Source organism: Rutidosis leptorrhynchoides, chromosome 1 (assembly GCF_046630445.1).
Source record: "Rutidosis leptorrhynchoides isolate AG116_Rl617_1_P2 chromosome 1, CSIRO_AGI_Rlap_v1, whole genome shotgun sequence".
Classification (NCBI taxonomy): Eukaryota; Viridiplantae; Streptophyta; class Magnoliopsida; order Asterales; family Asteraceae; genus Rutidosis; species Rutidosis leptorrhynchoides.
Genome location: NC_092333.1, coordinates 727,504,910 through 727,576,998, shown reverse-complemented (window position 1 = coordinate 727,576,998; position 72,089 = coordinate 727,504,910).

Here is a 72,089-nt window from a genome sequence, read left to right as displayed (position 1 = left end):
TACATGCGCTGCTTTTATAAATGTTTTACGAAATAGACACAAGTAATCGAAACTATATTCTATGGTTGGATTATCAAAACCGGATATCGCCCCTTTTAGCTTGGTAGCCTAAGAATTAGGGAAATGGCCCCTAACTGACGCGAATCCTAAGAATAGATCTGTGGTCATTGACAAGTCCCATTCGGGTTACGAATGTTTTAGTACTTCGATCGATATATACTGATTGCGATGGCCGGTATATAGCATGCAGTTTGCGAAATGCCTGTATGCGGGGGATATTCTATATGCATCCTGTCAGTTCGGTTACCAAGTGTTCACCATATGAATGATTTTTATCTCTATGCAGTTTGCAAAATGCCTGATATGAGATGGATATTTATGAGAAATGGAAATGAAAATCTTGTGGTCTATTAAAATAATGGAAATGATTGTTTATGATAATCTAATGAACTCACCAACCTTTTGGTTGACACTTGTAAGCATGTTTATTCTCAGGTATTAAAGAAATCTTCCGCTGTGCATTTGCTCATTTTAAAGATATTACTTGGAGTCATTCATGGCATATTTCAAAAGACGTTGCATTCAAGTCATTGAGTTCAATAAAGATTATTATTAAGTAAATGACAGATTAAGTCATTTATAGTTTGGATATATTATGAAATGGTATGCATGCCTGTCAACTTTCGATGTAAGGAAAGTTTGTCTTTTAAAAACGAATGCAATGTTTGTAAAATGTATCATATAGAGGTCAAATACCTTATAATGAAATTAATTATTATGTAACGTTTATAATCGATATAAACGGGACATTTCAGTTTTTATCAGAGCGATGGTCTTAGCCAACCAGGTCTTGCATTAGTGTGCCTAACTGATAGATATTAAGATGCATTAGTGAGTCTAGACTTCGACCTTAGCTGCATGTCAAAAAGTTTTGCTTATCATTTCTTGTCGAAAATTACCTGCTTATCATTCTTAGTCTAGACACATCTTACTGCATTGATTGCATGAATAGTGTATAGACAAAATTCATATCTTAGCGTATCTGCTAACTCATATCTTAGCGTATCTGTTACTATAAACTTTTCGCGACATATTCCGTAAATTCCTCCGTAATCTATGAAATCTTTTGTTCTATATATATAGATATTCTATGTAATTAAAATACCATCCGATAGCTGAAAATCATTTCATATCGAAAAATCCTTTATTCAATCGTACGAAATGGAACTCGCCACTAGTTCAAGTCCCTCGGATGCCGATATGGAGTTCCACTCGAACTCCGAAAGCAGTGTGACCAGAATGGATCACCAATTAGCCATCATCTATTCTGGATGAATTGGTGGTGGGTTCGTAGCCTACTTAATCATTGGAGACAAGAAGAAGGTGATCCCTTCCATCCACCACATTTCCCTCTTGGCGAAGAACCTGAAGCACTTACCGGCGAACCTGTCCGAAACAACATTTTCTCTCTCATTTCCAGAGTATCTTATCACGATTATATACTATCTCAAATTCTAAATCTTATTCACCTGCTCGTCCAAACCACCGATCATCCCGGTGTAATAGAAGAAGTCAATGAGCTTCGCGCTCGAGTATTGGCTTTGGAGAATATGGTGCAAAGATTACAAGCACCATCAACAACACCAGTACCACTAACAACATCCACATCGCAAGCCTCAATACCACAAGCACCAGCAGCATCACTGGCATCAACAGTTCCACCATCATCAACATCAACAGTACCATTACCACCATCAACGATAACATCTGCATCCCATACCTCAACATCACAATCGATACCTCGAGCATCAACATTATACGTACCATAGATACCAAGGAATACCAACAACAATAACCGATGAAGTATTGATTCATCATTTCATTAAAGAAATATTCTGCAGAGAATATGTAGATTCTAAAAGTTTTAGAGATTACTTATTCTAGATCTATTTGTAAACCAGATGAGTGGGCAAATAGAAATGATGAAATGAAACCCTGACAGGAATGGTGCGCGATTTGCAAGCTAGACTTGTTATACAAGCAGCATCAATAGCATTGTCATCATCAGCAGCACCTATAACATCACAAGCTCCGTCAGATCCATAATCACCGCGAACATCATCACGAATCAACAAGTATGTCATATCAATGAGTTATGAAGTATTAACTCATTCCCACTGAAGAATTTATATGAATATCTTATATATATATAAATTTTGAAACCATAATAAATCTTTTCGTACTAAAGCTATTACGTGTTAATCTTAACTGGTAGGTACTACTCGGTTAGTTCATATGCTATGATGTACATCCTTTGTTAACAACTTAACCATTGTTAACTACAATCCCTGCTTCAACTTAATAGATTCCATTTCATAATAACTCAAGAGTATTACTCAAATACGAGTTTGATTTTTACACTTTCATTTTCGATATACTCAAAAATCTCTAGAAATCATCATTCGTGTCTTGCGAAGTTCACAAGAATTCCACGAACACCAACATCATTCATCAAAGAAATATCAATAGATGAATAACGAAGTAGTAATTCATAATTTCATTCAAGTGGAAGAAATACTCAGCGAAGGTTACGTAATTTCTAAAAGTTTTAGGGATTTCTCAATAATAATTTCAATTGTAAATTAAATGAGTTTAATTTAATATTAACTCATTGAATCTGTATTACATCTGAAGAAAATATACATATATTTTCATAAAGACTGTAATAAAATTCCCTTGTACAAAATATTACTTGTGAAACTTTTAACGGGTATGTAATACCCGAGAGATATATAAATTCACAATTAATATATTACATTCTTCGATTCTAATTCAACAAATCATCAACTATACTCACTACTTTCACAACGATATACATTATTTTATGGAAATCAGAATAACCATTTCTCATTCAAATTTGATTACATATTCTGATTTTGACAAATCAAAATCCAAGTCAAAGATTTAACCGGTGACCTCAATCTTAAATCCCTACATCTTTCAAAACTATACTTTGACTTCAAAACTGTGATAGAACATCACTTATATTCATGAATTCTAGAAAAATATTTGTATTATTCAAAATTATAGAACATCATATGTATAGTGAAGATTACAATCTGTGTTCAAACCCTTCATGATTCTTAAAAACACCTCAATTAAGAAACAATCGAGAGGATAAACCAACCACTCTTTACCTACGAAAAGAAAAACTTATGCATATACTCATATTCCTGGAAAACTCCCGGAACCTAAATAGAAGTTTAACACGAATCTATGATCCACTGGCGTTGTTATTACCGAAAATAACTTTGCAATCCCTCTCCAAAGTAGCCAATTTTGTCACACCTCCAGCAAATCAACTTCGACTTTCATTCGGATTAGCCTTATTATAATCTTGATATATATGTTTCCCTGTATGTCATTGTTACCGGGGACCCTTTTATATTCTACCACATTAGTAGTAAACTTACTAACAACTTCATTACTCATTGGTTTAAGTCTCTCCGAAAAACCATTATATTTGTTCATTAAAACCCTATCATATTCTCATTCGTATCTTGTAACGAGAATTTCCATACCAATTACCAGGAATCAGCAATCAGTATTTTGAATCACGCAGCGTTTCTACATCAACAGTTATATGTATACATATAATATTTATCTCCTAGAATTGTGATCTTCAATCCTGAAATTCTGAAAAGCACCCAGTCTACGAATCAATGCTCTAAATTTTTGAAAAAGCTGAATGAAGCAGCAAAAACTGTAAACGACCTTAACAGTCGAAAGTTTGATGATAAAGAAAAGTGTGTTGGCAAAGCTCGGAAAAAGAGAAGGTTTTGAACTGGAAAACGGATTGAGCAAACTACGAAGGAGGCTGTGGACAAATCACAAAGAGTAAACCTGCCTTCAAAGAATCCAAATGATTCAGTACCTGCTAAAGTTATTAGCGAATACCTTGCTCCTGACTCTAAAACTTTACAGACAAATTTTCTTCATCATCCTTCGATATAAGAAATTCTAAGATATCATCGTATCTTTCATTATAAATATCCTCGAGATATTTCTGAAGATACTTTCATAATTATTCTTATCTAAAAATCATTTATCTCTTCGCGCTATCAGTGTTACATCATAAAGGAAACTGTTTTAGTTTCTAAATTCTAAAAAATTTGAATTTAAAATATGAATATTTTTGAAGTAGTGTTGGGAATTGAAGCATGAGTTAGTATAATATAATGACACTTGATCAACGTGATTATATTACAGTAAGTCATGTTGAGTTTCTAATGAAACATGATGATTCATAGACCATAACGTCATCATGTGCCATGTTACACGACTCTTACATTCTACTTAATCTCTAGACATATTAAGAACATATTTTCTTGATAGTTCTATCTTTACCAGTGACTTATGGTAATTTAACCAATCGAGATCGTGCTATTACAATTTCTTTCTCAGAACATTAGTCATGTTCATTCGAAACTTCATACCTACGAATTCTGGACCATTACTCGCTTGACTTAAAGTCAAGAAGAAGAAATAGAAGCATGGAACTCCGAAATATAAGTGAAAATATAAGCACGACAATAACACAAAGATTAAAAACCGTGTATATCAATGCGTATAGCAAGATAAAGACACATGAGATCTAAAAACACTATGAATCCAAGAGCATAGTAGAAGTAAACAGATTCTTCTGGTGGTAGATGAAAAAGAAGAATGATAGATATGAAAGTTAGGAGTATATCAAGAATTAGAACCGGATGGAGCATGTTGACGAATGTTTTAGAAGTATAAATTGGGAGAGAAAGAATAGAAGGTATGAGCTGTGGAAATAACGAAACGAATAGGGTGGATTTATAGTGAAATATCCGACAGAGCAACCAAAACAGATTATCGCATTTAACCAAAGAGGATCCTAATTTCCTTAATCACTAAAGAATCAAAATTTATATAGATTTTCAAAGATCTTCTTTGAATTCCTTGAATTCCGGAAATCAACCGTGGCTACGTCTGTAGTGACCCGAACTTTTCCATGTTTATATATATTAATTGAGATTGATATTTACATGATTAAATGTTTCCAACATGTTAAGCAATCAAACTTGTTAAGACTTGATTAATTGAAATATGTTTCATATAGACAATTGACCACCCAAGTTGACCGGTGATTCACGAACGTTATAACTTGTAAAAACTATACGATGACATATATATGGTTATATATATAGTTAACATGTTTTTATTATAAGTATGTATCTCATTACGTATTTTAACAATGAGTTATATACATAAAAATGAGACTATTAATTTAAGAAACTCAAAAACGATATATATAACGATTATCGTTATAACAACGTCTTACTAGGTACATATGAATCATATTAAGATATTGATACACTTGGTTAATTATGTTAAATGATAAGTAAATATATTATTAAGTGTATTAACAATGAAATACATATGTAAAAATAAGACTACTAACTTAATGCTTTCGAAACGAGACATATATGTAACGATTATCGTTGTAACGACATTTAACTGTATATACATCATACTAAGATATATTATATATCATAATATCATGATAATATAACAATTTACAAACTCATTTGTTATAATAAACAATGGGTTAACGACATTCAACAAGATCGTTAACCTAAAGGTTTCAAAACAACATTTACATGTAACGACTAACGATGACTTAACGACTCAGTTAAAATGTATATACATGTAGTGTTTTAATATGTATTCATACACTTTTGAAAGACTTCAAGACACTTATCAAAATACTTCTACTTAACAAAAATGCTTACAATTACATCCTCGTTCAGTTTCATCAACAATTCTACTCGTATGCACCCGTATTCGTACTCGTAAAATACACAGCTTTTAGATGTATGTACTATTGGTATATACACTCTAATGATCAGCTCTTAGCAGCCCATGTGAGTCACCTAACACATGTGGGAACCATCATTTGGCAACTAGCATGAAATATCTCATAAAATTACAAAAATATGAGTAATCATTCATGACTTATTTACATGAAAACAAAATTACATATCCTTTATATCTAATCCATACACCAACGACCAAAAACACCTACAAACACTTTCATTCTTCAATTTTCTTCATCTAATTGATCTCTCTCAAGTTCTATCTTCAAGTTCTAAGTGTTCTTCATATATTCTACAAGTTCTAGTTACATAAAATCAAGAATACTTTCAAGTTTGCTAGCTCACTTCCAATCTTGTAAGGTGATCATCCAACCTCAAGAAATCTTTGTTTCTTACAGTAGGTTATCATTCTAATACAAGGTAATAATCATATTCAAACTTTGGTTCAATTTCTAAAACTATAACAATCTTATTTCAAGTGATGATCTTACTTGAACTTGTTTTCGTGTCATGATTCTGCTTCAAGAACTTCGAGCCATCCAAGGATCCGTTGAAGCTAGATCCATTTTTCCCTTTTCCAGTAGGTTTATCCAAGGAACTTAAGGTAGTAATGATGTTCATAACATCATTCGATTGATACATATAAAGCTATCTTATTCGAAGGTTTAAACTTGTAATCACTAGAACATAGTTTAGTTAATTCTAAACTTGTTCGCAAACAAAAGTTAATCCTTCTAACTTGACTTTTAAAATCAACTAAACACATGTTCTATATCTATATGATATGCTAACTTAATGATTTAAAACCTGGAAACACGAAAAACACCGTAAAACCGGATTTACCCCGTCGTAGTAACACCGCGGGCTGTTTTGGGTTAGTTAATTAAAAACTATGATAAACTTTGATTTAAAAGTTGTTATTCTGAGAAAATGATTTTTATTATGAACATGAAACTATATCCAAAAATTATGGTTAAACTCAAAGTGGAAGTATGTTTTCTAAAATGGTCATCTAGACGTCGTTCTTTCGACTGAAATGACTACCTTTACAAAAACGAATTGTAACTTATTTTTCCGACTATAAACCTATACTTTTTCTGTTTAGATTCATAAAATAGAGTTCAATATGAAACCATAGCAATTTGATTCACTCAAAACGGATTTAAAATGAAGAAGTTATGGGTAAAACAAGATTGGATAATTTTTCTCATTTTAGCTACGTGAAAATTGGTAACAAATCTATTCCAACCATAACTTAATCAACTTGTATTGTATATTATGTAATCTTGAGATACCATAGACACGTATACAATGTTTCGACCTATCATGTCGACACATCTATATATATTTCGGAACAACCATAGACACTCTATATGTGAATGTTGGAGTTAGCTATACAGGGTTGAGGTTGATTCCAAAATATATATAGTTTGAGTTGTGATCAATACTGAGATACGTATACACTGGGTCGTGGATTGATTCAAGATAATATTTATCGATTTATTTCTGTACATCTAACTGTGGACAACTAGTTGTAGGTTACTAACGAGGACAGCTGACTTAATAAACTTAAAACATCAAAATATATTAAAAGTGTTGTAAATATATTTTGAACATACTTTGATATATATGTATATATTGTTATAGGTTCGTGAATCAACCAGTGGCCAAGTCTTACTTTCCGACGAAGTAAAAATCTGTGAAAGTGAGTTATAGTCCCACTTTTAAAATCTAATATTTTTGGGATGAGAATACATGCAGGTTTTATAAATGATTTACAAAATAGACACAAGTACGTGAAACTACATTCTATGGTTGAATTATCGAAATCGAATATGCCCCTTTTTATTAAGTCTGGTAATCTAAGAATTAGGGAACAGACACCCTAATTGACGCGAATCCTAAAGATAGATCTATTGGGCCTAACAAACCCCATCCAAAGTACCGGATGCTTTAGTACTTCGAAATTTATATCATATCCGAAGGGTGTCCCGGAATGATGGGGATATTCTTATATATATGCATCTTGTTAATGTCGGTTACCAGGTGTTCACCATATGAATGATTTTTATCTCTATGTATGGGATGTGTATTGAAATATGAAATCTTGTGGTCTATTATTATGATTTGATATATATAGGTTAAACCTATAACTCACCAACATTTTTGTTGACGTTTTAAGCATGTTTATTCTCAGGTGATTATTAAGAGCTTCCGCTATCGCATACTTAAATAAGGACGAGATTTGGAGTCCATGCTTGTATGATATTATGTAAAAAATGCATTCAAGAAACTTATTTTGTTGTAACATATTTGTATTGTAAACCATTATGTAATGGTCTTGTGTAAACAGGATATTTTAGATTATCATTATTTGATAATCTACGTAAAGCTTTTTAAACCTTTATTGATGAAATAAAGGTTATGGTTTGTTTTAAAATGAATGCAGTCTTTGAAAAACGTCTCATATAGAGGTCAAAACCTCGCAACGAAATCAATTAATATGGAACGTTTTTAATCAATAAGAACGGGACATTTCAACGTCACCGGTTAAGACGAACCTGCGCTTACTCATTTCACTCTTTTGTGATAACTTCACTCGTACTCTTCACATAAACAAATTGTTTTATCCATATTACTCGCTGATGATAAAACTCTAATTTTCAGCTCGTATGCGTCATGAAAACATACTTATTGTCAGCCATGACCATCCCAATCAAATTTCAGGATGAAATTTCTTTAACGGGTAGGTACTGTGACGACCCGGAAATTTCCGACCAAATTTAAACTTAATCTTTATATGATTTTGACATGATAAGCAAAGTTTGTAATGTTGAGTCTTAAAAATTTTGAAATTATATTCAGGTAATCAATTACCCTTTAACTGTGCCCGACGATTCACGAACATTTATGTGCATATAGATATGTATATATAATATATAGTTATATTAATTGAAAATGTTAACAAAGTATTAGATGTATAATACTTTACATGAACGTATTTGTTTTGATATATGTTTAATATAATTATCGACGGAATAAAATATCAAATTATTGAATTATCAGATACATAGTGATATGATTAGGGGTCTCGTTTGTGAGGTCCACGTTGATTTGAGAAATCTTTCCCTTTTAACGGTGTTCGGAAAAATTGGTAAAGTTATCTGCAATTAGGAACAATGTGTCAAATAACGAAAGCTAGATAAAAGTTAGTGGAGAACTAAATTTCATAATATTCGATTGATCTATTTGCAAACGTGCGAAAACATTTTTCAATTCAATAGAATTTGATTATTAAATTTTTTTGTTTAAATAACATAATTTGAATATATACATTATGATATTAATTATTAGAATTAAATATATAAATAACTCACAACGTGTATTTAAAACGTGTTTATGAATATTGAATATATATGATTTCAAATTAGTTAAGTAAACGATAGTAACACTTGTTTATTTGATTCGATTGATTTTTAGATATGTTATCTGGAACGTTTAAGAAGTTAAACGATGACGAATAAATGAATTATATCAAATTAAGTTCTAGAGCGTAAACGTTAGGTGATAATAATATCTATTATTTAAACGATTGTAAATTATATATATTAAACTTTGAAATATAATTAGGTTTTGAAAAACTAAATATTATATTAGTAAATAAATATTTCTAAAATATATAAGTTTATATTTATAATTGAAAATATATTTATATTTTACAAAGTGATAAAATATAATATTAACTTAGTCATAAAACGTTTTGGATTTAAAATAATACTATTATATATATTGATGTGTGAAACGACCCGTCCATATTACTATAAACGCAGTACGTTATTCATTGGTCCCATATCGAGGTATTTGACCTCTATATGATACGTTTTAGAAAAATATTGCATTCATTTCATAAAAATCATACCATTATTATACATAATGCATGTTTTAAACAAGTGGGCGATTATTTAAGAAATAATTCCCATGATACATCGGTTTCTAAATACTACACACGTGACATAACAATCGAATATAATACATGACAAAGGTTTTATTGAATGCAACACTTCATTTAAACAAAAGCATGAGACTCCATGCACAGCTTGCTCAGATAATGCAACAGGGGAAGACTTTCTTAAGGACCTGAGAATAAACATGCTTAAACATTCAACACAAAGGTTGGTGAGATATATAGGTTTAGCATCGATATAAATATAGACCACAAGATTTTCATAGTTATAAATATATGTACACTCGTGTAAGACCCAAATCTTCATTGTACAGCAGAGTATATAGAGTACATAAAGTGTGGGAATGATTGTGCAGTTAAACAGAAGTCAGAGAGCAATCTGAGCTTAGTGCGCGCCGCGCACTCCCTACTGTAGCCGGGTTTTTGCTGTTTTAATGAGATATTTTGATGGGCAATTTGGTAATTTCACTTGTGGACGAGTTAAAGGCCAGTTGGTCAGTTGTGGAGTATCATTAACTCCATTATCAACAACCTTATCCCCTTTACTTAAATTTTAGAGTGAGAGTGTGATTCTTGAGTGTGAAAGCTTAAATCTAAGGGGAAGAAGTTGTTCTCGGACCAAAGTGCGGGTATTAAAGTTGTTCATCCCCTCTCTAGCTCCGTTGTGGTTGTAGTGGTATGTTCTAACTTTAATTTCCTTACTTTGATTTTGTGTAAGGGTTAGGGTTTAGGTAAATGAAGAACATAAAACCCATATTTGGTGATTTTGGGTGTTCTTGGGTAAGATGGAGTCATGAAGACTCATTGGTAACTAACCTAGGGTTTCAAAGTGGTAATTGATGTTTATGAGTCCTAATTGGTTAGTTAATTACTAGCACACCTAGTTAGTTAGTAAATGGGTGTTAGATGGGTTAGTAGATAACCCGAAATGGGTATGTTGACTTTAAATTAGTCAAAGGGCTAATGATTGACCTAATTGGGAAATATGGGTATGAAATACCCTAATTGTGTAATGGTTAGTGTTATTGGACCTTAATCACTAGCTTTTAAGTGATTAATGATGGTCTTGACCCTTAAAGGGCGGTTTTGGTGAAAATGGGGCATTTAATGCATTTAAGTCATTAAATGCACATGAGTGAAGTGTTGGTATTTAGTCCAACAAGTTTGTTTGTTGATCGAGTACTTATATATTTAGGTACCTTGCTTTGAAGCTTGTGGAGGTATAAATTGTCACCAAATCGTTAAGGTGAGTGGAATGATTATATGCATATGTAGGTAATGTATTTATTTGTATGCTATGGTATGAACCGAAGAGCCGGTAGTGCCATAGTATGTGCGAGCGTGCTATGATGTGAACCAAAGAGCCGGTAGCGTCATAGTACGTTTGTTATAGTATGAACCAAAGAGCCGGTAGCGCTATAGCACGATTTATTAGGGTGTGAACCAAAGAGCCGGTAGCACCTTAGCGTTGTTAGAGTGTGAACCAAAGAGCTAGTAGCACTCTAGCGTGAGTATGACTCGAGTTGTGATGTGAACCAAAGAGCCGGTAGCATCATGACGAATGCGTATGGTGTGAACCAAAGAGCCGATAGCACCATGACGCGAGAATGGTTAACCATGGTTGTGTATTTTGTTTTGTAGTATATTATATTATGTCGATTATATGTTATTGATTATGCTAGTAGCGATTTGTTGGAGATTATTAGCTTTGTACTTGAGATGGTATGCTAATTGTATTGCAAGCGTGTATGCGGTATATGTGTAAGTGATTGCAAGTAGGTATGTTATATATATATATGGGTATAATTATTGCATTCACTAAGCTTTGCTTACCCTCTCGTTGTTTATCTTTTTATAGGCTCCGGCGTCGACAAAGGTAAGGGCCTTCGATTGGATTAGAGATCCCGCTTGTTGTTTAGGGGACGCTTTTGGGATGTGATAGCTTTTGGAGTATGACCAAGATATGGGTAATTTAACCCCAAACACCATGCTCATAGTGTCGTTTGGAATTTAAACAAGTGTGGTTCAAACTCGGACTTTCGTATGAAACTCGTAAAGCGGCCGATGTGGGCCCCATTTTGTAAAACTCATTTTATGTTTGAATCGTATGAGTTTTTCATATTAGAACATGTTGTGAAAAGCGTTTCGTCTAAATATGTCGGGAAGTGGGAGATCTTTATTCGAAAAATTGAAAATTCGGACAGAACTGAAAATAGGCCTGTGCGCACCGCGCACCCTGAGGTGGTGCGCGTGGCGCACTCCCATGTAAAACAAAAAAAAATTTATTTTATGCGTGTTCGATTGTATATTGGGTTGGGTTGTTACAAGTGGTATCAGAGCATGGTCTAAGGGATTTAGGCGACTTGAGATAGGTGCCTAGACTTAGATTTATTTGTGTATGCGCTTTACGCGGGACTTGTAGGAGACGGGTCGGACCGGGAGTTGATTAGTGCTTAGGTTTATGTGAACTAACCTTGCGCTAATTGTTTTGTGTTGTGTTAGCAATCATCAAGCAAGATAGACGTTGTACTAGCAAGTTAATGCGACGTGCTCGCGTAACAATGATTAGCTACCATTGTTACGAGTTCAAATCGTGTCAAACAAGCGATGTACGACAATTGTTGAGTAAGATGGGGTAGTGTGGTGTATATGTATATACATATGTGTTAAGTTTTCTCGTTCGTTGCTTAACTTTTTCCGTTTTATAGTATGAAGACGAGAAACGGACCCGAGACCAATGAAGGGGGTTCGAGTGAGGATGCTGAGTTTACGGCCAAGGTTGAGGCCATTATGCAAAGGCGTCATGAGGCCTTCTTAGAGGATGTTAAGAAGGTGTTCTTGGATTCGATTGACGAGCAAGTAGTCAATCTAGTCAAGGAACAAGTTAAGATTGTTGTTAAAGAGGATAACGCGGGAAGACGAGACTTCCACTATAAAAACTTCAAAGATGCTCAACCTCCCACCTTTGAAGGTGAACGAGACCCTCTAAAGAGTGCTCGATAGATCTCCGATATGGAGGGGGCTTTCCGTACTAGTGAGTGCCCTCTCGATAAAAAGACGAGGTTTGGTAGTAACATAATGAGGGGTGATGCCAAGTTGTGGTGGGATGCGAAAATCCGACTTTATGGCGAAGAACAAAGTATGAGTTTGACGTGGGATGAGTTTAAAGAGGAATTTTTCAGGGAATACCGAACTTCGGCCGATCTTTCAAAGCTTAAGGACGAGTTACGTACTTTAAGGCAAGGGTCAATGGATTTGAACACTCTCAAGTCCACTTTCTTATCAAAGACCCAATTTTGCCCGGAGTATGACGGGAACGATCACATGTTAAAAGAAGATTTCTACCGAACCTTGAATGATAACTATCAAGAAAGGATTAGTAGGAATTCGGCGAAGACTTTTGATGAGCTATTTGATATCGCTAAGGGTTTTGAGTCGCTTGCTCCAAGAAAGAGTGACTTCACCTTTGGCAAACGAAAATTTGAAGCTACTAGCCACTCGAACAAGAAGAACAAGAGTGTGACTGAGAGCGTCGGTAGTGCAAAAAAGGGAGCTTCTAAGAGTTTTGGGCCCACGTGCTACAATTGTGGTCGACAAGGGCACTTGGCCCATGATTGTACGAACTCATCTTCCAACAAAATCGTTTGTTTTAATTGTAACAAAGAGGGGCACAAGAGGCCGGAGTGTCCCGAATTGCGCAACGATAATGTTAAGTGATTAGAGAAGGCGGCGGGTACGGCTAGGGGTCGAAATTATTTGATGACCAATGAGGAGGCCAAGCAATCTAGCGATGTTGTCTCATGTACTTTCATGGTTAATTCAAATCCGGCAAGGATACTCTTTGATAGTGGTGCAAACTTGTCGTTTGTGTCACCAAAATTTGTGCCTAAACTTAATAAACCGTTAGCTAAGTTAAGTCGTCCGGTAGAAGTTGAAATAGCAGATGGCAAGACGGTGCTAGTGGTTGATGTGTGTAAAAATTGTAATGTTGTGTTTGGTGTCGAAAACTTTAAAATCGACCTCATCCCGATGACTTTGGGTGATTTTGATATCGTTGTTGGTATGGATTGGCTCGATCATAATAGAGCCGATATTGCATGCCATGAAAAATCTATTCGAGTGAAGACCCCTTGTGGGGGAGAGTTAATTATTCATGGCGATAAACGAAGAAGACTTGTGCCGATATGCACTTTTGCACGGGCATGTCATTTTCTGGTTGGTGGTGGCATAGCTTTTCTTGCCCATGTTGTTGATACTCGTGATGAGCCACCACCCATTCGTGAAATTCCGGTGGTGAATGAATTTAAAGACGTTTTTCCGGATGAGTTACCGGGTGTTCCGGCGGAAAGACAAGTTGACTTTCGCATTGAGTTGGTTCCGGGGGCTACCCCCATTGCTAAAACTCCTTATCGTTTAGCACCAATGGAAATGCAAGAGTTGGTAAATCAAACCCAAGAGTTGCTTGAGAAGGGTTTCATTCAACCGAGTGCTTCGCCATGGGGCGCTCCGGTTTTATTTGTGACGAAGAAGGATGGTAGTATGAGGATGTGCATCGATTACCGGGAGTTGAATAAAGTGACGATCAAGAATCGTTATCCATTGCCTAGGATTGACGATTTATTCGACCAACTCCAAGGTGCAACGTATTTCTCTAAAATCGACCTACGGTCCGGCTATCACCAAATGCGGGTCCATGAGGAAGACATCGAGAAAATGGCTTTTCGAACGCGTTATGGGCATTTTGAACTCGTAGTTATGCCTTTTGGTCTTACGAATGCACCGGCGGCATTCATGGATCTTATGAACCGAGTGTGCCAACCTATGTTGGACAAGTCGGTAATTGTGTTCATTTACGACATACTTGTCTATTCGAAGAGTATGAAGGAACATGAACATCATTTGTGGAGTGTGTTAAAGACATTGCGGAAGGAGAAGTTGTATGCTAAATTCTCCAAATGTGAATTTTGGCTAAGGAAAGTTCAGTTCCTTGGCCACATTGTGAACGAAAATGGTATTCAAGTAGATCCGGGAAAGATAGAGACGGTAAAGAGTTGGGGACGACCGACTATGCCTACGGAAATCCGAAGTTTTCTCGGATTGGCCGGTTATTATCGTTATCCAAGACTTTTCTAAGATCGCTTCTCCATTGACGAAGTTAACGAGAAAGAATGCGAGTTTTAATTGGGAGAACGAGCAAGAAATTGCTTTTCGATTGTTAAAAGAGAAGTTATGTCAAGCTCCGGTGTTAGTGTTGCCGAAAGGTGTGGAAGACATGACGGTTTATTGTGATGCTTATTTAAATGGGCTCGGGTGTGTTCTAATGCAAAGAGGTAAAGTCATCGCTTGTGCCTCTCGACAATTAAAGGAACACGAGACGAGATATCCGACTCATGATCTTGAGTTGGCGGCGGTTGTTCATGCGTTGAAAATTTGCCGCCATTACTTGAATGGTGTCAAGTGTACAATTTATTCGGATCACAAGAGTTTGAAACATCTTTTTGATCAAAGAGATTTGAATTATCGTCAACGTAGATGGATGGATGTGGTGAAAGACTACGATTGTGAGATACTTTATCATCCGGGCAAGGCGAATGTGGTCGCGGATGCGTTAAGTCGAAAGAGTCATCACCCGGCGTTACGATTGGGATTGTTACGTATGATTATTACTAACGATTTTCTTGAAAAACTTGGTGTGATTCAAATTGAAGCTTACGTTCACAACAAGCATGCGGAACGAATTGTGGGGCAATCGGAATTTATTACTATGGGTTCGCGTGGTTTGTTGTCTTTTCAAGGAAGAGTGTGGGTGCCTAAGATGGGGGATTATTGACGAGTGCTACTTGATGAAGCACATAAGTCAAAGTATTCCATTCATCCGGGCGCGACGAAAATGTATCTTGATTTGAGAAAAGATTATTGGTGGCCGGGCATGAAACGTGATGTTGTAAAGTATGTTGAGCAATGCGTCACGTGTTTGCAAGTTAAGGCCGAGCACCAAAAGCCGTATGGTAAGTTACAACCGTTAGAAATCTCGAAATGGAAATAGGAGCACATTACCATGGATTTCATCACAAAGTTACCTAAAACGGCGAGAACCCAATTTGATTCGATTTGGGTGATAGTTGATCGATTGACGAAAAGTGCCTTGTTTCTTCCCATTCGGGAAGCAATATCATCAGAGACATTGGCTAAATTGTTTATCAAAGAGGTAGTCGCTCGACATGGGGTTCCTATAACTATTATTTCGGATCGAGATACTCGTTTTACATCTCGATTTTGGGAAAAGTTTCATGAGGATATGGGTACGCAATTGAAATTGAGCACGGCGTATCATCCTCAAACGGAAGGTCAAACTGAACGTACGAATCAAACATTGGAGGACATGTTGCGGGCGTGTATTATTGATTTCGGTGGTAGTTGGGATGAGCACTTACCTTTGGTGGAATTCTCGTACAATAATAGTTATCATTCTAGTATCGGGATGCCACCTTACGAGATGCTTTATGGGCGGAGGTGTCGAACTCCGATTTGTTGGGGTGAAATTGGCCAAAAGGAAATCGGGAGTACCGATTTGGTCTTAGAAATGAATAGCAAGATTGATATGATTCGGGATCATTTGAAAAAGGCTCACGATAGACAAAAGTTGTATGCCGACAAACGTAGGCGAATGATCGAATTTCAAGAAGGTGACATGGTGATGCTTAAGGTTTCGCCATGGAAAGGTGTTATTCGGTTTTGAAAATGGGGAAAGTTAGCTCCTCGGTTTATTGGGCCATTTAAGGTTTTAGCTCGTGTTGGTGAAGTCGCGTATCGTTTGGAATTACCCGAAGAGCTTGCGGGGATTCATAATACATTTCATGTTTCCCATCTCCGTAAGTGTCTTGCAGATGATTCAGCATGGGTGCCGTTAGACGAAATTGAGCTAAACAATAAGTTAGAGTATATTGAGGAGCCGATTGCCATACTCGATGAGAAGGTCAAAAGGTTGAGGCATAAAGAGGTTAGGACTTTTAAAGTTCAATGGCTTCGTAGTAAGGGTTCCGAGTTTACTTGGGAGCCCGAAGAATTCGTGTTGGTTTATCTTCCCTCTTGTCATGCGGCTTGGATCGCGAGGACGCGCTTCGATTCAAGTGGGGGAGAGTTGTAAGACCCTAATCTTCATTGTACAGCAGAGTATATAGAGTACATAAAGTGTGGGAATGATTGTGCAGTTAAACAGAAGTCAGAGAGCAATCTGAGCTTAGTGCGCGCCGCGCACACCAAAGGGAGCGCGCCGCGCACTCCCTACTGTAGCCGGGTTTTTGCTGTTTTAATGAGATATTTTGATGGGCAATTTGGTAATTTCACTTGTGGACGAGTTAAAGGCCAGTTGGTCAGTTGTGGAGTATCATGAACTTCATTATCAACAACCTTATCCCCTTTACTTAAATTTTAGAGTGAGAGTGTGATTCTTGAGTGTGAAAGCTTAAATCTAAGGGGAAGAAGTTGTTCTCGGACCAAAGTACGGGTATTAAAGTTGTTCATCCCCTCTCTAGCTCCGTTGTGGTTGTAGTGGTATGTTCTAACTTTAATTTCCTTACTTTGATTTTGTGTAAGGGTTAGGGTTTGGGTAAATGAAGAACATAAAACCCATATTGGGTGATTTTGGGTGTTCTTTGGTAAGATAGAGTCATGAAGACTCATTGGTAACTAACCTAGGGTTTCAAAGTGGTAATTGATGTTTATGAGTCCTAATTGGTTAGTTAATTACTAGCACACCTAGTTAATTAGTAAATGGGTGTTAGATGGGTTAGTAGATAACCCGAAATGGGTATGTTGACTTTAAATTAATCAAAGGGCTAATGATTGACCTAATTGGGAAATATGGGTATGAAATTCCCTAATTGTGTAATGGTTAGTGTTGTTGGACCTTAATCACTAGCTTTTAAGTGATTAATGATGGTCTTGACCCTTAAAGGGCGGTTTTGGTGAAAATGGGGCATTTAATACATTTAAGTCATTAAATGCACATGAGTGAAGTGTTGGTATTTAGTCCAACAAGTTTGTTTGTTGATCGAGTACTTATATATTTAGGTACCTTGCTTTGAAGCTTGTGGAGGTATAAATCGTCACCAAATCGTTAAGGTGAGTGGAATGATTATATGCATATGTATGTAATGTATTTATTTGTATGCTATGGTATGAACCAAAGAGCCGGTAGTGCCATAGTATGTGCGAGCGTGCTATGATGTGAACCAAAGAGCCGGTAGCGTCATAGTACGTGTATTATAGTGTGAACCAAAGAGCCGGTAGCGCTATAGCACGATTTGTTAGGGTGTGAACCAAAGAGCCGGTAGCACCTTAGCGTTGTTAGAGTGTGAACCAAAGAGCCAGTAGCACTCTAGCGTGAGTATTACTCGAGTTGTGATGTGAACCAAAGATCCGGTAGCATCATGACGAACGCGTATGGTGTGAACCAAAGAGCCGGTAGCACCATGACGCGAGAATGGTTAACCATGGTTGTGTATTTTGTTTTGTAGCATATTATATTATGTCGATTATATGTTATTGATTACGCTAGTAGCGATTTGTTGGAGATTATTAGCTTTGTACTTAAGATGGTATGCTGATTGTATTGCTAGCGTGTATGCGGTATATGTGTAAGTGATTGCAAGTAGGTATGTTATATATATATATATGGGTATAATTATTGCATTCACTAAGCTTTGCTTACCCTCTCGTTGTTTATCTTTTTATAGGCTCCGGCGTCGACAAAGGTAAGGGCCTTCGATTGGATTAGAGATCCCGCTTGTTGTTTAGGGGACGCTTTTGGGATGTGATAGCTTTTAGAGTATGACCAAGATATGGGTAGTTTAACCCTAAACACCATGCTCATAGTGTCGTTTGGAATTTAAACTAGTGTGGTCGAAACTCGAACTTTCGTATGAAACTTGTAAAACGGCCGATGTGGGCCCCATTTTGTAAAACTCATTTTATGTTTGAATCGTATGAGTTTTTCATATTAGAACATGTTGTGAAAAGCGTTTCGTCTAAATATGTCGGGAAGTGGGAGATCTTTATTCGAAAAATTGAAAATTCGGACAGAACTGAAAATAGGCCTGTGCGCGCCGCGCACCCTGAGGTGGTGCGCGTGGTGCACTCCCATGTAAAAAAAAAAAATTTTATTTTATGCGTGTTCGATTGTATATTGGGTTGGGTTGTTACAACTCGCAAGTGTATAAAAGTATTCTATAAATTGTTGAGCGCTTCGGTAACCATACTTAACGATTAATGTGGCATATTCCCTTTATTATGAAATCTCCCTACACTGTACCAAGTGTAGTAAAAACGAAGTACTATGCAACCGTTTACGATACTAGAGCGACTAACCCGGTTGGGGTTGTCAAACCAGATAGATCTATCAATAGGATTCACGCTTACATGTTCTTATAACATGTAAATATTAGTTACCGAGCTATTAGGGAAGATATGTAAGGTGGTACAACTCAACGTAGAATATATTTTAAGTACTTGTGTCGATGGCGTAAAACATAAAATGCATGTATTCTCATCCCAAAATATTTGTAGAGTTTAAAAATTGGACTATATACTCACGGTAGTAAAAGTATATTAATAATAAGTTTTTAACTTATTAAAAATATGGTCGTCGTCCTTGGATTCACGCACCTATAATAATAATAACGATTCAGATAATAATACATGTGAACAAAATTAATATAGCAAGTTCATATCATATATTCAATCACATGTGATTGTTTAAGTTTATATTTTCAATCACATGTGATTATTTATATTTTCAATTACATGTGATTGTTTAAGTTGTCAAGTTTAGTAGTAAAAAATAGCCCGAAAAGTCCAACAGTCCAACAGTCCAATAATCGGTATATATATATATATATATATATATATATATATATATATATGTGTATAATCGGTATATATATATATATATATATATATATATATATATATATATATATATATATATATATATATATATATATATATATATATATAATCTTAGAATTACCCCACGGCGTATTGTTTACGTATTGTCTTGCATCAATCCAGAGACGTATTGTATACGTATTTTCTTAGAATTAACTAAGATGTATTGTGTACGTATTGTCTTAGGATTTATCAAAACGATTGTGCACGTATTGTCATGGAACGTACCAAGATTATTATATATATACAATCTCAAAATTAATAAAGATTATAATATTTTATTATACTAATGATAACATGTCCAAATATATATAGGATATAGGAAAAGTTAACAAGGATATGGTTAATATAGTTTTTATAATATAAATTTCGTCCATACCACATTAATTTTAGCAGGTTTTGTTTTGCTCGCCAAATATTCATTACAACTCCGTTTAAAGTGAATCAAATTGCTATGGATTCCTTAAGAAGTCAATTTTAAAAACCAATTCGAAAAGTTCATCCTAAATAGTAATTTTTAGAGCTTTACCCTCTTTTTGTGTCGGTGGACAGATTTGGAAAAATCCCGGCATCCACCCAATATATGATTTTTGATAAAATACTTCCACTTTGTCTAAAATCATGAAAAAAATACTTGAAGTCTTATTTACATATATTAACATATTTTCAAAGTCTTAGCCTCGAACTCAAAGTCAAAATAGGTTTTTAATTCCCAACCCAAAACAGTCCGCTTTTTACTGAATGAAGATTAAAGGATATATGTTAAGTTTCAAGGTGTTCTTCATATGTACAAGTTATATGTTCTTATATTAACTTAATATAACATCATAATACATATAAATAAGTGTTATTAGAGTTAAGTTAGAAAGATTGGATTAGTTTTTCAAACAAGTTTAGAATCAACTAAACTATGTTCTAGTTTATAAACTCTTATATAGATAGCTATAAATATATGAATTGAACAAGAGTTGAAGTAGAGTTTTTACCTCAAGTTTAGAATGTAAAGTTGCTGGAAAGACGTAGTAGAACAAAACTTGAGAGAGTTCTTACAAGTGTGTGTGAAAATTGGAAGTAAAATTTGGAAAATGAATGTGTAAAAATGAGTTAGAAATGGTGCTTATTTATAGGCTTGAAAATTTGGCTTTTAGTGAAAATATCTAAGATAAGTTAAAATGTATTAAGTTATGGATGACATATTAAATTGATTAGGTCATGGATGACATATTACACAAATAATTTCAGATTTCTATTGGTATATTCCAATAGTAAATACTTCTAGAAGTTATGTATAATACGGGTAAAAATACCGTATGAATGCGAGTAGAATTCTTGAGAAAATTGAACAGAAATACGAGTATAGCTATCCTTTATATGTATTGATATATTATAAAGTGTATTCAATACTTGTAAGGATGTATTTACACTCGTAATACATTATATGTAAATACATTTTAACATAAGTTAATTACGTCGTTTAAATAGTAACATATATATTGTTCAAAAACACTTTAAATTAGCAGTATGAAAATATATATACAATACTTTGTTAATATACTTAATGAGATATTTAATTATCATATTTTCAAGTTAAATATATATAAATCCATATATATACACAATAATTAAACAATTAAACAATTAAATCAAGTTATGACGTTCGTGAATCGTCGGAATAAAAGGGTGAACAAAAGCTTGTGTAAAACTCTTTCCGGAGGTTCAAGATTTATTAAAAATTCATTGCTTATCAAGTCGGAATTATATAAAGATTAATTTTAAATTTGGTCGGAAATTTTCGGGTCGTCACAATGTGCGACACGTGGTATATGAATTGTTGTATGAAAAATACCGGTTTTAAAGATTACACACACTAACGGGCAGTGTACCAGATCGTGTAGTAGTATAGATAATAGTAAAATCCGTGTATCGTTCCAAGGACAGTTATAGGTGCAAGTTAAGATTGTATAAACTAAATTGGGATTTAACTAAATAAAATGAAATCAAACGAATACAATATATTTGGTTGCCCTTTAACGATGGACAAATCAATAAAGGAATAAGTTTTAAAGACAATATTTTTGGTATTTTAGATTTATAAAAATAAAAAGATAGTTTTTATATCAAATTAAAGGAATATGCTCATCTAGATTTTTTACCCTCGATATTGAATGTTATTATGGATTAAGACCGGATTGATTAACTATACACGAGAACTAATTGATCGGTATACCAAGAGTAGTCCCGCAAACACTCAAACGGGATTACACGATGCAAGTGATGTTCTTATAATCTAAGACCTCCTATTTGTAATCAACTAATTCAACTAGTCTAAAGACTTGAATGATGATCATGTCAGTGATGTGTTGTACATGATCCACTCCTATGTCAATTAATGGTTTAGCCTAGTTCATTCTCTTGGTCCGGTTAAATGCTCAATTCACCCAACCCAAGTAATCAATTTAGTGTAGTAATAGGATCCCTATAAACATCACTAGATAAGGCAAATTATTAACACTTATTAGTTATATGGAATTGAGTAGTGAAAATATGTATAATAGATTCTAAAGAATTGATCGTTCACCTAGACAACTATACATATCAATTAAGCTATCCCGAAAGTATCTACAAGAATCGTTCTTACATTCCTATATAGATTAGTCGCTTGAACGCAACTTAACCCTTTTGGTAAAAGACGGGCAAACACTTGTCCCTAGGTGTAAATCGATATACTAAATCAACAAGATGGTGTTTCTTAGTTGAACAAGTATACTAACTAATTGAATCGAAAATATTAAACTTAACAAGAATGGTTCTTTTATTCAAACATCAAACTATCATGCATAAGAACAATCAATCAAAAGTAAACATTCAACATCTCGGTTATTTATCTAGATAAGCATAATGGAAATTATGCTACGGGATATAGTAATAATAAAGTAGAAACAACTTACAAATAATTGTATTTCCATTAACTCTGAACGGTAGAAATCTTGAATTACAACACCCGTACAATACCAAATAATAACACACTTAATAATAATTACTACAAAATATTACTATGGAGTATTACAGTACAGAGTATCAGTCCGAAGACTGAACTCCTCTCTTCCCTTTTTTGTGTAGTCTCTAACTCCTCTTTTAATACTCCGTAAGTTCAAAACACCTCGGTCCAAGATCCCTTGAATTCTGTATTGGAGAAAACCTTTTGAGTACTTTAATTCCATACTTTTTTAAATACTCTGTATGTGATAATTGCCTTGACCACATGTTCCCACCAATTCCCTAAAATTCCTCCATTTTCTCTGCTTTTGATTAAACAATACTAGCCATCACCACTTTTCCAACTTTATAATATTTATTTAATAACATGGAACAATGTGCTTGAAAACACTAGGCCTGATCCCGATTTTAATATGCTTGTAAACGCGAGTTCATGGATTTCTTTAATTCCTGCTTCATTTGCTTGTACCTTAAGCTTTGTTAACTTGCACCAATTGATGATTACAAATTTTAGGCTTCCATTGTATTTTCATTTCTTATCTTGCATGAATCAATAACTTGTACTCTTTGTTCATGGACTTGTATCTTTGATGGGTCTTGTTTAAAGGCTTAAAATCCTTGTACTTTTAGGCTTGTTAACATGTACCTTTTTTCACTCGAGCATTAAGATCTTGTATCTCTTGGAGTATCACTTGTACGATGAGCGTTTTTTATTGTCTTTTTGACTAATTTCCCATTTTCGGACTCCGTCTTCATTTCTATTTATTTATACAATTACAATAGAAATATAATACAAATATATATAAAAACCTATTATTTAGGATTGATATCGCGACTAAATATATGTTCATTATGAGCAATATCATATATATATATATATATATATATATATATATATATATATATATATATACACATATAACGAGGCGACGATTTAAAGAAGAAAATGACCAAAACACTCAAATGAATAAGTTACACTTCGAGTGGGATAGTTTTTCATTGATTTGAGTCTTGTTATTGATAAATGTACAATACACGAAACGTAAAGTACCAGTTTTCTAAGCGTACGAAAATGCGTTCAAGAAACCGGAACCGAGACATAAGTCGAGCGTCAACGTACAAGTCATTGGAACTAATTTTACAAGTCAACTATGCACGTGAATATAATATAATATATAATTAATTATATAAATTAAATATATAAATATATATATTATATAATAGAAGTTTCGGCAGCCCCAAAATTGTGCATGTGAGCTGGAACATAAGGCCATGCGATATCATGGCAAGATGCCCACAAGCCCATGCGATCGCATGGGGAGTAGGTGGGGAAAACTTGTTTAAATACGATCGATTTCTGGTTCAGTTTTTCATTCAATCATCAAATCCGTCTCTCAAATTCTCTCTCTGTATATAAATTATTATTATTACTATTATTATTATTATTATTATTATTATTATTATTATTATTATTATTATTATTATTATTATTATTATTATTATTATTATTATTATTATTAAGATTAATATTATTATTAATCCTATGGTTAGGAGTATTATTATTAGTAGTAGTATCAATAAAATATTACTACGGAGTGCTGTCCGAGTGATTTCAGAATTGTTGTTCGAGTGAGTTGAAGCTAAGGAAAATATGGGTTATAGCTATGGAGGTTATGGGTATTGCTCGGGGGTTTTGATCATGAATTTAGTGTTTATCATTTCCGTTGCGTCTACGTACTTTCCTGCAATATTGAATCACAATATTGATACGTGAGCATTCATATCTTATCTTTTATATATTAATAGTGTATCCCTGACTAGTGCTCGAGTATATATGATTATGCATGCTTGTATGCTTAATTTAGTCTTTAAATAGCTTATGATAAATCATGAATTTAATACATATGCTACTTAGATAAGGTATATGATATGCATGTCGTTGGAAAGCTGGCGAAAAATTAATAACTTTTCATTTAGAAAGCGTATGGTTTCGATGAACGGATTAAAAGATATGGTCAACTGAATTATCATTAATTCTAATATTATTATTATTATTATTACTATCGTCGTTATTGTTATCGTCATTATTATTATTATTTAATAATTATTATTATTATTATCATTATCATTATCAATATAAGTATTATCATTAAAATTGTTATTGTTATTATTAATACTATCGTTATTACCACTAAGGTTATTATTATTATTATTATTATTATTATTATTATTATTATTATTATTATTATTATTATTATTATTATTATTATCATTATAATAATTATTAGTATTATCATTAGTATTATTATAGTTATTATTATTAGTATCATTATCATTAAAACTAATATTAGTATCATCTAATTATTATGATTACTATTATTATCATTATTATGAATGCGATATAAATGAGGACTAAAAGCTATTAAACAAATCGACTAGGAAATAATGAGTATAAGTATCATGATGAAAGTAAAATATTGTAAGATATTGATTTAGATAAAAATATCGTTTTCATTATTTTTATCATTATTATTATTATTAAAAGTATCATTAATATTAAAACTATCATTTTTATTAAAATTATCATTTTTAATAGAAATATCATTGTTATTATAAAATATCATTATTATTATCATTTTTGTATTATTATTATTAAAAATTATCATTTTGAATAGAATTATTATTTTTATATAAAATAGTGTTATTATTTACAGTTAATATTAAAAAGTATCGTTATTATTAAAATTATCATGATTAGAATTATCATTTTATTATAATTAATATCATCATTAGTAAATAAATACCATTATTATTATTATTAGTAGAATAATAATAATATTATTATTATTACAAAATAATACAACTTTTACTCATTATTATTATTATCAATATTATTTTATTAAATAAATATGTGATACAAAGATATTTTTATCACACGTAATATAATTACATTAATAATACATATCACTATATTTTTTTATGACATTGAGTGAACTGTATAAATTTTATTACTTGAGATATATAAAAGTATATTTTTATCATATATAAATTTTAATATAAATTTTTATTTATTAATAAATGACTTGTATTATTTACTCTAATAAAATCTGATAAATATATTTAAATATATAAAACGACTATATTTAAGTTATATAATAAACATTTATAGATTTTGGAAATCATTTTGGGTAAAGTTGACTTTTGTTGACTTTTGCATATCGGTCTCGAGCATTAAGATTGTGATACACTACTGATAATGCTAAAAACGAACATATATTTCATAGCATTATCCCTCAAGAAAGATAAGCTTTTAGTTGCAATTGTTCTATTTACAAGTGATATTCGTTTAAATAATAAAAGGTGAAGACAAAAGACAGATTCGATGAATTGAAGACTCAAATGACCAAAAAGCTCAAAAGTACAAAGTACAATCAAAGTAGTTCAAATTATTGATGAGAAACGTCTCAAAATTACAAGAGTACAAGACGCAAAATGCAAAATACAAGATATTAAATTGTACGCAAGGACGTTCAAAAATCCAGAACCGGGACTAGAGTCAACTTTCAACGCTCGACGCAACGGACTAAAAATTACAAGTCAACTATGCACATGAATATAATATAATATATAATTAATTCTTAAAATTATTTATATATTATATTATTATTTAAAACCGTCAGCAAGAAGCAAACAACAACATGTGAGCTCTCCCAGCTGGCCATGCGATCGCATGGCCAGGAAGAAGAAAATCCATGCGATCACATGGCCCCAATTTGAGGGTCAGGTCCTATAAATTTCGCAGTTTTGGTTGAACAAAAACACATCTTTTTCTCTTCTTACTCTCACGTATTATATATATATATATATATATATATATATATATATATATATATATATATATATATATATATATATTTTAATATTATAATTTTAATTTTAATTTTAATAATAAGGGTATGTTAGCGAATGTTGTAAGGGTGTAAGTCGAAATTCTGTCCGTGTAACGCTACGCTATTATTAATCATTGTAAGTTATGTTCAACCTTTTTAAATTAATGTCTCGTAGCTAAGTTATTATTATACTTATTTAAGCCGAAGTAATCGTGATGTATGGCTAAAATATTAAAGATTGGGTAATTGGGCTTTGTACCATAATTGGGGTTTGGACAAAAGAACGACACTTACGGAAATTAGACTATGGGCTATTAATGGGCTTTATGTTTGTTTAATTAAATGATAGTTTGTTAATTTAATATAAAGATTTACAATTGGACGTACCTATAAATAACCATATACACTCGATCGGACACGATGGGTGGGATATTTATAAGTACTAATAATCGTTCATCTAACCGGACACGGGAATGGATTAATAGTCAATGGACTTATTAAAACAGGGGTGAATTATATACAAGGACACTTGGTGTAATTATAGTTTAAGTCCCCAATTAGTTGGAATATTTGACTTCGGATATAAGGATAATTTGACGAGGACACTCGCACTTTATATTTATGACTGATGGACTGTTATAGACAAAAACCAGACGGACGTATTGAATAATCCAGGACAAAGGACAATTAACCCATGGTAATAAAACTAAAATCAACACGTCAAACATCATGATTACGGAAGTTTAAATAAGCATAATTCCTTTATTTCATATTTAATTGCACTTTTAATTATCGCACTTTTATTTACTGTCATTTTATTTAAATGCACTATTAATTATCGTACTTTTTAATTATCGCAATTTTATTTATCGTCATTTTATTTATCGCATTTTTATTTATCGCAATTTCATTATCGTTATTTACTTTACGCTTAAAATTAAGTTATATTTATTTTTAATATTTTACATTAGGTTTTAACTGCGACTTAAGTTTTAAAATCGACAAACCGGTCATTAAACGGTAAAAACCCCCTTTTTATAATAATAATACTACTTTTATATATATATATATATATATATATATATATATATATATATATATATATATATTTACAAATATAGTTTTTAAAAATATAGCGTTAAACTTGGCTAAGATCCCTGTGGAACGAACCGGACTTACTAAAAACTACACTACTGTACGATTAGGTACACTGCCTATAAGTGTTGTAGCAAGGTTTAGGTATATCCACTCTATAAATAAATAAATAACTTGTGTAGTAATAGTATTTTGTAGTAAAAATATAACTATTTTGTAGTAAAAATAGTATCGTATTTAATAGTATTTTGTAGTAAAAATATAACTATTTTGTATACACCTCGCATAACATCAAGTATTTTTGGCGCCGCTGCCGGGGACTGCCTAAACGCCTGAAGCGAAACGCTATATATAAAAGTAAACTAAAAATTAATAAAAATCTTTTTTTATATATAGCGTTTCTCTTCCAGCGTTTAAGCAGTCCCCGGCAGCGGCGCCAAAATACTATTAAATAGTTATATTTTTACTAAAAAATACTATTAAATACAATACAATTTTACACAAGTTATTTATTTATTTATAGAGTGGATATCCCTAAACCTTGCTACAACACTTATAGGCAGTGTACCTAATTATACAGTAGTGTAGTTTTTAGTAAGTCCGGTTCATTTCACAGGGAGCTAGCCAAGTTTAACGCTATATTTTAAAACTATATTTGTAAATATATATAAATAAGTAGTATTATTATTATAAAAGGGGGTTTTTACCGTTTAATGACCGGTTTGTCGATTTTTAAAACTTAAGTCGCAGTTAAAACCTAATGTAAAATATTAAAAATAAATATAACTTAATTTTAAGCGTAAAGTAGATAACGATAATGAAATTGCGATAAATAAAAATGTGATAAATAAAATGACGATAAATAAAATTGCGATAATTAAAAAGTACGATAATTAAAAGTGCATTTAAATAAAATGACAGTAAATAAAAGTGCGATAATTAAAAGTGCAATCAAATATGAAATAAAGGAATTATGCTTATTTAAACTTTCGTAATCATGATGTTTGACGTGTTGATTTTAGTTTATTCCCATGGGTTAATTGTCCTTTGTCATGGATTATTCAATATGTCCGTCTGGTTTTTGTCCATGACAGTCCATCAGTCATAAATATAAAGTGCGAGTGTCCTCGTCAAATTATCCTTATATCCGAAGTCAAATATTCCAACTAATTAGGGACTTAAACTATAATTATACCAATTTTCCTTGTACATAATTCACCCCTGTTTTAATAAGTCCATTAACTATTAATCCATTCCCATGTCCGGATAAATGAACGATTATTAGTACTTATAAATATCCTGCCCATCGTTTCCGATTGAGTGTATGTAGTTATTTATAGGTACGTCCAATTGTAAATCTTTATATTAAATTAACAAACTATCATTTAATTAAACAAATATAAAGCCCATTAATTGCCCATAGTCTAATTTCTACAATTGTCGTTCTTTTGTCCAAACCCTAATTATGGTACAAAGCCCAATTACCCAATTTTAATATTTAGCCCAACATCACGATTACTTCGGCTTAAATAAGCATAATAATAACTTAGCTACGAGACATTAATTTAAAAAGGTTGAACATAACTTACAATGATTAAAAATAGCGTAGCGTTACATGGACAGAATTTCGACTTATACCCTTACAACATTCGCTAACATACCCTTATTATTATTATTAAAATTAAAATTAAAATTAAAATTAAAATTAAAATTAAAATTATAATATATATATATATATGTATATATATATATTTATATATGTATATATATATATATATGTATATATATATATATATATATAATACGTGAGAGTGAGAAGAGAAAAAGATGTTGTATATTACTCGTTCAATTCGTCGCTTTTTATAGCACTTGGCCAGATTCTGATGCCCATGCGATCGCATGGATTTTGTGCCTTCTGGCCATGCGATCGCATGGCCGCCTGGGACAGCTCACATATTTTTGTTTTCTTATTTGTCGACGTTTTATTATATAATATATATATATATATATATATATATATATATATATATATATATAATTTTAAGAATTATTTATATATTATATTATATTCATGTGCATAGTTGACTTGTAATTTTAGCTCCGTTGCGTCGCGCGTTGAGAGTTGACTCTGGTCCCGGTTTTGGTTTTTCGAACGTCCTTTCGTATAATTTAATATCTTGTACTTTGCGTTTTGCGACTTGTACTTTTGTAATTTTGAGACGTTTCTCATCAATAAATTGAACCACTTGGATTGTATCTTGTACATTTGAGCTTTTTGGTCATTTGCGTCTTCAAATCGTCGTTTTCTTCTTTTGTCTTCGCACTTATTTATTTAAACGAATATTACATAAAAATAGAACAATTGCAACTAAAAGCTTTACATATTGGAAGGATATTGATACTAAATTTATGTTCATTTAGAGCACTATCAAATATCCCCACACTTGAACGTTGCTTGTCCTCAAGCAATACATAACTTTAAATAAAATCACACTTCACTCGAATCACTTTTTTTATTCTCACACTTTATACATCAGTGATTTTGATACGGCGGTATAAACAATGATAGTAACGATGTGGTTTACAGTCCCACATGACTTATAAAAATTTAGATCCTTTAAGGAAATTGGATCTTTATGAAAACATTTGATCTTTTGAAAATTCAATCTAGCTTTTACCCTAGATAAGTTTTTCGGAATAACCCTTCACCGGTGTTTGCAAAATGTTTTTGTGGGTTGTGTGGGTTTCATATTTGAAAATTTTAGCTCAAAACTTATGGTTTTGTGTCACCCACTTGCTAACCTTGTATTGGGAAAGCAGCACGTCCAGTATACTTGCTCCGTATATTACCTTTCGGTAAACTACCGTCCAGTTGTAAAGGAAAGCGTTGAACAAGCAACTGTTAAGGCAATGTCTAATGACATGCATTTGTTCATAGTCCACAACGTGTGGGATGCAATTACTATCCTTTGTAGGAGAAATAGTAAAGATCACCCTATAATTTTTCAGTCTGGCACAAGGTCCTGTCTTCGACCATGCTATGCAACCACTGTTCTTACGGTTGACACCTGATTTGGTTCAGGTGACCTAATGAATTCTAGGTGAATTCTTAGGATTTTACGTTCAATGGTAATGAACGCATTGAAAATAGGTTTTCAGAAAATAAATCGTTTTAATTTGATCAAAATACTTTCTCGTTCACGCTCGAGTTTAGATATCATCGAATTCCATGAGTTTGTAATTCTCAATCTTTAAAGTCAATCTCAAGGATTGAGTAATATCAGGCTTAAAAGCTGATTTTTAATCTTTTAAGGAGACTATCCTTTCTGGGGGTCTGATTCATTAGTCTTATCAAGCTAATTTGCACGGCGCCCTCCCTATTTTACGAGACAGATCCTCTCATGGTTAGGATAAGTCTGACCACTGTCCGTGGATTTCCTGCTGATTTTAGAGATGACTTTTCTTGATTTTTCGTCAACCTACAGCTGGTCTGGACGACAACTTCTTGACCTAAATCAAGAAGCGCGTGTCTTTTTCGGAAGACTTTACTTCCTTTTAATGTTGGAATTGATTCATCGTGTAGATTCATCTTTCTTTTAAATATATTACAGTAAATCAGGTAAAACTGATTAAAATCGTCCAAAACAAAAGTACCTGTAATAATCTTGTACAAGCATATGTGATATGTGTTTTAAATAACTTGGTAAATTCTTCCCACACTTAGCTTTTATTTATTTTTTTCTTTGCCTTTTTTATTCTCCTCTGTTCCATTTTAAATGAATTCTAACGTTTTGGGTTGTTTCTCCATTTATTTTCTCTCCGAGGTAATAACAATTTTGGTAATAAAACCTAGTTTTATCGTTCATAAATATGTATAAACATGATTTTGAATTCATTTAGTTGAAAATTTTTCAAATTTTCACAAAATTTGGCAATTAAACTAAGTGTAAACCTGAGAGAATTTATAACCCTTTCCCACACTTGAGATCTTGCAATGCCCTCATTTGTAAGAAATCAGTAAAAATTTAAATTCATGAGGGTGATTAGTGTAGAAAAATGATTAAAATTACCGAGTTTGCAAACATATTATTTGTTCGAATGATAAATGGTGCATATCATTTGCTCATTCCTGCAGTTGTTATATCACATTTGATATTTAGCGTCTTGTCGTCAAAATCAGTAGCTTTTGCTCAACTTAATGTTAGTCTTTGAAAGTGCGCTGTTTTACCCTGTTGTGTACATGATAAAATACAAACATATATACATATTTTTGAAGTTGGGTATATTACCCCACGTTCATATAATATTTTTTTTTTGACATACTTTAGATCAATAATATTAAAAATAATGATAACAAAATTTGTCGTCCCGCCCTCGGGTAAAGCAATTTCGGTTCAACGACCTAGTGTTTAACTCATGAATAATTTTAGAAATCATTTTTTCAAACTTAATAAAATAAAGTAAATTTTGTTTTTAAATTCACACAAAACTTAAATTTAAAAAGCATATTAATTTCATATAAAACCTAAAAAATAAAAATTCAGAATGGGGGGAGAAAACTAGTTCTTTAGTGTCTGCTAGTGGAAAAGACCAATCGGATTCCATTCTCGGAACTACACGAGAACAGAACAACTAACCTTAGACAGCATTATTTCTTAGAACATTTGAATCTCCCCACACTTAGGTAACTGTGGTGTCGAAATTGTGGTTAACTTCATTGTCAATTTTTCTTGGACCATAATCAACTTGCATATCTGTGACTTTTGCTTTAAGCCATTGGTCGGATTCTTGTGTAATATCCACAAATTCAACTAGTTTCGCCTTTTCTTAGGCGATAGATTGGATACTAACCGGTTACATAACTTAAAGTTCCCCTTAGTTCTATCATCGCGTATCCGTTTAATAAGTTTCTTCATTGAACTATTAATAACGGGATCATTTAATTTCGTATCAACTATGGGGTTCTTTGTTATCAGGTCATCATTAGGTGTTACTTCATTTTCCCCACATTTAGGCGTTTTATTATTGTTAAGCACTACCGTTGGAGTTGGTAAAACAATATGTTTCTTACCAATCATTTTTATTGGTTCAAAGGTTTTGGTTGGTGGAGATTTAGACTTTCGACTCACAAAGGTGACCGATTTTTCATCATTACTAAGTGTCATTCTACCCTCTCTTACATCAAATAACGCCCCGGTGGATGCTAAGAATGGTCGACCTAAAATTAGAGGAATGTTTGAGTCCTCTTCTATGTCAATGACAATAAATTCGACTAGAAAGGTTAAATTACCTACTTGAACGGATAGGTTGTCAGCAATTCCAACTGGGTGCCTAATGGTTTAATCAAAGAGTCAAACACTCATTTCCGTTGGACTTAACTCACCTACTCCTAATCTCTTATATAATGAAAGAGGCATAACACTCACACTTGCACCTAAATCTGCTAGTGCATCATACATGACACAATTACTAAGTAGACAAGGAACAATAAATTCACCCGGATCACCCAACCTGGGTGGAGGTTTTGGTGGAACTGTCTTCACCGGGTTTATCTTTACGGTTTTTGTTTCTTGTACTTTCTTATTATTCTTCTTCTTTCCAAAGGTATCACAAACTTTATTACCTATTACTTTCACATACTCAACTCCTTTTCTTGAAAACGTGATGGGTGGTCTGTATGGTGCCACCATTGGCTTTACATACTCGGGTGGTGGTGGTGGTGGTGTAACTACTTCATTGTTACTCACATCTAAAACCTTCCCATCTTCTGGTGTTGGTTTTTCAGAATTTGTTGATACCATGTTAACATTTTAATTCTGAGGATTTACTTCATTATTACTCGGTAGCTTTCCTTGTTCCCTCTCACTCATCATGCAAGCAAGAGTACCTACGTGTTTTTCTAGATTCAAAATGGAAGCTTGTTGAGTTCTAAATGACTGATCAAACCTTTCATTCGTTTGGATTTGAGATGTAATAAATTGTGTCTGAGATTCCATTAGCTTTGCCATCATTTCTTCTAGATTTGACTTTTTCTCTTCGGTTTATTGTGGTGGTTTATATAAGCTAGGTCTTTGTTGATTGAAAGTGTTGTTTTGAGTTGGTTGGTTATTCGGACCTTGTTGGTTGTACGAGTTATTGTTGGGTCCATTTGGATTGTAAAGAATGTTTTGATTTCGATTAAAGTTCGGCCTTGGCGGTTGATAATTATTTTGATAATAATTTCCCGTCCTTTGGTTCATGTAGGAAACATTCTCATGTTGTTTCATGGTGTGCTCAATGTGATGATCTTTCATTAAGTGTGGTCCACCGCATTGCTCACAACTGATTTGTATTGCATGAATATCTTTATTCATCTTTTCCATTCGTCTCTCGAAAGCATCTATTTTTGCGGAAACGGAATCAAAGTCATGGCTAGAATCAGCTCTAGCCGCTTTAGATGAACGAAAGATATCTTTTTCTTGGTGCCACTCATGAGAGTGGAAGGCTGTGTTATCAATAATTTTGTAAGGTTTAGTTGTGGTTTTCTTCAAAATGGAACCACCAGCTGTTATGTCGATGTCTTTTCGTGTAGTGATGTCACATCCTTGATAGAATATTTGTACTATTTGATAAGTGTCTAAAACATGTTGAGGACATCCTCTCAACAATTTTCCGAATCTTGTCCACGCCTCATATAGAGTTTCATTTGGCTTTTGCGTGAACGTAACAATTTCTCCTTGAAGTCTCATGGCTTTAAATGCCGGAAAGAATTGTTTAAGAAATTTTTCAATTAAGATATCCCATGTATCAATCGCCCCTTCAGGTAACGATTCTAACCAATCTTTGGCTTCTCCCTTTAAAGTCCAGGGAAATAACATGAGATAGATCTGTTCATCCTCTACTTCTCGGATTTTAAATAGAGTACAGATCCTATTAAAGGTTAGAAGATGTTCGTTTGGATCTTCCTTCGGCGTACCACTATATTGGCATTGATTAGTTACCATGTGTAGGATTTATCCTTTGATTTCATAATCTGGCGCATTAATGTCTGGCTTAATAATGGTGTGACCTTGGCCAGTGCGTGTGGCTCTCATTCGGTCTTTCATACTTAGAGGTTCTGTTACTTCCATAATTGAATTTGTTGAATCTGAATCACTAGAGGATTCTGATTTAATGGTTTCTTCCTCGACAATCTCTGGATGAGTAATTTGTGGTTCTGGAGGAATGATTAGTGGTTCAGGATCTCTGAATTGTCCTTGAATATTCTCCGGATTCTCAATTGTGAGGTCGGGTTCAAAAAATGGATTATCAGGATTTTGAGTTGGAGTACTTGGATTACTAGATGATAATTCCAAAGAAAAATCAACAGTGGCAATATTAGCTAGATGTCTTGATCGAGTTACAGGTGATGAACGTATGAAAGGTGGTGAACGTTTTGCTCGGTGCATTCACTGAATATCCTATTAGTTATAAAAATAAAAATTATATAAGTTATCAAATTAATAGACTTTTCTGATTTTTGCCCACATTTCGAATAGCCAATAGATGTAGCAGGTAGCCAGGACCCTTTAAATCGGAAACCCACAACTCGCCACTAACAATTCTAACTATTACTACGAACCAGAAAATTTTGGATGTCTATCAATTTAACCGCTTAAAATAATTTTTTGTTTTGAAATTTTAGAGAAGAAATAGAAAATTGTATATCCTAAAAACTAGAGCGTCGAGAAATAAGAAAGAAAAAGAGCGCGTCGAAAAACGTCGAAAAATAAAAGGTCAAAAAATGAGCGTCGAAAAATAAAAGTCGAAAATAAAAATAAGATAGTAAAACGTCGAAACTTAAAAGTCTAAAAACTAAATCTAAAAAGTTGCGTCTAAAGGTATTAAAGCTTAAAAGTAATTCTATATTCAAAACGGCAATAACTTAATTAGCACTAAAATCTATTAAAACTAAAGCGATAAGCGATGTCAGAAAATTCTAAAGTACCTAAATCTTAATCTAAAGAAAAAGCACTTAAGGGATTTTACGGCAAATCTTAGAATTCTAGAAATAAAAATAAACTACGGCAAAAACTAAGTTTAAAACTAGTTACGAACGATAAATATACAATTACGTACTAAATAATAAAAAGATACAAAAATGCTAAAATTACTTATTTTTATAAAAATATTATTTTTATATTATTATTTTATAAAAGTATTAAGTTTATATATTTAATAAAACTAATTATAACTTAAAAATACAAATTAAATAAAAATAAAACTAATTAATAAAATAATTAACCTTAATTAGATTAAACAATAATAATATTAATTAATTTAAAAACTTAAATTCGTAATTATGGCGTACCAGGTTCAGATGTCAGACCTTCTCATGCAGTAGCATGAGATATAAAGGTCTGGGCCATGCGATCGCATGGGTGTGGATCCAGGCCAGTATTGGTGCGATCGCATAAGTTTATATATAAACTTATATATATATATATATATATATATATATATATATATATATATATATATATATATATATATATATATATATATATATATATATATATATATATATATATATTAAATTTTTGTTTTTAATTTATATAAAAAAAATATGTAATAAAAACTTATAAAAAAATTACTTATTAATCTTAATTTTTAACAAAAGAAAAATAAAAATATAAACTTTTTAATTTAAATACTTAAAAATATAGAAATATATTTTTTTTTCTTTTTATATTTTAAAAACTTATATATTTTTACAAGACTAGCTTAAAACTAATTTTTTTTATAGCGTTTCGCTTCGTTCCCCGGCAGCGGCGCCAAAAACTTGATGTGCGTAGAGGTGTATACGAAATAGTTATATTTTTACTACAAAATACTATTAAATACGATACAATTTTACACAAGTTATTTATTTATTTATAGAGTGGATATACTTAAACCTTGCTACAACACTTATAGGCAGTGTACCTAATCGTACAGTAGTGTAGTTTTAGTAAGTCCGGTTCGTTCCACAGGGAGCTAGCCAAGTTTAACGCTATATTTTTAAAAATATATTTGTTAATATATATAAATAAGTAGTATTATTATTATAAAAGGGGGTTTTTACCGTTTAATGACCGGTTTGTCGATTTTTAAAACTTAAATCGCAGTTAAAACCTAATGTAAAATATTAAAAATAAATATAACTTAATTTTAAGCGTAAAGTAAATAACGATAATTAAAATTGCGATAAATAAAAATGCGATAAATAAAATGACGATAAATAAAATTGCGATAATTAAAAAGTACGATAATTAAAAGTGCATTTAAATAAAATGACAGTAAATAAAAGTGCGATAATTAAAAGTGCAATTAAATATAAAATAAAGAAATTATGCTTATTTAAACTTTCGTAATCATGATGTTTGACGTGTTGATTTTAGTTTATTCCCATGGGTTAATTGTGCTTTGTCCTGGATTATTCTATATGTCCATCTGGTTTTGTCCATAACAGTCCATCAGTCATAAATATAAAGCGCGAGTGTCCTCGTCAAATTATCCTTATATCCGAAGTCAAATATTCCAACTAATTGGGGACTTAAACTATAATTATACCAATTTTCCTTGTACATAATTCACCCCTGTTTTAATAAGTCCATTAACTATTAATCCATTCCCATGTCCGGATAAATGAACGATTATTAGTACTTATAAATATCCCGCCCATCGTGTTCGATTGAGTGTATGTCGTTATTGATAGGTACGTCCAATTGTAAATCTTTATATTAAATTAACAAACTATCATTTAATTAAAAAAAATATAAAGCCCATTAATAGCCCATAGTCTAATTTCCACAAGTGTCGTTCTTTTGTCCAAACCCTAATTATGGTACAAAGCCTAATTACCCAATTTTAGTATTTAGCCCAACATCACGATTACTTCGGCTTAAATAAGAATAATAATAACTTAGTTACGAGACATTAATTTAAAAAGGTTGAACATAACTTACAATGATTAAAAATAGCGTTGCGTTACACGGACAGAATTTCGACTTACACCCTTACAACATTCGCTAACATACCCTTATTATTATTAAAATTAAAATTAAATTAAAATTATAATATATATATATATATATATATATATATATATATATATATATATATATATATATATATATATATATATATATATATAATACGTGAGAGTGAGAAGAGAAAAAGATGTTGTATATTACTCGTTCAATTCGTCACTTTTTATAGCACTTGGCCAGATTCTGATGCCCATGCGATCGCATGGATTTTGTGCCTTCTGGCCATGCGATCGCATGGCCGCCTGGGACAGCTCACATATTTTTGTTTTCTTATTTGCCGACGTTTTATTATATATATAATTTTAAGAATTATTTATATATTATATTATATTCATGTGCATAGTTGACTTGTAATTTTAGCTCCGTTGCGTCGCGCGTTGAGAGTTGACTCTGGTCCCGGTTCTGGTTTTTCAAACGTCCTTTCGTATAATTTAATATCTTGTACTTTGCGTTTTGCGACTTGTACTTTTGTAATTTTGAGACGTTTCTCATCAATAAATTGAACCACTTAGATTGTATCTTGTACATTTGAGCTTTTTGGTCATTTGCGTCTTCAAATCGTCGTTTTCTTTTTTTGTCTTCGCAATTATTTATTTAAACGAATATTACATAAAAATAGAACAATTGCAACTAAAAGCTTTACATATTGGAAGGATATTGATACTAAATTTATATTCATTTAGAGCACTATCATAAAAATATTATTTTTACAACTTTAAGTTTATTTTTATATTTTGTATCTTTTTATTTGTTTTAGCGTAATATTTGTATTTTTCGTTCGTATTTAGTTTTAAGTCATAGTATTTTGTCATAGTTATTTTTATTTCTAGATTCTTAGGATTTGCCGTAAAATCCCTTAAGTACTTTTTCTTTAGACTAAGATTTAGGTGCTTTAGAATTTTGCGACACCGTTTTATAAATTTTAGTACTTTTTAAGTTATTGCCGTTTTGGAGATAGTATTTCTTTTGAGCTTTAATACTTTTAGACGCAACTTTTAATTCTTAGTTTTTAGACTTTTAAGTTTCGACGCGTTACGTTCTTTTTATTATTTTTCGACCTTTTATTTTTCGACGTTTTCCGACGCGCTATTTTTCTTTCTTATTTCTCGATGCTCTAGTTTTTAGGACATAGAATTTTCTATTTCTTCTCTAAAATTTCTTTAAATTTCAACGAAAAATTATTTTAAGTGGTTAAATTGATAGACATCCAAAATTTTCTGGTTCGTAGTAATAGTTGGATTTGTTAGTGGCGAGTTGTGGGCTTCGATTTAAAGGGTCCTGGCTACCTTCTGCATCTATTGGCTATTCGAAACGTGGGCAAAATCAGAAAAGTCTATTAATTTGATAACTTATATAATTTTTATTTTTAAAACTAATAGGAAATTTAGTGAATGCACCGAGCAAAACGTTCACCACCTTTTATACGTTCACCACCTGTAACTCGATCAAGACATCTAGCCAATATTGTCACTGTTGATTTTTCTTTAGAATCATCATCCAGTCGACCAAGTACTCCAATTCAAATTTCCAATAATCCATTTTTTGAATCCGACCTCACAATTGAGAACCCGGAGGATATTCAGGGACAATTCAGAGATCCTGAACCAATAATCTTTCCTCTGAAACCACCAATCATTCAAACGGAGATTGTCGAGGAACAACCCATTAAATCAGAATCCTCTAGTGATTCAGATTCAACAAATTCAATCATGGAGAATCTGGAACCTCTAAGTATGGAAGACCGAATGAGAGCTAAACGCACTGGCCAAGGTCACGCAATTACTCAACCTGACATTTTCCAGATTATGAAATCAAAGGACAAATCCTACACATGGTAACTAATCAATGCCAATTTAGTGGTGCGCCGAAGGAAGATCCAAACGAACATCTTCGTACCTTTAATAGGATGTGTACTTTATTCAAAATAAGAGAAGTGGAGGATGAACAAATATATCTCATGTTATTTTCCTGGACTTTAAAGGGAAAAGCCAAAGATTGGTTAGAATCGTTACCTGAAGGGGCGATTGATAGATGAGATGTTTTAGTTGAAAATTTTCTTAAACAATTCTTTCTGGCATCTAAAGCCGTGAGACTTCAAGGAGAAATTGTTACGTTCACACAAAAGCCAAAAGAAACTCTATATGAAGCGTGGACAAGATTTGGAAAGTTATTAAGAGGATGTCCACAACATGGTTTAGACACTTGTCAAATAGTACAAATATTCTACCAAGGATGCGACATCACTACACGAAAAGACATCGATATAGCAGCTGGTGGTTCCATTATGAAGAAAACCACAACTGACGCTTACAAAATTATTGATAACACTGCTTCCCACTCACATGAGTGGCACCAAGAAAAAGATATCGTTAGATCATCTAAAGCAGCTAGAGCCGATTCTAGCCATGACTTTGATTCCATATCTGCAAAGATAGATGCTGTCGAGAGACGAATGGAAAAGATGACTAAAGATATTCACTCAATACGAATTAGTTGTGAGCAGTGTGGAGGACCACAATTAACAAAAGATTGTCTCAGTATTGAACCAACAATGGAACAAAGAGAGAATGTTTCATACATGAACCAAAGGCCTGGAAATAATTATCAGAATAATTATCAACCGCCAAGACCGATCTACAATCAAAACCAGAATTATAATTGAAATGTTCCATACAACAACCAACAAGGTCCTAGTAATCAACAAGTATCCAATAATACTTATAATCAGCAGCAAAGACCTATTTTTCAAAACAAACCACCACAAACCGATGATAAAAAGCCAAATTTAGAAGATATGATGTCGAAGCTAGTTGAATCTCAAACTCAATTTTTCACATCTCAGAAACAAACCAATGAACAAAATGCTCAAGCATTTAGAAATCAACATGCTTCTATTCAAAATTTGGAACAAGAAGTAAGTAACCTAGCAAGGTTGATAGGTCAAAGAAAACCAGAAATTCTATCTAGTGATACAAATGCTAACCCCCAGAATGAAACAGCTAAAGCCATTACCACAAGAAGTGGTATTACATTTAAACCACCTGAAATACCTGTAATTTCTGATGAGCTATTCCTACTCCACAAGAACCGCAACCCAAGCAAGATAAGGAAATAGAACCGGTAGTTGAAAAGGTTAATGAAGATAACACAGTTAAGGCTAAACCTTATGTTAAACCATACCAACCACCACTTCCTTACCCGAGTAAAATGACAAAAGAGAGACTTGAAGCCGAGCAATCCAAATTCTTGGATATGTTTAAACAAATAAATGTAAATCTTTCTTTCATTGAAATGATTTCTGGAATGCCTAGATATGCTAAATTCTTGAAAGATCTAATCACAAATAGAAAGAAAATGGAAGAACTCTCGGCTGTTACTATGAATGCTAATTGTTCTGCAGTGCTATTGAATAAGATACCAGAAAAACTTTTAGATCCAGGAAGTTTCACAATTCCATGTTTTCTGGGTAGTCTTAGTTCAATAGAAGCATTGGCAGACTTAGGTGCTAGTATAAATCTAATGTCGTATTCACTATACGCTAAACTAGACCTTGGAGAATTGAAACCAACACGAATAAGCATACAACTAGCCGATCGATCAGTAAAATATCCTAGAGGGATAATGGAAAACATGCTAGTTAAAGTTGGTACTTTAGTATTTCCAGTAGATTTTGTTATTCTAGACATGGAAGAAGATTCTCGAGTTCCTCTCATATTAGGAAGACCATTCTTAAACACGGCTAAAGCAATAATAGACGTGTTCGGTAAGAAGCTGACCCTAAGTATAAAGGACGAGAGTGTTACCTTTTCAGTTGATAGAGCCATGCAACAACAGCAATCTGCAGATGATACATGTTATTATATTCAAACTATAGATTCACATGCAGAATTGTTAGAAGAATTTCCATAATTACAAGGAACAGGAGAATGTTCTTTTGGAGAAGGAACTAAACCAATTGATGAAGCTGAAATGTTAGCTACACTTATGGCTAATGGATATGAATCAACAACAGAAGAAATTCAAATGCTAAAAGAGGAAGACAGATATCGATTCAAATTATCCATAGAAGAACCACCGATATTAGAGTTAAAGCCACTTCCAAACCATTTGAAATATGCTTATTTACATGATGAATCTGAATTACCTGTAATAATATCGTCTTCTCTTACGGAAAATGAAAAATCTCAACTCATTTCTGTGCTAAAAACTCATAAACCAGCTATTGCATGGAAGATTCATGACATTAAAGGAATAAGTCCTCGGTATTGTACACATAAAATCCTTATGGAAGAAGGTCATAAAATGTATGTGCAACGCCAACGAAGACTAAATCCTAATATGCAAGATGTTTTTAAGAAAGAAATTATTAAACTGCTAGATGCAGGTTTAATTTATCCAATTTCTGATAGTCCATGGGTAAGCCCAGTTCAATGCGTACCTAAGAAGGATGGCATGACTGTCATCACAAATGAGAAAAATGAGCTTATTTCTACTAGGACTGTAACAGGATGGCGTGTTTGTATTGATTATAGAAAATTAAATGACGCCACCAGAAAAGATCACTTTCCCTTACCTTTTATTGATCAAATGTTAGAAAGATTAGCCGGAAATAGTTACTATTGTTTTCTTGACGATTTTTTCGGATATTTTCAAATCCCGATAGCTCCCGAAGATCAAGAGAAAAGCACGTTCACGTGCCCTTATGGTACTTTTGCTTACAAACACATGCCATTTGGACTTTGCAACGCCCCTGCAACCTTTCAAAGGTGCATGATGGCGATTTTTCACGACATGATAGAAGAATGCATGGAAGTTTTCATGGATGACTTTTCAGTTTTCGGTGATACATTTGAATCATGTCTAGTTAATCTTGAACGAATGCTTATTAGATGCGAATAATCAAATCTAGTACTTAATTAGGAGAAATGCCATTTCATGGTTAAAGAAGGCATCGTTCTTGGTCATAAAATTTCAAAGGAAGGAATTGAAGTGGATAGAGCTAAAGTAGATGTAATTGCTAAACTTCCACATCCCACCAATGTTAGAGGAGTTTGGAGTTTTCTAGGGCATGCCGGTTTTTACCGACGTTTCATAAAAGATTTTTCTAAATTTGCCACTCCTATGAATAAACTCCTAGAAAAAGATGCTCCATTCATCTTTTCAGATGAATGTATCAAATCTTTTAATATTCTTAAAGAAAAACTCACTAATGCGCCGATCATGATAACTCCAAATTGGAATCTACCGTTTGAACTGATGTGCGATGCAAGTGATTTTGCAATGGGAGCCGTTTTAGGACAAAGGATTGAAAAACAATTTCAACCTATTTATTATGCTAGTAAGACGTTACAAGGAGCACAAACGAGTTATACAACTACTGAAAAAGAACTCCTTGCTATTGTCTTTGCTTTTGACAAATTTCGTTCATATCTCGTTCTATTGGCCTACAATTTTCAAAGATGCACACCTTCTTTGCAAATCCTGCGATGCTTGTCAAAGAGCCGAAAAAATAAGTCAATGTGATAAAATGCCACAAAATGTCATTCAAGTATGTGAAATATTTGACATTTGGGGTATTGACTTTATGGGTCCATTTCCAAAATCTCATAATAATCTCTACATTCTCGTTGTCATTGATTATGTGTCTAAATGGGTGAAAGCACAAGCTCTCCCGACTAACGATGCACGAGTTGTAGTCAACTTTTTAAAACGTCTTTTTGCTAGGTTTGGAACACCGAAAGCTTTAATAAGTGATCGGGGTACTCATTTTTGTAATAATCAACTTGAGAAAGTTCTCAAAAGATATGGAGTAACTCAAAAAATCTCAACTGCTTATCATCCACAAACAAGTGGACAAGTTAAAAATACCAACCGAGCTTTAAAGCGTATTCTAGAGAAAACTGTAGGATCAAATACGAAGGAATGGTCCATGAAATTGGAGGATGCACTCTGGGCTTTTAGAACAGCCTACAAAACTGATAATGCTAAAAACGAACATATATTTCATAGCATTATTCCTCAAGAAAGACAAGCTTTTAGTTGCAATTGTTCTATTTACAAGTAATATTCGTTTAAATAATAAAAGGTGAAGACAAAAGACAGATTCGACGAATTGAAGACGCAAACGACCAAAAAGCTCAAAAGTACAAAAGACAATCAAAAAGGTTCCAATTATTGATAAGAAACGTCTCGAAATTACAAGAGTACAAGATTCAAAACGCAAAGTACAAGATATTAAATTGTACGCAAGGACGTTCGAAAATCCGGAACCGGGACCAGAGTCAACTCTCAACGCTCGACGCAACGAACTAAAAATTACAAGTCTACTATGCACAAGAATATAATATAATATATAAATAATTATATTAATTATTTATATTTTATATTTATATATAAAATCCGTCGGCAAGAAAGACTCCAAAAAATGTGAGCTGTAATTTCAATCTCCGCGACTCGCGGAGTGTGAAGGCCAAAAGGGCCGCGAGTCGTGGAGCCCCAATTTCAGAAACTTCCTATAAAAGCAAACGAATCCTGATCGAAAAAACCACCAAATATATCCATCTCTCTATCTATATCGTATATATATATATATATATATATAATTTATATTTTAATTTTAATTTTAATTATAATTCTAATAATAAGGGTATGTTAGCGAATGTTGTAAGGGTGTAAGTCGAAATTCTGTCCGTGTAACGCTACGCTATTTTTAATCATTGTAAGTTATGTTCAACCTTTTTATATTAATGTCTCGTAGCTAAGTTATTATTATGCTTATTTAAAACGAAGTAATCATGATGTTGGGCTAATTACTAAAATTGGGTAATTGGGCTTTGTACCATAATTGGGGTTTGGACAAAAGAACGACACTTGTGGAAATTAGACTATGGGCTATTAATGGGCTTTATATTTGTTTAACTAAATGATAGTTTGTTAATGTTAATATAAAGATTTACAATTGGGCGTCCCTATAAATTACCATATACACTCGATCGGACACGATGGGCGGGGTATTTATATGTACGAATAATCGTTCATTTAACCGGACACGGGAATGGATTAATAGCCACTAGAATAATTAAAACAGGGGTGAAATTACATTCAAGGGTAATTGGTGTAATTGTTAACAAAGTAGTAAAACCTTGGTTTACACGCAGTCGATAACCTGGTGTATTCATTAAACAAAGTATTAAAACCTTGTTACAATTCGAATCCCCAATTAGTTGGAATATTTAACTTCGGGTATAATAATAATTTGATGAGGACACTCGCACTTTATATTTATGACTGATGGACTGTTATGGACAAAAACCAGACGGACATATTAAATAATCCAGGACAAAGGACAATTAACCCATGGGCATAAAACTAAAATCAACACGTCAAACATCATGATTACGGAAGTTTAAATAAGCATAATTCTTTTATTTCATATTTAATTTCCTTCATTTTATATTTAATTGCACTTCTAATTATCGCACTTTTATTTATTGTTATTTAATCGCACTTTTAATTATCGTACTTTTTAATTATCGCAATTTTATTTTATCGCACTTTTATTATTTGCAATTTCATTATCGTTATTTACTTTACGCTTTAAATTAAGTCTTTTATTTATTAGGTTTTAACTGCGACTAAAGTTTTAAAATCGACAAACCGGTCATTAAACGGTAAAAACCCCCTTTATAATAATAATAATACATATATATATATATATATTTGTATTTTTATAAAAGTAAACTAATATAGCGTTCAGCTTTGTTTAAAGATTTCCCTGTGGAACGAACCGGACTTACTAAAAACTACACTACTGTACGATTAGGTACACTGCCTATAAGTGTTGTAGCAAGGTTTAAGTATATCCATTCTATAAATAAATAAATATCTTGTGTAAAATTGTATCGTATTTAATAGTGTTTTCTGCTAAAATTAATAACTATTTTATATACACCTCGCATAACATCAAGTATTTTTGGCGCCGCTGCCGGGGACTTATCTTAAAAGCCGGAAGCGCAACGCTAATATAAAAAAAAAAAAAATTTTTAGTTTACTTTTATTAAAAATTCGTTTTTGTAAAAATACGTTTTAATTATTCAAAAATATAAAAAGAAAAACAAAAATATAAGTATTTTTTTTTTTTTAGTATTTTTTGTTAAATATTTAAGTTTTATAAGTTTCTTTATTTTTAGTTTAGTTTATAAAAATATAAGTTTTATTTTAATATCTTTTATTTATATAAAAATTAAAAACAGAAAATAAAAATAAATAAATAAAAAAAAACGCGTCGAAGATTAAATCTGTCAACTGAATTTCTGAACCCCGCGAGTCGCGGGGTTTAAAGCATTATATACCGCAAGTCGCGGAGCTTCTCTGACACACGGACAGAAGCCCTAATTTAGCATTAATTACGGGTTTTAATTAATTATTATTATTATTTAACCCTTATTATTATTATTATTATTATTATTAGTTTTATTTTAAGATTTACTTTTTATTTAATTTATGTATTTAGTATTAATGAGTTTTAATTAAATTGTAAAATTAGTAGTTTTATTAAATAAATAATATAAAAATAATATTTTTATAAAAATTGTACTTTTTACAACTTTTTGTATATTTTTATATTTTGTACCTTTTTAATCGTTGTAGCGTAATATTTGTATTTTTAGCTCATATTTAATTTTAAACTTAGTTTTTGCTATAGTTATTTTTACTCCTAGATTTTTAGGCTTTGCCGTAGAATTCCTTAAGTGCTTTTTCTTTAGACTAAGATTTAGGTGCTTTAGAATTTTGCGACGCCTTTTTAAGTTTTAGTTTCTTTTTAAGTTATTTCCATTTGGGATTTAGTTTTTCATGTAAGCTTTAATATTTTTAGACCTTTTACTATGTATCAATTATCATTCCAATTAGTAATTTCAATTTGCGATTATAATTTTAAGTTAGTTGTAGTAATAAGGTTAGGTTAGTCAAGTATTTTTAAGTTTTTATAAGTTTCTTTTATTTTTCCGTCACCTTTTATTTTTCAACCATTTTTTTTCTTTTTCGACCTTTTGCGACGAACTCTTTTTCTCTCTTATTTCTCGCCATTCTAGTTTTTAGGACTTAGAATTTTTTCTACTTCTTATCTAAATTTCTTAAAATTACGAAAATTTATTTTGAGTGGTTAAATTGATAGACATCAAAATTTTCTGGTTCGTAGTAATAGTTGGATTTGTACGTGGACCGGGTTATTGGAGCCAAACAGTCCTCAATTATATTGAGACCAAACGAATCCTGCCCCTCTGCTGCATCTTTTGGCTATTCGAAACGTGGGCAAAATCAGAAAAGTCTATTGGTTGGATAACTTATTATAATTTTTCTTTCCTTTTAAAAACTAATAGGATATTCAGTGAATGCACCGAGCAAGACGTTCATCACCTTTTGTACGTTCACCACCTGTAACTAGATCAAGACATTTAGCAAATATAACCGCCGTTGATTTTTCTTTAGAATCGTCATCCAGTAGACCAAGTACTTCAGTTCAAATTTCCGATAATCCATTTTTTGAACCCAACATCACAATTGAGAATCCAGAGAATATTCAGGAACGGTTCGTAGATCCTGAACCATTAAACTTTCCTCCGGAGCCACCAATCATTCAAACAGAGATTGTTGAGGAACGAACCATTAAATCAGAATCATCTAGTGATACCGATTCCACAAATTCAATTATGGAGAATCTGGAACCTTTAAGTATGGAAGACCGAATGAGAGCTAAACGCACTGGCCAAGGTCACGCAATTACTCATCCGGACATTAATGCGCCAGATTATGAAATCAAAGGACAAATTCTACACATGGTGACTAATCAATGCCAATTTAGTGGTGCGCCGAAGGAAGATCCAAATGAACATCTACGTACCTTTAATAGGATCTGCACACTATTTAAAATCCGAGAAGTGGAGGATGAACAGATATATCTCATGTTATTTCCCTGGACTTTAAAGGGAGAAGCCAAAGATTGGTTGGAATCGTTACCTGAAGGGGCGATCGATACATGGGATGTTTTAATTGACAAATTTCTTAAACAATTCTTTCCTGCATCTAAAGCCGTAAGACTTCAAGCAGAAATTGTTACGTTCACACAGAAACCAAATGAAACTCTATATGAGGCGTGGACAAGATATTGAAAGTTATTAAGGGGATGTCCGCAACATGGTTTAGACACCTGTCAAATAGTACAAATATTCTACCAAGGATGCGACATCACTACAAGAAAAGACATAGATATAGCAGCTGGTGGTTCTATTATGAAGAAAACCGAAACTGATGCTTACAAAATTATTGATAACACTGCTTCCCACTCACATGAGTGGCACCAAGAAAAAGACATCATTAGATCATCTAAAGCAGCTAGAGCCGATTCTAGCCATGACTTAGATTCCATTTCCGCAAAGATAGATGTTGTGGAGAGACGAATGGAAAAGATGACTAAGGATATTCACTCAATACGAATTAGTTGTGAGCAGTGTGGAGGACCACATTTGACAAAAGATTGTCGCAGTATTGAATTAACAATGGAACAAAGAGAGAATATTTCATACATAAACCAAAGGCCTGGAAATAATTATCAGAATAATTATCAACCGCCAAGACCGATTTACAATCAAAACCAGAATTATAACCGAAATATTCCATACAACAACCAACAAGGTCCTAGCAATCAACAAGTATCCAATAATACTTATAATCAGCAAAGACCGAATTTTCAAAACAAACCACCACAACAAACCGATGATAAAAAGCCAAATTTAGAAGATATGATGACGAAGCTAGTTGAAACTCAAACACAGTTTTTCACATCTCAAAAACAAACTAATGAACAAAATGCTCAAGCATTTAGAAATCAACAAGCTTCTATTCAAAATCTGGAACAAGAAGTAAGTAACCTAGCAAGGTTAATAGGTGAAAGAAAATCGGGAAGTCTACCTAGTGATACAAATGCTAACCCCCGGAATGAAACAGCTAAAGCCATTACCACAAGAAGTGGTACAACACTTAAATTACCTGAAATACCTGTAACTTCTGATGAAACTATTCCTACTCCACAAGAACCACAACCTGATCAAGATAAGGAAAAAGAACCGGTAGTTGAAAAGGTTAATGAAGATAACACAGTTAAGGATAAACCTTATGTTAAACCATACCAACCACCACTTCCTTACCCGAGTAAAATGAAGAAAGAGAAACTTGAAGCCGAGCAATCCAAATTCTTGGATATGTTTAAACAGATAAATGTAAATCTTCCTTTCATTGATGTGATTTCAGGAATGCCAAGATATGCTAAATTCTTGAAAGATCTAATCTCAAATAGAAAGAAAATGGAAGAACTCTCGGCTATTACTATGAATGCTAATTGTTCAGCAGTGCTGTTGAATAAGATACCCGAAAAACTATCTGATCCAGGAAGTTTCACAATTCCATGTTTTCTGGGTAGTCTTAGTTCAATAGAAGCATTGTCAGACTTAGGTGCTAGTATAAATCTAATGCCGTATTCACTATACACTAAACTAGGCCTTGGAGAATTGAAACCAACAAGAATAAGCATACAACTAGCCGATAGATCAATAAAATATCCTAGAGGGATAATGGAGAACATGCTAGTTAAAGTTGGTACTTTAGTATTTCCAGTAGATTTTGTTGTTTTGGACATGGAAGAAGATTCTCAAGTTCCTCTCATATTAGGAAGACCATTCTTAAACATGGCTAAAGCAATGATAGACGTGTTCGGTAAGAAACTGACCCTAAGTATAGAGGATGAGAGTGTTACCTTTTCAGTTGATAGAGCAATGCAACAACCACAATCTGCAGATGATACATGTTATTATATTCAAACTATAGATGCACATGCAGAATTATTAGAAGAATTTACAGAATTACAAGGAACAGGAGAATGTTCTTTAGGAGAAGGTAATGAACCAATTAATGAAGCTGAAATGTTAGCTACACTTATAGCTAATGGATATGAACCAACAACAGAAGAAATTCAAATGCTAAAAGAAGAAGACAGATATCGATATAAATCATCGATAGAAGAACCTCCGAAATTAGAGTTAAAGCCACTTCCAAACCATTTGGAATACGCTTATTTACATGGTAAATCTGAATTACCTGTAATAATATCGTCTTCTCTTACTGAAAATGAGAAATCACAACTCATTTCTGTGTTGAAAGCTAATAAACCAGCCATTGCATGGAAGATTCATGATATTAAAGGAATAAGTCCTTCGTATTGCACACATAAAATCCTTATGGAAGAAGGTCATAAAACGTATGTGCAACGCCAACGAAGACTAAATCCTAATATGCAAGATGTAGTTAAGAAAGAGATTATTAAACTGCTAGATGCAGGTTTGATATATCCAATTTCTGATAGTCCATGGGTAAGCCCAGTTCAATGCGTACCTAAGAAGGGTGGCATGACTGTCATTACAAATGAGAAAAATGAGCTTATTCCTACTAGGACTGTAACAGGATGGCGTGTATGTATTGATTATAGAAAATTAAATGACGCCACCAGAAAAGATCACTTTCCCTTACCTTTCATAGATCAAATGTTGGAAAGATTAGCCGGAAATAATTACTATTGTTTTCTAGATGGATTTTCTGGATATTTTCAAATTCCAATAGCACCCGAAGATCAAGAGAAAACCACATTCACGTGCCCTTATGGTACTTTTGCTTACAAACGCATGCCATTTGGACTTTGCAACCCCCCTGCAACCTTTCAAAGGTGTATGATGGCGATTTTTCACGACATGATAGAAGAATGCATGGAAGTATTCATGGATGACTTTTCAGTCTTCGGTGATACATTTAAATCATGTCTAGTTAATTTGGAACGAATGCTAATTAGATGCGAACAATCAAATCTAGTACTTAATTGGGAGAAATGCCATTTCATGGTTAAAGAAGGCATCGTTCTTGGACATAAAATTTCAAAAGAAGGAATTGAAGTGGATAGAGCTAAAGTAGATGTAATTGCTAAACTTCCACATCCCACCAATGTTAGAGGAGTTAGGAGTTTTCTAGGGCATGCCGGTTTTTACCGACGTTTCATAAAAGATTTTTCTAAAATTGCCACTCCTATGAATAAACTCCTAGAAAAGGATGCGCCATTCATCTTTTCAGATGAGTGTATCAAATCTTTTAATATTCTTAAAGAGAAACTCACTAATGCGCCGATCATGATAACACCAAATTGGAATCTACCATTTGAACTAATGTGCGATGCAAGTGATTTTGCAATGGGAGCCGTTTTAGGACAAAGGATTGAAAAACGATTTCAACCTATATATTATGCTAGTAAGACATTACAAGGAGCACAAACAAACTATACAACTACTGAAAAAGAACTCCTTGCTATTGTCTTTGCTTTTGATAAATTTCGATCATATCTCGTTCTAGCAAAAACGGTGGTCTATACCGACCATTCTGCTCTTAGATACCTATTTTCAAAACAAGATGCTAAACCAAGATTAATCCGTTGGATCTTACTCTTACAAGAGTTTGATATTGAAATCCGAGATAAAAGAGGAGCAGAAAATCTCGCCGCTGATCATCTTTCTCGTCTTGAAAATCCCGAATTAGAAGTTCTAAATGAATCGGCCATACAAGACAACTTCCCTGATGAATATCTATTGAAGATAGATTATAAAGAAATCCCATGGTTTGCAGACTATGCAAACTACTTAGTTTGTGGATTCCTTGAAAAAGGATTATCGTACCAAAGACGAAAGAAATTCTTCAGTGATATAAAACACTATTTTTGGGAAGATCCACATCTGTTTAAAAGTTGTCCTGATGGAATAATACGCCGATGTGTATTTGGAGATGAAGCTAGTAAAATTTTAAACCATTGTCACACAGGACCAACAGGAGGGCATTATGGGCCTCAACTAACAGCAAGAAAAGTTTATGAAGCTGGATTCTATTGGCCTACAATTTACAAAGACGCACACCTTCTTTGCAAATCATGTAATGCATGTCAAAGGGCCGGAAAAATAAGTCAACGTGATGAAATGCCACAAAATGTCATCCAAGTATGTGAAGTATTTGACATTTGGGGTATTGACTTTATGGGTCCATTTCCAAAATCTCATAATAATCTATATATACTCGTAACCATTGATTATGTATCTAAATGGGCGGAAGCACAAGCTCTCCCAACTAACGATGCACGAGTTGTAGTCAACTTTTTAAAACGTCTTTTTGCAAGGTTTGGAACACCGAAAGCTTTAATAAGTGATCGGGGTACTCATTTCTGTAATAATCAACTTGAGAAAGTTCTTAAAAGATATGGAGTAACTCATAAAATCTCCACCGCATATCATCCACAAACAAGTGGACAAGTTGAAAATACCAACCGAGCTTTAAAACGTATTCTAGAGAAAACCGTAGGATCAAATCCGAAGGAATGGTCCATTAAATTGGAGGATGCACTCTGGGCTTTTAGAACAGCCTACAAAACTCCAATTGGAACCACACCTTTTAGACTTGTTTATGGAAAAGCATGTCATCTTCCAGTAGAAATTGAACACAAAGCATTTTGGGCTTTGAAAACATGTAATCTTGATTTACATGAAGCCGGACGTCTACGATTAAGTCAACTAAACGAATTAGAAGAATTAAGACATGAAGCATACGAAAATTCGTTAATCTATAAAGAAAGAACGAAGAAATGGCATGATAAAAGAATCAGAAGTTCAAAAGAATTTAAAGAAGGAGACGGAGTTCTTCTTTTCAATTCACGATTCAAGTTATTTCCTGGAAAATTGAAATCAAGATGGTCTGGACCATTCATAGTCAAAAGAGTTTTCCCATACGGAACGATAGAATTAATAAATTCAAATGGAATTGAATTTAAAGTTAATGGTCACAGAGTTAAACATTACATACATGGTCCGATGGAAGTCGACAACGAAGTTAATCACAATTTCGACACCACAGCTAACTAAGTGTGGGGAGAATCAAGTCTTTAAAGGATAATATGTATTTCTGTTAGAGTTAGATTGTCTGTTTTCGTGTAGTTCTCGAAAATGGAACCCGAATGGTCTTTCCCTAGCAGACCCTAAAGAACTAGTCCTCTCCCCCCATTCTGAATTTTTATTTTTTTTTAGGTTTTTACGAAATGAAGACTGCCTGTGAACTAAACCATGGTCTAATGCTACACGCTTTGATCACTAAACATAATAATGACATACTCCCGAGTGAAATAGTATCAGTAATCAGAGAAAGAATGGACGGAGTTAGAAAAGAATCCAGATGCGAAGATAATAAGTTACAATTTGGTAAAGGAAAATCAAAATCCGCAGCGAAAAGAAGAGCACGACACCTAGAACGATGTCACAAATGCGGAAAATGGTCACATGGAGGTAAATGTTCAAATAATCAAACCTATTCAAATACCGAATTTGTTACTTTATGCAGAGACGGACCGTTCATATGTTTAGAAGAAAAGATACTGAATGCTCAAGGTTACGCCTATGTAGCCATGGAAAACCAATTAAACCGACTATCTTATGAATGGGATAGATCATATAACTAAGAAATCTATTTCACAGGTATGTCTGTACAGTTTTTATTTTTATTTTTATTTTTAACCTTTTGATAATAAACGCTAATTTGTTCGCTAAAAAGTATTAAATTGGTATTAAATAAAATTAGGTTTGGCGACCGAAATTATTGATATCATTCAAAAATTTATTACATCACTGCGAAATTTAACGTTTATTCTTAAGATATAAATATCTTTAATCAATCAACCCAAAATATTTCAAAAATTCGTCATGAGTTAAATTAGGTCTTGGAACCAAAATTACTTTACCGAAAAGAGGGGCGCATATTTTTGATAATATTTGATTGATTAAAGTGGGATAAAAAGACAAAAAGATTTTTAATTTTATTTTTACCATGTTTTTAAAATTAATATTTAAATCTTAAATTAATATTGTAAACTTTATAAAAACAATATATTTAAAATTGTAAATATTTGAAAAATTAATATAAGTTTAGTATGAATTTATAAATTTTTAAATTAAGTTTGGTGTGAATTTTTAATTTTTAAAATAAAATTTTTAATTTTATGCATTTCAAATTTTAAGTTTGGTGTGAATTTTTAATAATAATTTTGAATTTTATATTTAAGTTGTGTGAATTTAAAAACAAAAATTTACTTTATCTCATTAAGTTAAGAATATGATTTTTAAAATTCGTCGTAAGTTGAAGACTAGGTCTTTGAACCGAAATTGCTTTACCCGAGGGAGGGACGAGAACTTTTATTATCATTATTTTTAATCTTATTGAATTAAAGTATGCCAAAAACATTGAAAAAACCCAAAAATCTTAGCTTTTAAAACAATCGCTACAAAAAGACAAATTTTAAAATTTTGTCGAGGGACGGACTAGGACATCAATCCGAAACGACCTCGTCCTAAATAACAAGGGAAACAAAATTTTAAAATTAATTTCTTAATTGTTTTCAAAAGTTAATGATTATAAAAAAAAAAAAAAAAAAAAAAAAAAAACTCCGCGAGTCGCGGAGTTTGGAGGGTAAATCCCCGCGACTCGCGGGAGGACCGGATTACAAAAAAAAAAAAATAAGAGCTGCAACAGCTCAGTTTCACACTCCACACCCAAAAATACTGCGAACATAACCCCGAAAATACACGAAAAACACCCCCAAAAATCCCAATTTTTAACCGTTAATCACCAAATTTTTTGCTAAAATCATGTTGAGAAGGATGCTATCTAAGAATTACTCAAGAAAAACGGTAAATTTCTACACCTAAACACCATTTAATTCGAAATTTGATGTTCTTGAGCTATTTTTTCCCCAAATTGATTTTGATGCTTTTTAGTGTAATTAGACTTAAATTGTTTATGTATTATGCTTGTATAACCTAGATTGATGCTGTTTAACATGATTAGAAGCCTTAAACTTCAAATTTTGAATAATCTAGGGTTTGTGTTTTTGAGCAAATTTGGGGCTTTTTGATATAAACAGGTTATGGCCGATTTTTGTCATGAATTGTTGCTAAATTAAGTAGTGTAACATGTTTAGGTAGTTAAATGATCCAAACTTTGAGCCTAAACATGATTTTGAGAGTTAAAGTGGACTTTTTCAAGTCTAAAATTCATGAACTTGATTTTTGAAAGATAATGCCATTTGAGACTTGTTTAATTGCTAGTAATGATTATTTTGACATGTTATTTGAGTTGAATGCTTATGAACTTGGCAAACATTTTCGTATATGCTTATTTGAAAAAGTGTAGATTTGATAAAAATGTGAAAATGAGCTTAAGTTTGATATAAATTGATAATGTCATTGTAATTATTTTGATTGATGATTTTGCTGACACTAATGCATATTTGGATGCACAAAAATTGTGTTTGATGTGTTTTGCAGAATGAAAGGGGTGAATCTTCATCCCAAGCCCGCAATGCTCCTGCTGAGAATTTGGAACAACAGGAGGTGGATAACTACTACAAGCAGGATATACCTCATCCAGTCATGACCTTTTCCGATATGCACTTGGAAGAGTTGCACCCGAACCTGAGATTTGACAGACTTTGGATAGATTATCCAAAATATCAACGGGGTTTGCATACTCTTCATTCTAAGGTTGTTGAGGTACCGAGGGTCATAGAATGGGGACCCTTAGAAGCTGTAGAATTGGCCGGGCCAATTAGGGAATTACTTGTACAGAGGTATGGTAATTCTTCTTTTAATGACTGGATATGTTTATTCACCATACGTAGACCTGTATATAAAGTATGGTGTGAAGAATTGTTATGTAGTATAGAGTTGAATGATCGGGTAGCTAGTTTAACCGATCGTTCTTTTATTAGATTTTTGTTAGGCGGTTCGATGCGCCACATGTCTTTACTGGACATGGCTCAGGCTTTACGTATATATACGCCTGAGGAGTTAGCGTCTGCCGATTGTAGAGGATTGATACTAAACGGTAGAAAGATAGATGAAAATTTTGATACACACGGTGTGTGGAGTCAAATGACAAGCCATCACCGTTTCAAAGGGGGAAATTACTCTTATTTGGATATAGATAGAGCCGAATTAAGAGTGATACATAGGTTTTTAGCTAATTCGATTACACAAAGGGGTAAAAACAAGGAAAAAGTAAATGAACAGGATTTGTTTTACCATATATGTATTCGAGACCCACAAAGCGCTGTAAGTATACCATATTGTGTGGGTTATTATTTATCAGCTATGGTTCGGGGGATGTGACCACATAGCATAATAGGAGGTGGTATTTTTATTACTTTGATTGGTGAATATCTCGGTGTGGATATAAGTCGGGGGGGATTATTACTAGAAGAGCCGGAACCCCGCGATACTATAGGTTTAAATGTATACCATGGTGCGAAAGTTTTGAAGAGGCGAAATAACGCCGCAGTACGATACCATGGTAGACATCCACAGGTGGAGAGAAACCAACAACAAGGTAATGTAGGAGGGGGGAATGAGATGCAAGAAATGCATAGGTTTATAGCTTCTCAGGAATACGAAAATGCTAGACAGAGAGCATTTGAAGATTGGCAAGTTCATCAGAACCAGATCATAGCTCATTGCCAACATATAGGTAGAAACTATATTCCTACACCAAAACCCATCTTCCCTCCTTGGTCTATAGAGATGCAGCCACCATATCCTACGTATGACCCTGCCGAAGCATTCTATAGCACTTATGGTTATGCCTGGAACCCCTATTGGTACCAATATCATCCTTAGTTTACTTATTATATTTGTTTTTTATTTTGTAAATTGTAATTATTGATACGTTTAATACTTTTGTTAATATTGTAATCATTTTTATAATTGTCTAACTTTTATTCTTAGATTTTAATAATTTTTGAATGTGGGGTAATATACCAAACTTCAAAAATATGTATATATGTTTGCAGTTTATCTTATGTACACAACAGGGTAAAACAACGCATTTTCAAAGACTGGCATTAAGTTCAGCAAAAGCAACTAATTTTGACGACAAGATGCAAAATATATGTGAAATAACAACAAGACGGAATGAACAAATGATGTGCACCATTTATCATTCAGCAAACAAACGCCAATATATTTGGAAACTTTGGTAAAATTTAATCATTTTCACACTAATCACCCTCAATAATTTAAATTGTTACTGATTTCTTGCAAATGAGGGCATTGCAAGATCTTAAGTGTGGGAAGGGGTTAAATTCTTTCGGATTTTAAAATTTTTATCTTAAACACTTGGTTACCATTAAAAATACTAGTAAAGCAGTAGTTGTATTAGAATCTAGTGCTCTCTGATAATAAAGAACAGCCCTAGTCTTATATACTGACTACCTATTTCTAGTAAAAGTTTTCAAAATTTTCAATTAAATGAATTCAAATCATGTTTATACATATTTATGAACGATAAAACTAGGTTTTAACACCGAAATTATTGTTACCTCGGAAAGGACATAAATTAAGAAACAAACTAAAATGTCAAAATTCATTTAAAATGGAATAGAGGACGATAAAAAGAAAAATAAAAAGCCAAGTGTGGGAAAATTTACCAAGTTATTTTAAACATATGTCACATATATCTGTAACAAATAACTGAAAATACTTTTGCTTTGGACTAAACTAAACTGTTTTACCCGATGAAAGAAAAGAAGAGATGGATCTACACGATGAATCAATTCCATCATTAAAAGGAAGTAAAGTCTTCCGAAAAAGACACGCGCTTCTTGATTTAGGTCATGAAGTTGTCGTCCAGACCAGCTGTAGGTTGACGAAAAATCTAGAAAAGTCATCACTAAAATCAGCAGGAAATCCACGGACCTCAGCATTAAACAGGGTCGCCAAGTGGTCAGATTTATCCTAACCATGAGAAGGATTTATCTCGTACAATGGGGGGGCACCATGCAAATTAGCTGGATAAGACTAATGAATCAGATCCCCAGAAAGGATAATCTCCTTAAAGATTAAAAATCAACTTTTAAGACTGATATTACTCAATCCTAGAGATTGACCTTAAAGATTGAGAATTACAAACTCATGGAATTCGATGATATCTAAACTCGAGCTTAAACGAGAAAATATTTTGATCAAAATTATAAACCGATTTGTTTTCTGAAAACCCTATTTTCAATGCGTTCATTACCATTGAACGTAAAATCCTAGGAATTCACCTGGAATTCATTAGGTCACCTGAACTAAATCGGGTGTCAACCGTAAGAACGGTGGTTGCATAGTGGTCAAAGACAGGACCTTGTGCCAGACCGAAAAATTATAAGGGTGAGCTTTACTATTGCTCCTACCAAGGATAGTAATTGCGTTCGACACGTTATAGACCATAATCAAAAGCATGTCACGGGACATTGCCTTAACAGTTGCTTGTTCAACGCTTTCCTTTACAACCGGACGGTAGTTTGCCGAAAGGTAATATACGGAACAAGTAAACTGGACGTGTTGCTTTCCTAATACAAGGTTAGCAAGTGGGTAACACAAAACCGCAAGTTTTGAGCTAAAATTTTCAAATCTGAAACCCACCAAACCCACAAAAATATTTTGCAAACACCGGTAAAGGGTTATCCCGGAAAACTTATCTAGGGTAAAAAAACTAGATTTAATTTTCAAAAGATCAAATGTTTTCATAAAGATCCAATTTCCTTAATGCATCTAAATTTTTATAGTCATGTGGGACTGTAAACCATATCGTTACTACCATTGTTTATACCGCCGTATAGAAATCACTGATGTACAAAGTGTGAAGAATAAAGAAGTGATTCTAGTATTTCAAGACGATATTGCTTGAGGACAAGCAACGCTCAAGTGTGGGAATATTTGATAATGCTAAAAACGAACATATATTTCATAGCATTATTCCTCAAGAAAGACAAGCTTTTAGTTGAAATTGTTCTATTTACAAGTAATATTCGTTTAAATAATAAAAGGTGAAGACAAAAGACAGATTCGACGAATTGAAGACGCAAACGACCAAAAAGCTCAAAAGTACAAAAGACAATCAAAAAGGTTCCAATTATTGATAAGAAACGTCTCGAAATTACAAGAGTACAAGATTTAAAACGCAAAGTACAAGATATTAAATTGTACGCAAGGACGTTCGAAAATCCGGAACTGGGACCATAGTCAACTCTCAACGCTCGACGCAACGAACTAAAAATTACAAGTCTACTATGCACAAGAATATAATATAATATATAAATAATTATATTAATTATTTATATTTTATATTTATATATAAAATCCGTCGGCAAGAAAGACTCCAAAAAATGTGAGCTGTAATTTCAATCTCCGCGACTCGCGGAGTGTGAAGGCCAAAAGGGCCGCGAGTCGCGGAGCCCCAATTTCAGAAACTTCCTATAAAAGCAAACGAATTCTGATCGAAAAAACCACCAAATATATCCATCTCTCTATCTATATCGTATATATATATATATATAATTTATATTTTAATTTTAATTTTAATTATAATTCTAATAATAAGGGTATGTTAGCGAATGTTGTAAGGGTGTAAGTCGAAATTCTGTCCGTGTAACGCTACGCTATTTTTAATCATTGTAAGTTATGTTCAACCTTTTTATATTAATGTCTCGTAGCTAAGTTATTATTATGCTTATTTAAAACGAAGTAATCATGATGTTGGGCTAATTACTAAAATTGGGTAATTGGGCTTTGTACCATAATTGGGGTTTGGACAAAAGAACGACACTTGTGGAAATTAGACTATGGGCTATTAATGGGCTTTATATTTGTTTAACTAAATGATAGTTTGTTAATGTTAATATAAAGATTTACAATTGGGCGTCCCTATAAATTACCATATACACTCGATCGGACACGATGGGCGGGGTATTTATATGTACGAATAATCGTTCATTTAACCGGACACGGGAATGGATTAATAGCCACTAGAATAACTAAAACAGGGGTGAAATTACATTCAAGGGTAATTGGTGTAATTGTTAACAAAGTAGTAAAACCTTGGTTTACACGCAGTCGATAACCTGGTGTATTCATTAAACAAAGTATTAAAACCTTGTTACAATTCGAATCCCCAATTAGTTGGAATATTTAACTTCGGGTATAATAATAATTTGATGAGGACACTCGCACTTTATATTTATGACTGATGGACTGTTATGGACAAAAACCAGACGGACATATTAAATAATCCAGGACAAAGGACAATTAACCCATGGGCATAAAACTAAAATCAACACATCAAACATCATGATTACGGAAGTTTAAATAAGCATAATTCTTTTATTTCATATTTAATTTCCTTCATTTTATATTTAATTGCACTTCTAATTATCGCACTTTTATTTATTGTTATTTAATCGCACTTTTAATTATCGTACTTTTTAATTATCGCAATTTTATTTTATCGCACTTTTATTATTTGCAATTTCATTATCGTTATTTACTTTATGCTTTAAATTAAGTCTTTTATTTATTAGGTTTTAACTGCGACTAAAGTTTTAAAATCGACAAACCGGTCATTAAATGGTAAAAACCCCCCTTTATAATAATAATAATACATATATATATATTTGTATTTTTATAAAAGTAAACTAATATAGCGTTGAGCTTTGTTTAAAGATTTCCCTGTGGAACGAACCGGACTTACTAAAAACTACACTACTGTACGATTAGGTACACTGCCTATAAGTGTTATAGCAAGGTTTAAGTATATCCATTCTATAAATAAATAAATATCTTGTGTAAAATTGTATCGTATTTAATAGTGTTTTCTGCTAAAATTAATAACTATTTTATATACACCTCGCATAACATCAAAAACTCCAATTGGAACCACACCTTTTAAACTCGTTTATGTAAAAGCATGTCATCTTCCAGTAGAAATTGAACACAAAGCATTTTGGGCTTTGAAGACATGTAATCTTGATTTACATGAAGCTGGACATCTACGGTTAAGTCAGCTAAACAAATTAGAAGAATTAAGACATGAAGCATACGAAAATTCGTTGATCTATAAAGAAAGAACGAAGAAATGGCATGATAAAAGAATCAGAAGTTCAAAAGAATTTAAAGAAGGAGACAGAGTTCTTCTTTTCAATTCACGATTCAAGGTATTTCCTGGAAAATTGAAATCAAGATGGTCTGGACCATTCATAGTTAAGAGAGTTTTCCCATATGGAACAGTAGAATTAATAAATTCAAATGGGATTGAATTTAAAGTTAATGGTCACAGAGTTAAACATTACATAGATAATCTAATGGAAGTTGAAGATGAAGTTAATCACAATTTTGACACCATGGCTAACTAAGTGTGGGAAGGTTCGAATCTTTTAGGGTAATATATATTTCTGTTAGAGTTAGATTTTCTATTTTCGTGTAGTTTCTGAGAATGGAATCTGAATGGCATTTCCCTAGCAGACCCTAAAGAACTAGTCTTCTCCCCCCATTCTGAATTTTTATTTTTTTAGGTTTTACGAAATGAAGAATTCCTTTGATCTGAACCATGGTCTAATGCTACACGCTATGATTACTAAACGTAATAATGACACACTTCCGAGTGAACTGGTATCATTCATAAGAGGCAAAATGGACGGAGTAAGAAAAGAACTCAGAAAAGATCATCATAAGATACATTTTGGAAAAGGAAAAGGAAAATCAAAATCCGCAACAAAAAGAAGAGCACGACACCTTGAAAGATGTTATAAATGCGGAAAATGGTCACACGAAGGTAAATGTTCAAATAATCAAACATATTCAAATATCGAATTTGTTACTCTATGCAGAGAAGGACCGTTTATATGTTTAGAATAAAAGATATTGAAGATTCGAGGTTATGCTTACGTAGCTATGGAAAACCAAATCACACAACTCTCCTATGAGTCAGCTAAAGCAGGTTTCTGAGAATTCTTTCTCACATGTAAGTATGTACAGTTTTTATTTTTTTTATTGCTTTTAACCTTTTGATAATAAACGCTGAATCGCTATACAGTATTAAATTGGTATTAAATAAAATTAGGTATGCGTAACCGAAATTATTGATATCATACAAAAATTTATTACATCACTGCGAAATTTACCGTTTATTCTAAAAGTATAAATATCTTTAATCAATCAACCCAAAATATTTCAAAAATTCGTCAGGAGTAAAACTAGGTTATGGAACCGAAATTACTTTACCGAAAAAAGGGCGTATATTTTTGATAATATTTGATTGATTAAAGTGGGATAAAAGTCCAAAAAGATTTTTAATTTTATTTTTATTTTTTACTTTGTTTTTAAAATTAATATATTAATATTAAAGTATTATTGTAAACTTTTTAAAATCAATATAATTAAGTTTGTAAATATTTGAAAAAAATTAATATTTTTAATATAAGTTTGTATGTATAAAAACAAAAATATAATATAAATTTGATGTGAATTTTTAATTTTAATTATACGAATTTTTAATTTTATGCATTTTAAATTTAAATTTGGTGTGAATTTAAAAACAAAAATTTACTTTATTTCATTAAATTAAAAATGTGATTTCTAAAAATTCGTCGTGAGTTGAAAACTAGGTCGTTGAACCGAAATTGCTTTACCCAAGGGAGGGACGAGAACTTTTATTATCATTATTTTTAATCTTATTGAATTAAAGTATGCCAAAAACATTAAAAAAACCTTTTTAAAAAAAAAATCCAGACCCCCATGCGATCGCATGGGGTTTGGCCTTCAACCTCATGCGATCACATGAGGACCAATTTCTAGTCAGGAACTTAAAACCCATCGAGCTGCTGTTGTTTCTCACTTTCAACACACACATACACGAACATCTCCCCAAAACACCCCTAAATTCGCCATTTTTTCACCAAAATTCACCAAATTTCTTGCTATAATCCGCTCTAATCATAAATTTGATAAGAAGTTTATCAAGAAGGGTAACAATTACACCCCTAAACCTCTTTAAATTTGATTTTTAGTGTTCTTGAGCTATAATTTTCCTAATTTGATTTTGTTAATTTCTAGTGTAATTAGAGTTGAATTGTTAGTATATTATGCATGTATAACCTAGATTGATGCTATTTAACATGATTTGAAGACAAAAACTTCAAAATTTTTAGGAATCTAGTGTTTGTGTTCTTGAGCAATTTGGGGCTTTTTGATATAAACAGGTTATGGCCGATTTTTGTCATGAATTATTGCTAAATTAAGTAGTGTAACATGTTTAGGTAGCTAAATGATCCAAACTTTGATCCTAAACATGATTTTTGAGAATTAAAGTGGACTTTTTAGGTATAAAATTCATGAACTTGATTAAATTGATGTAAATGCCATTTAAAACTTGTTTAATTGCTAGTAATGGTTGTTTTAACATATTATTTGAGTTGAATGCTTATGAACTTTGTAAACATTTTCATATATGCTTATTTGAAAAAGTGTAGAATTGTTAAAATTGTGAAAATGTGTATAAGTTTAAATTTGATTAAACATGTTATTGTAATTGTTTCAAGTTGTTATTTTGCTAACACTAATGCATATTTGGATGCACAAAATTTGTGTTTAATGTGTTTTGCAGAGATTTACTAATACTGGTGGTGCATCATCATCATCTAGACAACCTGCTCCAGAACCTGAACCAGAAATGCAATATGAACCGGAGCAACAACAGGAACAACAACAACAACCTGATCAACACGTACCTTATTATGATCTGCAACAAGAATATATTGATGCCTATGTAGTATTTCCGATGCATCCGATAGTACAACACCCAACGATTCATGAAGAACAGTTGCATCCTAATCTGAGGTTTGATCGAAGTTGGAGAGATTACCCGACATATCAAAGTAACAAATTCAAACTGGTAACGAATAATATAGAAGACCCAAGGGTAATCGATTGGGAGCCTTTGGAAAGGGTCCAACTTGCTAACTCAGTTAGACAGCATCTGATCCAAAGGTATGGCAGCTCATCTTTTCCCGATTGGGAATGTTTATTCACCATTCATAGGCCTGTATATAAGGAATGGTGCGTTGAGCTTATGAGTACTATTTCACTTAATGCGGATGTAGTTAGGTTAGATGATAGAAGTTTTCTTAGATTTATACTTGGCCGTAGGATGTATAGGATGTCCATGCTGGACATGGCCAAGGCTTTACATATATATACACCCGCTGAATTACTACTACCCGATTGTATGAATTTGATTTATCATGGTGAAAGGGTAGATAGGAATTTTGATGCTAACGCCGTCTGGAGGCGTATGTCAGATTATAATGTTTTTAGGCAGGCAAGAACACACTCTTACTTACAAATTCACTGAGCCGAGCTTCGTATAATTCATAGATTTCTGGCTAACTCGATTACACAGAGAGGTCACAACAAGGAGAAAATGACCTTACATGATTTATTCCACCTTAAGTGTATTCGAGACCCAAGAGGCTTTGTTAATATCCCCTACTGTGTTGGTTTTTATTTGTCTAAGATAGTGGAAGGAATACAGGAAGGGGGAATAATAGGAGGAGGTATTTTTGTTACTCTCATTGGAGAGTATTTAGGTGTAGATAGGGATCAATGGGGTCTACTTATGGTATGTAGGGAACAGGATGATACCTTTGGATTAAAGGTCTATCAGGGTGCTGAGGTATTAAAGAGCAGACGCAATCAGGCAGTACCATATGTTGGTCGTCATCCACAGGTAGAGAGAGGTTCAGATGAGAAAATGGAGGAAGCGGATGACATTAGGGATGTCATTAGGTAGGCTATGACTGACGTCTACCAGCGTATAGATGAGGTAGAAATGACAAACGAGGAGAGATTTAGTCGGTTAGAGCTGTGGCAAGCCCGAAATGAGTACGAGCATTCTAGGCAACGACAGCATGATAGATGGGACTACGTACCGACCCAACCCGCTAAGTATCCTCCACACCAGCCCGAGATGAGACCACCATTTACTCTCTACGACCCTAACCAGGCCTACCAGTACACCTATCACCAATCATGGAACCCGACCGATGACATGGACTGGAACCCCTATCCAGATTAATATAGTTCCCGTTAGTATTTTTATGATTTTTATCTTTTTATTATTTTTATTTATTTATGTTTAAACATATGATATTGTGATACATTAATGTATTGCTTAATATTTTTATTATTTTGTACTAATATTTCATATTTAATTTGAAAGTGGGATTTTAAATTCCATTTCAAATTACCATGCATGTTTATATTTGTATTGTATGTATTTTATTTCATATACACAACAGGGTAAAACAGCGCATTTTCAAAGACTGGCATTAAGTTCAGCAAAAGCTACTAATTTTGGCGACAAAACGAAAAACAAATGTGATGTAACAACAAGACGGAATGAACAAATGATGTGCACCATTTATCATTCAGCAAACAAACGCCAATATGTTTGGAAACTTTGGTAAAATTTAATCATTTTTCTACGCTAATCACCCTCAATAATTTAAATTATTACTGATTTCTTAGAAATTAGGGCATTGCAAGATCTTAATTGTGGGAAGGGGTTAAATTCTTTCGGATTTTTAAAAATTTTAACTTATACATTTGGTTACCATTAAAAATACTAGTAACGCAGTAGTTGTATTAGAATCTAGTGCTCTCTGATAATAAAGAACAGCCCTAGTCTTATATACTGACTACCCAATTCTAGTAAAATTTTTCAAAATTTTCAATTAAATGAATTCAAAATCATGTTTATACATATTTATGAACGATAAAACTAGGTGTTAACACAGAAATTATTGTTACCTCGGAAAAGACATAAATTGAGAAACAACCCGAAATGTTAGAATTCATTTAAAATTGAATAGAGGACAATAAAAAGGCAAAGAAAGGAAAATAAAAGTCAAGTGTGGGAAAATTTTACCAAGTTATTTAAAACATATGTCACATATTTTTGTACAAATAATTGAAGATACTTTTGTTTTGGACAAAATTAACCGTTTTACCTGGCATATTGTAATATCTTTGAAAGAATAGATGGGTCTACACGATGAATCAATTCCATCATTAAAAGGAAGTAAAGTCTTCCGAAAAAGACACGCGCTTCTTGATTTAGGTCAGGAAGTTGTCTTCCAGACCAGTTGTAGAGTCTACAAAAAACCTTGAAAAGTTTTCTCGAAAATCAGCTGGAAATTCACGGACCTCAGCATCAAACAGGGTCGCCAAGTGGTCAGACTTATCCTAACCATGAGAGGATCTGTCTCGTAAAATGGGGAGGGCGCCGTGCAAATTAGCTTGATAAGACTAATGAATCAGACCCCCAGAAAAGGATAATCTCCTTAAAAGATTAAAAATCAGCTTTTAAGCCTGATATGACTCAATCCTAGAGATTGACTTTTAAAGATTGAGAATTACAAACTCATGGAATTCGATGATATCTAAACTCGTGCTTGAACGAGAAAATATTTTGATCAAAATTACAAACCGATTTGTTTTCTGAAAACCCTATTTTCAATGCGTTCATTACCATTGAACGTAAAATCCTAGGAATTCACCTGGAATTCATTAGGTCACCTGAACCAAATCGGGTGTCAACCGTAAGAACGGTGGTTGCATAGCATGGTCAAAGACAGGACCTTGTGCCAGACCGAAAAACCATAAGGGTAAGCTTTACTATTGCTCCTACAAAGGATAGTAATTGCATCCGACATGTTATAGACCATAATTAAAAGCATGTCACGGGACATTGCCTTAACAGTTGCTTGTTCAACGCTTTCCTTTACAACCGGACGGTAGTTTACCGAAAGGTAATATACGGAGCAAGTAAACTGGACGTGTTGCTTTCCCAATACAAGGTTAGTAAGTGGGTGACACAAAACCATAAGTTTTGAGCTAAAATTTTCAAATTTGAAACCCACAAAACCCACAAAAACAATTTTGCAAACACCGGTGAAGGGTTATTTCGGAAAACTTATCTAGGGTAAAAGCTAGATTTAATTTTCAAAAGATCAAATGTTTTCATAAAGATCCAATTTCCTTAAGGATCTAAATTTTGATAGTCATGTGAGACTGTAAACCACAACGTTACTACCATTGTTCATACCGCCATATAAAAATCACTGATGTACAAAGTGTGAAGAATAAAGAAGTGATTCTAGTATTTTTATTTCAAGACTATATTGCTTGAGGACAAGCAACACTCAAGTGTGGAAATATTTGATAATGCTAAAAACGAACATATATTTCATAGCATTATCCCTCAGGAAAGATAAGCTTTTAGTTGCAATTATTCTATTTACAAGTGATATTCGTTTAAATAATAAAAGGTGAAGAAAAAAGACAGATTCGACGAATTGAAGACGCAAACGACCAAAAAGCTCAAAAGTACAAAGTACAATCAAAGTGGTTCAAATTATTGATGAGAAACGTCTCAAAATTACAAGAGTACAAGACGCGAAACGCAAAATACAAGATATTAAATTGTACGCAAGGACGTTCGAAAATCCGAAACCAGGACTAGAGTCAACTCTCAACGCTCGACGCAACGGATTAAAAGTTATAAGTCAACTATGCACATGAATATAATATAATATATAATTAATTCTTAAAATTATTTATATATTATATTATTATTTAAAACCGTCGGCAAGAAGCAAACAACAACATGTGAGCTCTCCCAGCTGGCCATGCGATCGCATGGCCAGGAAGAAGAAAATCCATGCGATCGCATGGCCCCAATTTGAGGGTCAGGTCCTATAAATTTCGCAGTTTTGGTTGAACAAAAACACATCTTTTTCTCTTCTTACTCTCACGTATTATATATATATATATATATATTTTAATATTATAATTTTAATTTTAATTTTAATTTTAATAATAAGGGTATGTTAGCGAATGTTGTAAGGGTGTAAGTCAAAATTCAGTCCGTGTAACGCTACACTATTATTAATTATTGTAAGTTATGTTCAAACTTTTTAAATTAATGTCTCGTAGCTAAGTTATTATTATGCTTATTTAAGCCGAAGTAATCGTGATGTTGGGCTAAAATATTAAAGATTGGGTAATTGGGCTTTGTACCATAATTGGGGTTTGGACCAAAGAACGACACTTGTGGAAATTAGACTATGGGCTATTAATGGGCTTTATATTTGTTTAATTAAATGATAGTTTGTTAATTTAATATAAAGATTTACAATTGGACGTACCTATAAATAACCATATACACTCGATCGGACACGATGGGCGGGATATTTATAAGTACTAATAATCGTTCATTTAACCGGACACGGGAATGGATTAATAGTCAATGGACTTATTAAAACAGGGGTGAATTATATACAAGGACACTTGGTGTAATTATAGTTTAAGTCCCCAATTAGTTGGAATATTTGACTTCTGATATAAGGATAATTTGACGAGGACACTCGCACTTTATATTTATGACTGATGGACTGTTATGGACAAAAACCAGACGGACATATTGAATAATCCATGACAAAGGACAATTAACCCATGGTAATAAAACTAAAATCAACACGTCAAACATCATGATTACGGAAGTTTAAATAAGCATAATTCCTTTATTTCATATTTAATTGCACTTTTAATTATCGCACTTTTATTTACTGTCATTTTATTTAAATGCACTTTTAATTATCATACTTTTTAATTATCGCAATTTTATTTATCGTCATTTTATTTATCGCATTTTTATTTATCGCAATTTCATTATCGTTATTTACTTTACGCTTAAAATTAAGTTATATTTATTTTTAATATTTTACATTAGGTTTTAACTGCGACTTAAGTTTTAAAATCGACAAACCAGTCATTAAACGGTAAAAACCCCCTTTTTATAATAATAATACTACTTATATATATATTTATATTTTTACAAATATAGTTTTTAAAAATATAGTGTTAAACTTGGCTAAGATCCCTGTGGAACGAACCGGACTAACTAAAAACTACACTACTGTACGATTAGGTACACTGCCTATAAGTGTTGTAGCAAGGTTTAGGTATATCCACTCTATAAATAAATAAATAACTTGTGTAAAATTGTATCGTATTTAATAGTATTTTGTAGTAAAAATATAACTATTTTGTATACACCTCGCATAACATCAACTACGACTCGACCTAAATTGTTAGACAGATATTGACCAACATATAAATATATATATGTACTTAATATAGATTCGTGAATCCGAGGCCAACCCTGCACTTGTTCAGTGCCGTCATTTGCATTAATACTACGAAATACAGTATCATGAGTTTCATTTTCTCCCTTTTCAAATGCGTTGGCAATATATATTTTTGGGACAGAGAATACATGCGCTGCTTTTATAAATGTTTTACGAAATAGACATAAGTAATCGAAACTACATTCTATGGTTGGATTATCGAAACCGAATATCGCCCCTTTTAGCTTCTCTAATTGACGCGAATCCTAAAAATAGATCTATGGACCTTGACAAGTCCCATTCAGGTATATAGGATGAAGATTGAACAGTGGACCCTGTACAATTTGTTCTTCTATGACCGGCGGAGGTTGTTGTTCCGGTTGTTGTTGTTGTGGTTGTTGTTCCGGTTGTTGTTGCTGTGGTTGTCGTTCCTCTGGTTGGTTCTACATAGGTGGTGATTGATGTTGTTGTTGGTCTGCGATTGATGAACTTGTTGAATATGAAGGTTTGAGAGATTTGAAGATTTAGGAATTTAGAGAGAAAAGTGTGTGTGTGTGTGTGTGTGTGTGTGTGTGTGTGTGTGTGTGTGTGTTTTGAAAGGTAAATCAAAGAGTTAATAACTGAAGGTTATTATGTGGAATGGATCGCCTTATTTAACCTTTCGGATTGGTGAAAAAAGTGCAGGAGAGAGAAAATAGAAACTGTCATCTGCAGGCGCGTGGGCAGATGTGACAGACTGTCACATTTTTGAGGAGACACAGACTGTTGACTTGACATATAATCGGCTTGAACACTCATACCTCCCATTAAGCATTAAATGCAGCAGTTTTCAATTCAAAATGAAGTTAAAAACTATAAAATAAATTTTGTATTAAATACAAAAATTCTTTGTGACATTTAATATGTAATGAATTTAATTTTAAATCATTGGGAGTAAATGAGTTTCAGATTTAAGGTATCATTTAAGTATTGAAGAGCTATTTATTAATTCGTTTTGAACATTGAATAACCATGATACAGAAGACCTTGATGTGCTGACTGTTTGACATGTAGGCTGTAAGTGAAAGAATTTGTGACTTACTGGTTTGCCCTACATGTTGTAGAGCCAGCACACCAACAAAGTTGTCTTTTATTTTAAAGTTCAAGCATACCCAGCTCAGAGATGAGATAGTTAAAACGTTTCTCATCTAAGGGCTTTGTGAAGAGATCTGCTAACTGCTGGTCTGTTGAAATAAAATGTAGCTCCACATCTCCTTTCTGAACATGATCCCTTATGAAATGATATCGAACGTCAATGTGCTTTGTCCTGGAATGCATCACAGGATTGTTGGTAATAGCAATAGCACTTGTGTTATCACAATAGATTGGAGTTTTTGTAACATGAACACCATAGTCCTTCAGCTGGCTTTGCATCGATAGTACTTGAGCAGTACAACTACCAGCAGAAACGTATTCTGCCTCAGCAGTAGATGTGGACACAGTATTTTGCTTTTTGCTCGTCCAGCTGACTAGCCTACCACCCAGTAACTGGCAACCGCCAGTAGTACTTTTCCTGTCTATCTTACACCCTGCAAAGTCAGAATCTGAATACCCAATTAGCTCAAAATCATGGTCTTTGGGATACCAAAGACCACATTTAGCAGTACCTTTTAGATACCTAAATATCCTTTTTACTGCTCGCAAGTGAGTCTTTAGGATCAGCTTGATATCTGGCACAGAGACATGTGGCAAACATAATACTTGGTCTGCTGGCTGTAAGATAAAGTAGGGATCTAATCATACCTCTATATTCAGTGATATTGACTGGTTCACCATTGGGATCATCATCTATTTTAATGGATGCTGCCATTGAGGTCCCTATATCTTTTAAACATGTCACACCCCGAAATAGGGCATGGGGTATTTGTGACTAATTATATCAAATCACAGTTGTATAATTGAGAACGACTCTATATGAGACGTTTTATTGAGTTTTGCAGTGGAAGATAAATAGATTACATTGTATTTAGAACATTAAATGTCTTTATCAAAAAAGTCAACACGAGGTTGAGTGAGTTCATAGGTTTATCATAAATCAATAGTTCAGTATAGCATTAGACCACAAGATTTCAGTTTAAAGTTGATTGATACCCATCATATCAATCTAAAAAGAGTTGCTGTAGTTTGTAATATCGCGACTAAACAGAATTTTACCCCGAGACACCTTGAACAGTCAGTGTCAGTTTGAATCATTGTTATGTAACCAAAGACCTGAGGTCAAATGATTAGAGACGTTACTCTCAATATGTGACAACCCAAACCAAACCACCATCGAACCCGCGGAAAATATCAAAACAAAAAAAAAATTGTTTGTTCAGCAACTGGCGCGGCGCGCCAGTACCCCGCGTGGCGCGCCGATCTGGTCTGTCCAAAAAGTCTTGAAACGTGAAAAAGATTGGCCACTTCCCGACATAGTTAGACAAAACGCTTTTAACAACATATTCAAATATGTACAACTAACACTTTTCAAACATAAAATAAGTTTTACAAAGCGGGGCCCACATCGGCCGTTTTACGAGTTTAATACATAACGAGAGTTACGACCGCAAAAAGTTTAAGTACCAAACTACACTACGAGCATGGTGTTTGGGATTAAACTACCCAAGTCTCGGTCAAACTCCATAAGTTAAAATCTCTAAAAGCGTCCCCTAACACAACAGGATCTTTATTCCAAGATAATGCCCTTACCCTTGTCCACAACCGAACCTATAAAAAGGTAAACAATGAGAGGGTAAGCAAAGCTTAGTGAATGCAATAATTATACACGTACATATACAACTTACTTACTTACAAACACTTACACCAAATTCGCATACATACTAGCTACATAATTGGCATACCTTTCACATGCATAACGCTAAGGACCCCGATAACAAAGCTCATATAACGATAGAATATAACACAACAATTTAATATGCTACAACACAAATATAATGATGATGTTCATAACATCTATAGTACTCAAGATCTCGAGGCTAGCCCAACGAATGGTATCGTCAACATCGAACTTAAATCCCATTC